This window comes from Saccostrea cucullata, unplaced genomic scaffold, assembly GCF_032062105.1.
Source record: "Saccostrea cucullata isolate Sc308-1 unplaced genomic scaffold, CSIRO_AGI_Scuc_v1 ctg7476, whole genome shotgun sequence".
Lineage (NCBI taxonomy): Eukaryota > Metazoa > Mollusca > Bivalvia > Ostreida > Ostreidae > Saccostrea > Saccostrea cuccullata.
In genome coordinates, this window is record NW_026934683.1 from 1 (window position 1) to 62,380 (window position 62,380).

The window sequence follows — 62,380 nt, forward strand, 5'->3', positions numbered from 1 at the left end:
ACACAAGTAACACTGGAAAGCCCAACCATATCAAAAGGACCATACGGGACAATTTAATACTTAAATGCAGAAAGAAAAACAAACCACATATGTAAGCATAGAGCTGCACAAATGTATGATAATGTTTTACATACTCGTGATTATTATTATTTTTTGATTAAAATGTTTTAAGATAGATACATTTTAAAAAGAACTTTATTAGGAAACCCTAATGTGCCTCTGTAACTCTGCAGTGAAAGGTCAGATTATGTCATTTTCAGATGCTAGATCAGGATTTTGGCGGGGAAGTGCTAACTACAGATAGGATTAGGTGTCAAGTCTGAAAATTTTTATGTTAGGGGTGTCAAGATTGCAGATACATAGCTTCTTGGATGTAGAAATCTAAAAATAAAGTTGTTTTTTTAGCTCACCTGAGCCGAAGGCTCAAGTGAGCTTTTCTTATCAAAATTTGTCCGTTGTCTCGTCGTCGTCGTCGTCGTCGTTGTTGTTGTCTGTCGTAAACTTTTCACATTTTCATCTTCTTCTCAAGAACCACTGGGCCAATTTCAACCAAACTTGGTACAGAGTATCCTTGGGTGAAGGGGATTCAGGTTTGTTCAAATGAAGGGCCACGCCCTTTTCCAAGGGGAGATAATCATGAATTTGTTAAAAATTAATGGCATTTTTAAAAAATCTTCTTCTCCAGAACCGCTGGGCCAGGAAAGATGAAACTCATGTGGAATCATCCTCAGGTAGTGTAGATTCAAGTTTGTTCAAATCATGACCCCCGGGGCAAGGGTGGGGCCAAAATGGCCGACCCAAGTTTTACATAGGAATATATAGGAAAAATCTTTAAAAATCTTCTTCTCCAGAACCACTGGGCCAGGAAAGATGAAACTCATGTGAAATCATCCTCAGGTAGTGTAAATTCAAGTTTGTTCAAATCATGACCCCCGGGGCAAGAGTGGGGCCAAAATGGCTGACCCAAGTTTTACATAGGAATATATAGGAAAAATCTTTAAAAATCTTCTTCTCCAGAACTACTGGGCCAGGAAAGATGAAACTCATGTGGAATCATCCTCTGGTAGTGTAGATTCAAGTTTATTCAAATCATGACCCCCGGGGCAAGAGTGGGGCCAAAATGGCCAAGCCAAGTTTTACATAGGTATATGTAGGAAAAATCTTTAAAAATCTTCTTCTCCAGAACCACTGGGCCAGGAAAGATGAAACTCATGTGAAATCATCCTCTGTTAGTGTAGATTCAAGTTTACTCAAATCATGACCCCCGGGGCAAGGGTGGGGCAAAAATGGCTGACCCAAGTTTTACATAGGAATATATAGGAAAAATCTTTAAAAATCTTCTTCTCCAGAACCACTGGGCCAGGAAAGATGAAACTCATGTGGAAGCATCCTCAGGTAGTGTAGATTCAAGTTTGTTCAAATCATGACCCCCGGGGCAAGGGTGGGGCCAAAATGGCCGACCCAAGTTTTACATAGGAATATATAGGAAAAATCTTTAAAAATCTTCTTCTCCTGAACCACTGGGCCAGGAAAGATGAAACTCATGTGGAATCATCCTCAGGTAGTGTAGATTCAAGTTTATTCAAATCATGACCCCTGGGGCAAGAGTGGGGCCAAAATGGCCGACCCAAGTTTTACATAGGAATATATAGGAAAAATCTTTAAAATTCTTCTTCTCCAGAACCACTGGGCCAGGAAAGATGAAACTCATGTGGAATCATCCTCAGGTAGTGTAGATTCAAGTTTACTCAAATCATGACCCCCGGGGCAAGGGTGGGGCAAAAATGGCTGACCCAAGTTTTACATAGGAATATATAAGAAAAATCTTTAAAAATCTTCTTCTACAGAACCACTGGGCCAGGAAAGATGAAACTCATGTGGAAGCATCCTCAGGTAGTGTAGATTCAACTTTATTCAAATCATGACCCCCGGGGCAAGGGTGGGGCCAAAATGGCCGACCCAAGTTTTACATAGGAATATATTAGAAAAATCTTTAAAAATCTTCTTCTCCAGAACCACTGGGCCAGGAAAGAGGAAACTCATGTGAAATCATCCTCAGGTAGTGTAGATTCAAGTTTGTTCAAATCATGACCCCCGGGGCAAGGGTGGGGCCAAAATGGCTGACCCAAGTTTTACATAGGGATATATAGGGAAACCGTTTAAAATCTTCTTTTCAAGTACTTCAAAGCTATGATTAGTGATATTTATAAGGAATCATTCTCAGGTAGTGTAGATTCTATGTTCAAATGATGAACGCCTGGAAGGGGGGGGTTAATTCAAGCCCGATGTGCTCAGGTGAGCGCTGTGGCCCCTGTGCCTCTTGTTTTAAATGTTCAAACATAAATACAGACTTTTTTAAAAGTGTTCATATATGCAATTCAGCATCATTTGTTGAGTTCAAGAAAAAAAATTATGCATGTTTGTAAACCAACGCCTCTTTATAAAGAATAATAGTATATTCCAAGAATTAGTTTCTTGTCCATTATTTGTAAAAACCAAAAACCTCAAAACAAAGATAGCGAATGAAAGTGAATATGTCTAGAGCACCGAAAAAACGAAAGAGATTACCAAGTTTCAAAATTGAATTATCGGGAGATGAAAATAAGAAAATCAGTGTTTTGGATTAGAGGGCAAACTGAACAAACATGTTGGAAATCTACAAGTCATTGAATATCTCTTTTCTCTTTGGAGTGAGAAAAGAAATGAGGAACACATCCAAGGTGAAGTTGCACAGTCTGCCCAAGAAAAATTTCCAGCTCCTAGTCCTTACATAAAAGTTCAGAAAAAGGATGTGAATCAAAAACTCTTCTTGTGTGCTGAAGAATCTTTGAGGAGACTTGTGGAAATTGCAGAATACCATGGTCAAAATTGTTCAAGAAGGATATGGAAATAACGAACAGTATTCAATCTCAACGTCAATTAAACAAATATACAAAATAAGAGCAGAGCAAACACGTACCTCCGAAACATCAGAGGTGGGATCAGGTGCCATGGAGGAGTGAGCATCCCCTGCCGACCGGTCACACCCGCCGTGTGCTCGTTGTCATAATCAGGAAATAACGGAAAAAATCCGTAGTCAATTCAGTGTAAAAATAATGGACTAACAATTGATATGAAAAACGTCAGTCAGCATTTCATTCAAGATAAATTGTATTTGAAGACAAGGTCATTGTATCGACCATTGAATTTACGAAATGATGACTTTAAACGAGACTGTTGATATTCTTGTTTCATCAACTTGCTTGTCAATAATTTACCTCGTTTAAGAAATTGTTCATACGTAGAGCATGCTCTTGCGTATCGAATCAACTGAGATATAAATACTCCGTATGCAGGTGATGAAGGTATATTGCTGCATAGGTAAGGGAAGTTGACGATAGAAAAGTTAAAGTCATCACGTTTATCATATAGCTTGGTTGTTAGATTACCATTAGTGTCTATCCAAGTATGAAGCAGAGGTGTCGGACTCTGTGGTATTTTTTATCTCAAGCTCACCAGGATATATCGTGTCGACGTAGGAATGGAAATTATCATTATTAATTGATAATACGTCGTCGATATATCTAAATGTCGAGTTGAAGGCCACAGCAAGTGTTTTCTTCTTTTCACGTAAAAGGTTTTGCATAAATTCTGCATCATATGAATATAAAAATAAGTTTGCTAATAACGGAGCGCAATTTGTACCCATGGGAATTCCAATAGATTGTTGGAATACCTGGTCTCCAAAAACCACATAGATATTGTCAATCAGAAACTCAAGCATCTTCTTGATGTCAACTTCAGAGTACTTATGTGTGCAATCAGAATCTGTTTTAACAAAATAATTTTTCAAATGACCAATGACGAAGTAAGTAAACTTACGAGTTCCATTTTTGTTTAAGAAGCAGCTGTCAATGATATCAAAAAGCCTGGATTTTAATTTGTCGTGGGGAATTGTTGTGTATAAAGTTGAAAAGTCGTAAGTTTTTATGCTGTTGATTTTTGTAAAGTTTTGTGATTTCAAATTGTCCAAAGGTTCTTTAGAATTTTTAAGTATCCACATCTGATTTTCACCACTTCTTGAATATATAGTTGTACAGTACTCTTGAAGTTTTTCCTTCACTACTGTCAATATTTTAGTGAGAAGTAACGAAAGAGGCTTGGTTGAACATTTACTGGAACCTGCAATGTATCTTTGTGTGTAAGGATTCTTATGAAGTTTCGGAATCCAATATATATAAGGTAGTTCAAATTCATTTTGGCTCTGTGGAATATTAAAAGTATTCAAAACTGACCCTAACCCTAACCCTAACCCTCAAGGAATTTAAAAATAAAGAAAGTGCAACAAAGAGGACATGTAATGTCAACCAAATTTCAATGCGAGGAAGGGGGGGTGTAGGCATACGTTTCTGTGGTCATCATCTCCTTATTTGCCCAATAATGAATATTTAGTAAATAACCTTGTCAACCATTCTTTATTATGCAACGGGATGCTTCTATCACACTACACTAGATTTGCCGATGGAGCAGGTATTGGGAAAATATCAAAACAGGATAGGCAAAAGTGTTTTAATCAATCTAAAAAACACATCCAAAAGGAGTATGAAGATTCCATCTACACAGCAACTCTGGAGGAAGTGGCATCATATGAAGATCTGGAGAGTATAGATATAATGACTGATTCACGACATGGCTGGCGCAAAAATGCCAAAGATTCCAGCGTAGTGGCTATTTGGGACAATACACACAAAGTTTTATAATGTCAACACGTAACGAAATCAGATGATCAAGTGTCACAACGGCATGAAAAATTGTTTGTTAACATGGTTAAGAGTCATGCTATATTTGATATCAGCACTTTATGAATGGCTGTGGTCCTACACCAACATATCCTGACCCCATTCCTCTGATTTCCAGCACATCCAAGCCATCTAGACCCCCTCCAAGGAACAGGAGAATCTTCAGCAAACAGTCAAGGTAAAATTAAATCGTAGAGTATAAATTATTTCCATGCACATTTTCTTCTTATATAAAGAAAAAAATATTAAAATAAAAAAAAAATGTTTTTTTTTTAATGTAACTCTTATATATTACACTTGTAGTTTATTGCCTCCTGGTCTTTTATAGAGCAACAATGCCTATAGTTTTGTGTTGATATATGTGAAACATGTTGTTGGTAGATCAAATTTGCAGTGACCTTTGTTCTGTTATTTCAGTGAATCAGAAAATCTGGAAGCCCTGATAATCAATGTGAAGAATCTTCTCAGCATGTTACTGCCACTGGTGTGTCAACTTGCTCTCAAACTGAGGAAAAATGTAAGTGCATAATGCCATTTTGATTTATGAACAATACCTAACATAGATACAGACAACAGTTTATTTAATTAAATCATGATAATGACAGAATTATATTTCAGTTAAATTTGAAACAAGTTCTTTCATAAAATGAACATTAAGATATATTCTTTCGACATGTAATTCTTTTCGAGTATATACAATGAAATCACAAAAAGAAACACCGGTGACCAGAAGTTGTCCTTGAACTTGGAAATAGAAGGCCTGAGATTTTTCAAAGTAATTTTTCCATCAGTTTCAAGTAAACAAAAATTGGGAAGAGAAAGAGATTCTTGAATGGTCAAGTCTCGATCAGAGTAGGGGCACTTAATTTCAACAATGCCACGTACACCTCCTTCACAGACCATTCCATCTGGAGTTGCCCCTAGAAATTGCAATTCTGGGTTAATGCACAGTCCGCTGTCATGTTCATGCAATCCCTGTCTTTTAGCATACAATTCTCTGGCTTTCTTTCCATTGGAAATTCCATACGACGTGGAAGTAGACTTAAATGCTCTTGGTTCTTAAATACTTTTGACATACGAGGGCCGTTTAAAAATTATATGTTTAAAAATTACGCGGACTGTGCTATTATATACTCTTACAGACGTAATATAGTTATAAAATTTCAAGGACATATATATCTTAAAGAATCCAATAAATTTTGGGCAAAATATCTGTATTTTGTAAAAATTCTACTAAAATTATCGGTATGTTCATATCGTTGATGGAGAGGTACGGCGCACGACAAAAAAATTGAAGCAATGCATGCGGATTCAAAAAATTAACTCACTGATTTTCTAAAATTCGCGATATTTTTCAACAATTTTCTTAAATGTACCTGTAAATTGTTCTGTTATTATGTATTTAGATTTTGGACGTAATATTTGAAGTACTAACAGAAATATAGTGATTTTTCTCTGATGTGATTCCCGTGAAAACGACTGTGAAAATGACGATCCTGAATTGACGGCGCACCTCTCTTTTGTTAAAATATGTGTATTGCTCGAGATATCGGCAACATAGATCCAAAATATGCATAATAAAACATGTAGTAAACTAGGCTAATCGTGACTTTCGCCCACAGATAGCAAATTGAAATTTTAGACATTTAGAGCAATGTAAAAAGGCTATACGGGAGGACGGGAAGAAGATTATGGATGAAAAGTTAACCTTTTCTGGACTGTAAAGAACGTGATTGAGAGTAACCAATATCACACTGTATCTCATACATGTAAGTAGTTTTTGGTTAAAAAAAAATATATTCTTTACTTGTTTAAAAGATGTTAAGCTTGACAAGAAATGGTATTTTGATAGTGAGTAGATAGGTAACTCAAACTATACAGGTACTCAAAGGAAAATGTTGAGAAAATGTAAGCTCAATCACATATTTTTTTATAATGCTTGTAACGTCGAAGATTTTGCTGCGCCGTGACTTAATGGTATGTAATGAAAAATCACTCAAAATTAATACCAATTCATAACATTTTGATATGAAATTTTGAAGACCATATAAGTAAAGATTCTTTTATATCATTTGAGAAATTTTGCCCGATTATGTCGTCAAATATTTCTTCTGTGCAACAAGTCAGCGTAATTTTTGAACGGCCCTCGTACTTCAAAGAAATAGTTTTCCTGTGTAAAATTTCGTAAAATTTGGACGCCGTTTGCCGTGTTTTTTCTCTCTAAATGACATCTCTGTGAATTATATTGTTCTTGTGTTTCCGCTTGAATTTCATGAGCTTTGTTCAAGTCTATTGCTTGAGATTCTGATAAATGTTTATATTTATCTGCTAGTAAAACTGGACAGATATAGGGCAATTTTAGATCTCCAGATTTTGTATCCACTGCCTTTTGTAATTTGGCTCATAGACGGATGCCTGTAAAAAAAATTAAATGAAAATGTTGCATTGCATTATGAAAACTAATACATGTAATAAAAACATTTTATTTGCAATTTATTCCAGGGGTTGAACCTATGGATGTTTTACTACTGGCTGCTGAAAACAAGAACATTTTGGAGGAAAATAGAACCTTAAATGGTAAAAAACTTCAGACCTTATATGGAGCATATGACCAAATTTATAAGAAGACTTACACAGAAAAAAAATGTAAAATTGCAGGCTGAACTTTCACAGGAATTCAATGTTGATGTCATCATTTTGGTGATGCAAAACAATTCAAATATTATACAGGGTTAACATCTGATCAATGTTTTGGAGTACATATGTATATATTTTTTGGTACCAAATGATCAAGATATACCGATACAGTTTCCATCGAACATATCAAAAGAAATCATGGCATTGAATTTGAAAAAACAATTATTTTAACAATTATGAAATTGAGACATGATTTTCATTATTCTGACTTGCCTTTTCGATTTAAAATTAGTAAACAGACAACAAGTGTTATTTTTAAGCACTGGATCCATTTCATGTTTTTGAGATTTGGAGAGCTTTCCATCTGGCCTCACAGAAATGTCATCAAAGAAAATATGCCACCCAAATTTAAAGAAGAATTTCTGACAACTTTTGGTATTCTTGACTGCACAGAAATAAAAATCAACAAACCATCATCTCTTAAGGCCCAATAACAAACCTACAGTGACTATAAAAGCTGCAGTACTATGAAAGGTTTAGTAGTGTGTGATCCCAGGGGTTCAGTTAAATTTGCTTCCATGTTATTTATTGGCGCATATCTGCAAATCTTCTAATGTTGTCTATGGAATAGAATGTAATCTGTGTGGACTCATTTATGTCGGTGAAACCAAGGGATCGCTTAACAAAAGAATATCAGGTCATCGATTTCAAATAAATCATGGTGGTCAGCAGCTTTTATATAAACATTTTAATTCACCTGATCATTCTATTTTATCAATGAAAGTTAGAATTCTGGAAAAGATTTATCACCACACAAATAGTCCATCTTTGAGTACACCTTTCCGTAGACAACGTGAAGAAGTTTGGATAAGGAAACTAGGGACAGCCTTTCCCTATGGAAGTAATGACAACGTCGATAGTGTTGGAAATCTAACAAGCCCGTAGTGTAATAATGTAAATGTGATGGGACTTTTTAACAATACTCAGAGACGTAAGCGTAGTCATGGACATCGTTCGTACAATAAACCTGCAATACACGACGTCTCTTTTGATTCATTACTACCTTATGTAAATCAACAGTTAGGTCTACATCATATTCAAACCAAACTTTACTCTGTCCCTTTGAAACTTTTAAATAGTCTTCTTGAAAAGACCAAGGAACATCCAAATTTAGATTCCTCGACACCTGAATATAGACTCAGTTCTGTGATTATGGATATTGCATATCATAGGCTTTTTAAACCCGCACGTTTCACGGAAGAAAATGCAGCTAAAACAATCCGTCTTTTCCTTAAACTTCAATATGCCAATAAAGGAATTGACGCGGTAAATATTAGTAATATTCTTAATCACAAAAGGGTCCAGTCTTGTATTCCACCATATTTCAAGTTAAAGACTACGCCTTGTATTTCCTACAAATATACATCGACCATTGCTTCCAAACTTTTCAATTACAAAAATACTTTACATGGCCTGGATATCGACTATCTGAAAAATAATCCCCTTTCGTGTTCATGTTCTTCTTCGCCCTATTACTATAGTCCTGCTGGACACGTTATTACAGGTGATGTAAATATAGTTCGTAATGAGGACCTTAGATCACTTATTTTAAAAGGTCCTAAATATAGGGAACCCCGATCCTTCAACTGGCGTAGGAATTTCATAAATATTATGGATTCTGTTGAAAATTACGCCAGACAATGGGCTAGATATGAAAAAGAAGACATTGACACTTTATCAGAATGGATTAAATGTATCAGATCCATGTTAAAGTCACGTATTAAAAGATTGAGGGGCAAAATGAAAACCATCTATCCTTCTGTGTTCAATAAACCAGAAGTGAAAAAAGAATTAGATTGCACGATCAGTACGTACTGGTTCCTGCCGACAAAGCAGGTAACAACATTGTCTTCGTTTGTAAGGCTCATTATATAAATTGCATTTTAGAAGAACTTGGATTTAATTCTACAAGTGGTAATCCTACTTATACATATACTACTCTTTCTAAGGAAGAAATTCTTCAAAATCACCTGTCAGTTTTGAATACTTTTAATATTCCACAGAGCCAAAATGAATTTGAGCTACCTTATATATATTGGATTCCGAAACTTCATAAGTATCCTTACAAACAAAGATACATTGCAGATTCCAGTAAATGTTCAACCAAGCCTCTTTCGTTACTTCTCACTAAAATATTGACAGTAGTGAAGGAAAAACTTCAAGAGTACTGTACAACTATATATTCAAGAAGTGGTGTAAATCAGATGTGGATACTTAAAAATTCAAAAGAACTTTTGGACAATTTGAAATCACAAGACTTTACAAAAATCAACAGCATAAAATCTTACGACTTTTCAACTTTATACACAACAATTCCGCACGACAAATTAAAATCCAGGCTTTTTGATATCATTGACAGCTGCTTCTTCAACAAAAATGGAACTCGTAAGTTTACTTACCTCGTCATTGGTCATTTGAAAAATTATTTTGTTAAAACAGATTCTGATTGCACACATAAGTACTCTGAAGTTGACATCAAGAAGATGCTTGAGTTTCTGATTGACAATATCTATGTGGTTTTTGGAGACCAGGTATTCCAACAATCTATTGGAATTCCCATGGGTACCAATTGCTCCTCGTTATCAGCAGACGTTTTTTTTATTCCTATGAAGCAAAATTTGTTCAAAAACTTTTACGTGAAAAGAAAAAATCTTTTGCTGTTGCCTTCAACTCGACATTTAGATATATCGACGACGTATTGTCAATTAACAACAATTATTACCATTCTTATGTCGACACGATATATCCTGGTGAGCTTGAGATAAAAAATACCACAGAGTCCGACACCTCTGCTTCATACTTGGATAGACACTAATGGTAATCTAACAACCAAGCTATATGATAAACGTGATGACTTTAACTTTTCTATCGTCAACTTCCCTTACCTATGCAGCAATATACCTTCATCACCTGCATACGGAGTATTTATATCTCAGTTGATTCGATACGCAAGAGCATGCTCTACGTATGAACAATTTCTTAAACGAGGTAAATTATTGACAAGCAAGTTGATGAAACAAGAATATCAACAGTCTCGTTTAAAGTCATCATTTCGTAAATTCAATGGTCGATACAATGACCTTGTCAGCAAATACAATTTATCTTGAATAAAATGCTGACTGACGTTTTTCATATCAATTGTTAGTCCATTATTTTTACACTGAATTGACTACGGATTTTTTCCGTTATTTCCTGATTATGACAACGAGCACACGGCGGGTGTGACCGGTCGGCAGGGGATGCTCACTCCTCCATGGCACCTGATCCCACCTCTGATGTTTCGGAGGTCCGTGTTTGCTCTGCTCTTATTTTGTATATTTGTTTAATGGACGTTGAGATTGAATACTGTTCGTTATTTCCATATCCTTCTGATAAGGATATTTTTGTTCGATCGAAGTTTGAAAACATGCTCAAAGACTTGTTGGATGAGGGTTATCTACTCCGAGGAGATAGACTCATGGCAGATAAAGGATTTAACATTGAAATGGAAGTAGAGAAATGTGGGCTGCAATTAAACATTCCACTCTTTGCAACCATTGGAAAACAAATGACCAAGAGTGATGCTTTACTAACCAACAAAATAGCTAAACATAGAGTTCACATTGAAAGAGTTATTGAGAGAATCAAACGTTTTAACATTTTATCTCGAAAATTCAAACTCTTTTTATTTACTTTGATTAACCAAATATGGTATGTCTGCATGTGCTATGCTTTCCAATTTTTTTCGTCCTGGCATTAAAAACGAAACCTAAGTCAGAGCTTTTATTTTTTTTTTTTTTTAAATAAATATTAACCAGTTAACCTGCATTTCATAAATGTAATGGGACATTTTCTTGACTAAACGCATTACCTTCAGTATTTAATGTATATATATTTTATTCATGTTTACCGGTATATGCATACATGTAATATTGTTGTTATTTGATGAAATTTAATTACATGATGTACCGGTATATAACATGATAAAGTATAAAAATATTGACTTAATTATAGTACTAAAATATTTGTTCTGCCTGAGAAATAGAGAGAGAAAAAAATAATCTAAATTATAGTACAAAATATACATGTGTGCTTAGACCGCTTCCTATTCCAACTAAGATAAAGAAGATTAGATCTGAAACGTGTCATATATGAATCATTTGTTGTACGACTTGATTTCACCCAAATGGGTCATTTTCCTCTTCATGGAATTAGACACCAAGTAACTGATTGGTAATCCTTTTAAGGCTTTTAAATGGTCAACATTTTCCCCATGCACAGAAATCTTCCTAAAAATATAATGTACCCTGGTAATGAATTTTAATCAAGCAACTTTAAAAATTAGATTATAAATACATGCAAGTAGAAATTACACATTTTAATTGTGGCTAATAGTAATTTATTTAATTTTATTAGGTTGTAATGATATTTTTGGTTAATACCTGCATTCTGTCAAAACATTTTCTAAAGGTTTCTGTTTTCTATCAGGGTAGGGTTTGATAATGCAAATTTGGGGAGCAGCAGAATTTTCAATCATGCTTCCTCTTGGCACAGTCCACTGCTGGGGTAAACTAGTACATGTTAGATTATCAGGGACTGCTTTAAAACCCATCAGAATCCAATGCTGAAAATCCATCAGCAAGCCAATAATGTGAGAACATGACCCACTGGCTCTGAAAAAAAGAACGAGTGTCGGGTTTAATTTTACGATTTTCACAGCAAAGATATCGGAATATTCGTTGTAAATCACATGCATCAATTTTAAAACAAAACATACCAAGTTGTGCATGAACAATGCGCCAAACCCAAGGATCCTGGTGATACGTCTAGATTATAAGAATGCAGAGAGTCATTTTTCCGTTGGGAGCGGTGACATTTTGTGTAAATTGGGACTTCATTCTACTTGTCGCTTTTATACACCCTCTCGAAATAATTCTCAATATAATACTTAAAGCCTTGCTGCCTTGCTTTCATTGAAATTTCTCCCTCTATATAATTTTCGGATATTTCATAAGGTAAGTCGGATAAAACTGCAAAAAAGTGTTGATATTGACTTTTTGCAGCCATTTTTATAAAGAGATGTTTGTGTAACCTCAGCATCCGTGACGTAGTTTGGGTAAGGGGCTGGGTCTTGCAGAAAGCGCGGCGATTCGCGAATTGACTCCCGCTGTGGACTCCTGTATTTTATTTAGTGAAAATTCAGACTATTACGATATATATCAGTCATCACACTGAAATGATTGAAATTGACTCCCGCTATGACTCCTGTACTTTATTAGTTCTTGAAAACAAATCAAGCAAACAAAATTAATACACTGTCCAAACATTTTGAAGAACCAAAATAAAAAAAAGGAAAAAAAAATAGCAATGATGATTTGACAAAAGCCCTAGACGTTTATTTTTTTTAAATGATTTTTAATTATGTATTTTTTTTTTCATTTCGTAGAATTTGTGCGTACCTTGATCCTGGAAATGATACACAGGGACGTTACAGACAGTTAAGACATATGTCCCTTAAGATGTGTACATATAAATTAATACACGAAATTTAATCCGCGAAACCTAAAATTTGTATTCAATCAACGAAAATTGGCCAAAAGTCTCTTGTTGAATTCACTATATATTAAATGTAGTGTGCTATAAACACGATCAAATATCTTATATAGTCAGCTAAAGTCCTAATTTAAACCAAAATAAATAATAAATAAAAATATAAAATCAAATGATTTTGAAATATATGAATTATCATGGCTTTGCTGTTCTTGAGAAAGCTCAACCTTTTCTCTCTTTTTTTCCTAAAATATTTCATCCTGTTGAGCTCTCAACTACCTCCTGGGGTCATGATTTAAACACTTTAAGACGACTAATGAAAGCTTTGTAAAACTTTGATCCTCTACTTGGCCTTACCCTTCCCCGGCGGTAGGGTCATCATTTAAACAATCCAAAATCAACACTTTCTGATGATGCTTCAATATCAATATAACTAATCATAGCTTTGCTGTCCTTGAGAGGGTTTTAAATTTTTTTTTATATATGGCAAAATAAATCTTTGATCCCCATGGGTAGCCTCATCCTAACCCAGTGTCATCATTTAAACAGATTAGAATCTAAGTTATGCAAGGATTCTTCCTTATTAACATGATCAACCATTGCTCTCTTCAGATGAAGAAATATCCAGATTTTTCCTATTTGTTCTTTTATAAAACATTAATTAACACTTATTGTGGCTTCACCCTAACCCTGGGTTCATCATTTGAACAAAATTAAATCGAAACTATGAAAAGAAGGTTTTCTTTAAGTTTTACTCGTTTGGCCAATGGCTTTTGAGAAGATTTTTAAAGATACTCCTACATTTTTGCTATTTCTCAATTATCGCCTCTTGAAAGAGGACGTGACCATTCTAGAGATATATAATTTGTTTTTTAATTAAGGATTCAGGATAATCACATAGAACATAGAAGATGATAGGATAGATGAAATGAAACGAAATTAAGACAAATGATAAAATACAATTAAAATTTCAAAGGTCCTTAAAGATGCTGAAACACGGATGAAGTTTAATATTTTTCAAATTTTCTGTATGATAACGCAACTTATATGTTGATATAGCATTTCACACAAAAATATGATAAAACATATTTCCCGGAAATTATTTTAATCTACTTATTCCGGAACGCATTTGATAAACACATCCTTGTATTATCACAAATTGTACTAGTTCATTAAATGTATTTAAGTTTTGTTTAAGATATATATTTATAATTTTACTTCATTTGTATCAAGCAAGTTCATTGGCTGAATCATTCAGAGGAATATATAACATTTTGTATAACATAACTTGCCTACGTCACAATGAGTTACGTCAAAAACGTATTACTCCGCTTGACGTTACTTTTAAAATAATGCTCGATTTGAAAACTTTTTCCGAAAGAAATATTATCTCATTGTTTACTCTGGAATTAAATTATAGGGAATGAAGCTAATTTCAAATTATATTATCCGCTAAAACAAAACTTGGGTCAGTTTACGCTTTTTTATGCGTAAACTGCCCCAAGTTATGTTATATCGGATAACATAATTGAAATTAGCATCATTACTTAAAAAGATCAAACTTTCTACTGATTGGGTATACAGAAAAACAATCTACGCAAAAAAACTTTAGCAAGCAGTATGTGAAACAGTTAAGACAACCCATCTCCAATCCCCATCCCTGCCAAGTAATTATATTTTTTCTAAGTCCAAAAGGCATAACTCTGTTAGTTATTGCCTGAAAAAACGGACGATAATGCAGCGTATTAATGATGATCTAGCAATCAGTATGAAATCATTTAAGGATAGTTTATATTTTCTGACACATAAACACACAATATAAAACTGCATAACATACAACTTTGAAAATATATTGACATGTACTATATACAGTATCAAACATAAACAAAATTTGCATGTTTCACAATAACGTATGCCAGATTATTGCATCATTTTAAATTTCAAATTCAATTGTAAAATCGTGCTGTAATTGTCGATATGTAATTTTAGATTAACTCAGAGAAACAATTTTGCACAAACATATATATTTTCAACATTCCTTCATTCTTCCTATTCTAACAAAACGGAATGAATAATCCCGAATGACGATTAATAAACAATGCATGATTTCAAACAAAGAACTATAAAAAAATCAAACAAACAAACAAATACAAAATTAATACATGTACATTGTACAGGCATATTCAAGTTCAAACAATGCATAATATAAATCAAAACACTATAAAAGAAATCAACAAACAAAATCAATACAAAATTAATATACATGTACAGACATTCTCAAATTCAAACAATGCACAATATAAATCAAAGCACTATAAATGAAATCAACACACAAAATTAATAAATGTGCACACATTTTCAATTTCAAAAAAGAAAAGAAAAGAAAAAAAAAGAAATCAATTATATATCGACAATTGCAAAACATGCATTAAAAAAAAGAAATGTGTCTGTGACGAGAATTTTTATTTCATAGAATTTTGCGTACCTTCTTCGGCTAATTGTTGTTCAGGGGCTTAAAAGACACATGCCGTGATGATCTGTACATATTAAGGAATATTTGATAAATAACCCCCCACCCACCCCGAACATATAATCTTTATACAATTAAATAATTTTTTTCAAACGAATTTCGATTAATCAACAGAATATAACTATATGTTGAAAACATAACAGTTCGAACACATGTGTCACCTATATATAGTTAAGATTTTTTTAAATAAAGCCCTTAATTGCACCCAAATAAATAATCATTACTCATCTGACACAATAAATTTAAATATTACAAAAACACAGTGCTATGGTTTAGCTTTATATCAAATAACGACTGCTCCCTTGCTGCTTACAAGAACAAAAAGATTTATGTAGCCGGAAGACTTTGCTCTCTTGAAACAAGACGCTTAATTGGAATGATTTTTTTATAGCTTAAACCTTTAAATAGTAGTAGTACAATATAATAAAGAAAGCCATCTGACATAAAAACTAAGTTAGCTAAATAAATGTCTGTGAATACGTAAACTTTTTATTGAAAAGAACTTTTTTGTGATTTCTTACAAATAAAAAAAATAAAATAATTATTGCATATAAAAGTATAACTATTAAATAACAACAAAAAAACTCTAGAGAAAAAAATCCTTTTAAGTGCAATATCTTCATCTCGCTTTTACATACTCAGTATCCATCTCAAAAGAATCAATTGTCACAGAAAATTTGGCGATTAACAGTACTGCAATAATTACTAAATTCAAAAGAAAAAAAAGAATCCACACAAATTTTTAAAAGCAATAAATATTTGTAAACTAAATATAAAACACGATTTCCAAGCATTCTAACATTTTTGCAAGGTCTTATGAAAGCTTAAATTTATTTTTGCCCCATATCTCAGAAATATTGTGAACACACTTGGTGTTGAGAAACCATTGATTCCATCTTCAGAATAAAAACTCAGCACCAAATTGTAGTAAAAGTCCAGCGATACTGTCATGTCCATATAAGTATGTTATATACAGTGGACTCTTATTGTCTTTATTGCATAAATTAACACGAGTTTCATTTCTTAATAATAATAATTCGACCGTGCTGTAATGTCCACTTTCACAGGCTATGTAGAGTGGACTGGTTCCCACATTGTCACATAAATTGATGTCTGCATCTTTGTTCAATGAAAGTTTAACCATACTGTCATCACCCTTGAGACATGCTAGGTACAATGGACTGCAGTGACCTTTATTGCATAAATTTACATCAGCACCTGAATTTAATAGAGGTTCAATTGTGCTGGAATGTGAGGTTTTCACAAGCTACCTAAAAGGAACTGATTCCATCTTTATCACGTAAATTTATGTTAGCACCGTTGTTCAGTAACAGTTGTACCGTGCTATCATGTCCATTTTGACAAGCTTTAAAAAGAGGACTGAATCCATCATTATCACATAAATTGATGTCGGCACCGTTGTTCAGTAACAGTTGTACCATGTTATCATGACCATTTTCACAAGCTATATAGAGTGGACTGGCTCCATTGTTCGTAGATAAATTGATGTCGGCACCATTGTTCAGTAGCAGTTGTAATATGTTGTCATGTCCATTGTGACAAGCTATATAAAGAGGACTGGCTCCATTTTCATCACATAAATTGATGTCGGCACCGTTGTTCAGTAACAGTTGTACCGTGCTATCATGTTCATCTTGACAAGCTGTAAAAAGAGGACTTACCCCATCATTCTTACATGAATTGATGTCGGCACCCTTGTTCAGTAACAGTTGTACCGTGCTATTATGTCCATTTTGACAAGCTATCCAAATAGGACTGACTCCATTCTTCTTACATAAATTGATGTCGGCACCGTTGTTCAGTAACAGTTGTACTGTGTTATAATGTCCTTTTTGACAAGCTACATAAAGAGGACTGATTCCTTTCTTGTTGCATATATTGATGTCGGCACCGTTGTTCACTAACAGTTGTACAATACTATCAAGTCCATTTTGACAAGCTATATAAAGAGGACTGACTCCAATCTTGATACATAAATTGATGTCAGCACCGTTGTTCAGTAACAGTTGTACCGTGCTATCATGTCCATTGTTACAAACTACATGAAGGGGACTAAATCCATCATTATCACATAAATTGATGTCGGCACCGTTGTTCAGTAATAGTTGTACCGTGCTATCATGTCCATTTTGACAAGCTATATAAAAAGGACTGACTCCATCATTATCACATAAATTGATGTCGGCACCGTTGTTCAGTAATAGTTGTACCGTGCTATCATGTCCATTTTGACAAGCTATATTAAGAGGACTGGTTCCATTCTTGTTACATAAATTGATGTAGGCACCGTTGTTCAGTAACAGTTTTACCGTGCTATCATGTCCATTTTGACAAGCTATATAAACAGGACTGAATCCATTCTTCGTACATAAATTGATGTCGGCACCGTTGTTCAGTAACAGTTTTACCGTGCTATCATGTCCATTTTGACAAGCTATATAAAGAGGACTGAATCTGTTCTTGTTAAATAAACTGATGTCGGCACCGTTGTTCAGTAACAGTTGTAACGTGCTATCACGTCCATTTTGACAAGCTATATAAAAAGGACTGGCTCCATTATTTTTACATAAATTGATGTCAGCACCGTTGTTCAGTAACAGTTGTAACGTGCTATCATGTCCATTTTGACAAGCTATATAAAGAGGACTGGCTCCATCATTTTTACATAAATTGATGTCGGCACCGTTGTTCAGTAACAGTTGTACTATGTTATTATGTCCATTTTGACAAGCTATATAAAGAGGACTGGCTCCATCATTTTTACATAAATTGATGTCGGCACCGTTGTTCAGTAACAGTTGTACTGTGCTATCATGTCTATTTTGACAAGTTATATAAAGAGGACTGGCTCCATTTTCCTCACACAAATTGATGTCGGCACCGTTGTTCAGTAACAGTTGTACTATGTTATTATGTCCATTTTGACAAGCTATATAAAGAGGACTGGCTCCATCATTTTTACATAAATTGATGTCGGCACCGTTGTTCAGTAACAGTTGTAACGTGCTATCATGTCCATTTTGACAAGCGATATAAAGAGGACTGGCTCCATCCTTGTGACATAAATTGATGTCGGCACCGTTATTCAGTAATAGTTGTACCGTGCTAGCATGTCCATTTTGACAAGCTATATAAAGAGGACTGGCTCCATCATTATCACATAAATTGATGTCGGCACCGTTGTTCAGTAACAGTTGTAACGTGCTATCATGTCCATTTTGACAAGCTATATAAAGAGGACTGACTCCATTCTTCTCACATAAATTGATGTCGGCACCCTTGTTCAGTAACGGTTGTACCGTGCTATCATGTCCATTTTGACAAGCTATATAAAGAGGACTGGCTCCATCATTTTTACATAAATTGATGTCAGCACCGTTGTTCAGTAACAGTTGTAACGTGCTTTCATGTCCATTTTGACAAGCTATATAAAGAGGACTGGCTCCATCATTTTTACATAAATTGATGTCAGCACCGTTGTTCAGTAACAGTTTTACTATGTTATTTTGTCCATTTTGACAAGCTATATAAAGAGGACTGGCTCCATCATTTTTACATAAATTGATGTCGGCATAGTTGTTCAGTGACAGTTGTACTATGTTATTATGTCCATTTTGACAAGCTATATAAAGAGGACTGGCTCCATCATTTTTACATAAATTGATGTCGGCACCGTTGTTCAGTAACATCTGTATCGTGCTTTTATGTCCATTTTGACAAGCTATATAAAGAGGACTGGCTTCATCATTTTTACATAAATTGATGTCGGCACCGTTGTTCAGTAACAGTTGTACCGTAATATCATGTCCATTTTGACAAGCTATATAAAGAGGACTGACTCCAACACTATCACATAAATTGATGTCGGCACCGTTGTTCAGTAACAATTGTACCGTGCTATTATGTCCATTTTGACAAGCTGTATAAAGAGGACTTGCTCCGTTTTTCTCACATAAATTGATGTCGGCACTGTTGTTCAGTAACAGTTGTACCGTGCTATCATGTCCATTTTGACAAGCTATCCAAATAGGACTGGCTCCATTCTTGGTACATAAATTGATGTCGGCACCGTTGTTCAGTAACAGTTGTACCGTGCTATCACGCCCTCTGTAATAAGCCTTACAAGGATGACTATCTCCATTCTTTATATCACATAAATTGATTTTATCACTGTTGCTCAGTAAGGATATAGTTGTATTTTCACGTCTTTCTCTAGTTTTTGTGTTGGTTTCTTTGAAATGCTCTTCATCATTTGCAGCTGCAAGTATTAACGGATTCCACAGGTCTCCAGTTGTTAACTTATTTACGTCAGCACCAAGTCGTAATAATTCCTCTACTATTGAAAAGTTATGAAAAACTGAAGCAACATGAATTGGTAAAAAGACATCCCATATTTCCATCATTGCTGTTTTTTTATATTCTTCACTGAGAGAATTTAGTAGATTTAAATCGCCATTCGCACATATAGCAGTAAATATATGATATTCTTTTAGCTTTGTTTCAGGGATTTTTTTTATGAAAAATGAAGAAATGTCAGAATGACAAAATACAGTAAGACCAACTAAAGGGCATATTTCACTTTCAAATGAATAAAGGAAATCAAGTCTTGTGAAAAAAGATCTTTCAAATGAACTTTGAAATTCCGATATGTCTTTTTCACACTTAATTTTTACAAGAAGATTTTCAAACGAATCCACTTTTTCCTTGAAAGAATTGATCACACTCTCTTTCCTCAAACATGGATTGTGTAAGACATCTATAAGGTGTTCTGTTTGCATGTCAATGATAAACCTGTCCACAAGATCATCAATGTACTCTTCAGGAAGGTAAACAGTGAAGGGATTGCGGGATTCTTCTTCTGTATCGTCTTCTATCCTCACCCGACGTCTCAGAAAACCACTGTCTGCGTACTGTATTGTCTCTTTTGGACAATCAACACCAAACACCAGAGTTGTTATCTCCAAAATAAAGTCGTGATAGAATTGGAAAGAATTTCCTACACGTTTGACATAAGATCCTTTCAGTTCATGTAGAGTACTACGAATTACTGATATGTGTGTATTTTCTTGTAACTCACACATTCCTAAAACTTCCTTAAATTTTATCAAACAAATATCATTTTTAACAAAAGCATCGATTTTTAAATTGTTTTTAAAAGCTACTATCAAGATGAGTGAGCAAAATCTTTTTTTGTCTGTTTTTTTCCAAATTTCTATTTCCTTTTTAATAAATCTGTACGGATTTTTAAAGAAATCAACACCTTTTTCTTTGTAGTTTGTCTCCATCGAAAAAAGCTTACAAAGCAATGGGAAGTAAGCTTCTGTTTTAACTATTTCCGTTACAACCTCCTCGGATAATTTCAGATTCTGTGAATACTGATTTAAAATCGCTTTTTTCTCTTTAACAGTCAGTCCATGTTCTTTGCTGTCAATTTCTATTGCAGTGGATTCGTCCAATAAATTACCCTTTATTCTCTTGTCATAAAAGACGCACCTTCTACATGATAACAATAGTTTATTTTTCTTCAAGCAAATCTCTAGCGTTTTCTCTAAATTTTTCCATGAATTATATAAAATTTCATCTAAGGATTCCTTACCTAGAGGATCATTGAATACAAATAATATCCGATTTTCTGAGACTCTTGTTGAACAGATCTTTTTAATTTCTTTCACCTTATCCACCGGTATGATATTCCATCCCTGCTCTTTAAGAATAAGTGCAATATGCTGAATGATTGCAGATTTTCCTGACCCAGAATTTCCAACCACCGTAATAAGGTTATGACTTTTAAGCTTTTCTTGAACCACTTCACTTGCTCTTGTAGGAATGAAGGCAATATCGTCTTCTCGCCAATTCTTGAGAATTTCTTTTACCAATGTGTTTTCTGTAAGAGATATATCCTCTTAAAATAAAAGAAAGTTTAAAAAGAAGAAAAAGTAAATTGTAATATTAAATACAATCATTTTTGTAAAACTTTATAATTTTTAACTTCAACTGTTTATTTCCACTACACTTAGTTCGAAACATATTGTTTTAATCTTAATTGTAAATGTAATATACGATATCTGCCAAAGACTGCGAACGTACACAAAGAAAAACTATTTGTCTGGCCTGATTAATTCACTAGCTTGTGCAAAACACATTTCGACTAAATGTAGCTAATATGTTCCATTACACAACAATATAACATATACATAAACTTTTACATAAATTTATCTAGAGCAACTATGCAAATTGTTTCCCATCTTTGACAATTAATACCCATTCTCTGTAACCACCTAAACTTTTGTGGCACGCATAGTCACATATTCTCTTAAAATTTGGCTTGAAAGTACCACCTCATAAACTACTTCAAAAAATATAGTTAGATATATATGTATATATGGATGTTGAGTAGTAACCATGGAAACAGTGTCTAAAGTTGATTTTTTCTGAAAAAATACATATTTGGGAAAGTTTTTAATGAAATGCGGCTACTTCAATTCATGTTTCTCACAGAGATAAGAAATATAACATCTTATTTTACAAGGCATATTAAAACCTTGTTGGTATTCTCTCTATAAACATGTGGAATCTGTGATTAAAATAGCAGACATTTACTCTGAAATTGAATTATCTCCCTTTGATAATTGTGAGCTCTTCAGTGAGAAAGATAAAAAAGTGATTGTACAAAATTGACTGGAAGTTGTTTTCATATTGCCAGCATACAGCTCTTTTTATCCTGGAATTCAAGTAAAATCATCTGTTTTTCCTGTTCATTTAATGTGCATACAAATTTTAGCCTCTGTTGATTTCTCACATGCAAAAGAATAATTTTGATATGTGAAAAATGGTGAAATGTACAAGACTACATAGTAGACTACATAGTACTGAAATCAGCTCTGTACATAAGCATAAGTCTCAAGGTCTAAGGAGTTCAAACGGGGATTCAAGATAAACTTGAGATATCAGAATTACTAGTATTATGAATTTGTTTTTTTTTAAGAAATAGTGTGTCTCACGATCAGTCAGAGTGATATAAAGCATTAGAAAGCAAATGATTTTTTAAAATGAATATGATTATAGAGACTAATAATCTTTTAAAACTGAATAATATGTACTTGGCTGAAAGGGAAAAAAACTTCACTGAATAATAGCTATAATTTCCATCCACAGGTTGTTACAGTAATAATTTTTGAAACCCGTAGTATAAAACGTATTATATATAGGTTAAAAAATTGTTGGCCTACCGATAAAAGCCCCCCCACCCCCCTCCCAAACGAAAAAGAGTTTGGACAGTTTATTTATCATTATTGTTTTTTTTTTCTTTGCTCTTCGGAACATTTTCTGTGAAAAAGAAAAATTAATAATTGTCCATACAGATCATGTTGGAAATAAATATTATGTCCTGGCATGAAAATAAACCTAAGTTGACCCTCCTCCATTCTGGATCAAAGGTCGTCCCCTAACCCATAGCAAACGCAGTCGTATTCTGTAGTTTTTAAACAGGATAAACAAGTTTAAAATGTTTTGTTCACCAGTCACAAATATACTTTTGATGATTGGGGGAGTTGCATAGAAATACAAATTGTAGGTGAATCAAATTTAAAGTTAACGGTTTATAATTTCTCTTGACTCAGATACATTATGATTTAACTTTATAGCAGTACAATTAATGCTAAATTTGTCTAGCAGTATTTCATTAATTTCAATTCAATTCAATTCTTTATTTGCACTAAAGCACATATTTATATACAGAAATGTGTTGTTAGCCATATACATGCATTGCAAAATATTATACTATTGTAAGCTCGTTTCTAATATCAAAACAGTCTCTGATATATAAACAGATTTGTTTCGTAGATATAAAGTTATGTGGATTAAGCAAACAAGATAAGTTATTAACATCTAGTAACCTTGAATACTTTTTTCTGACATTTTTATACACAGGACAATCAAGTAAAAAGTGTTTTTCATCTTCAGTTATAGTTTTACATTGGAAACAAAATCTATTTTCTCTAGGAATGACAGGATTACAGTATCTACCTGTTTCTACGTACAACTTATGTGCACTTATTCTTAATTTGGAAAGATAAGATAATAAATTCTTATGAAGTGGAAAACACAAGTATGGTTGGATTTCCAGTTTCTTAGCATCATAGTTGAATAATGTACTATGACAGCTCACCACATTGAGAATTGTTAATGTGTTGGAGTTCAAAAAAAAAAATCAAAGAAATTTTTAGGTTTAGGACTAAAAGTTTTAAAATCTGTGTCAAAGTTAAATCTAACATCTTCTGTATTGATTTTACACAACTTTGCCAACATTTTTTTTATTTTTACTGGCCAATGGAGTATCTTCCAAGTAAGCATTCTTGAGTAAGACATTGCAATTATTATTTGTTTTTGTTAATTTTTCCAATATTTAAAAACAAGCTGGTAAATTTTGGTATGTAAAAGGAAAACACCTAATTCAATTTTAGTTGCTAAATTTGATGCTTTATTATGGACACCTAAGATGTTTTTTAAGATAACATTTTGGAATTTTTTCAAAAGGAGTTTTATCAAAATTATTGGGATTTGTATTAAAATCAGAGATCCAAATTTCTGAAGAGTATGTTAAAATTGGAACAATAATTGATTCATATAGCTTTAACCACAAGCTGGGAGAGAGATTTGAGCCAAAGGGTAGTTTATGCTTTAAGGCAAAATAAGATTTTCGGGCTCTGGCAACAAGGTCATCGCAAGCATATTTTAAATTGCCATTTGATTGTTAAAATATACCAAAATATTTGTACTTATCAGTAATACTTATATTATTATTGTTATCATAAAATGCATAAATTTCTTTATTTTTCTGGTAGAACAAATCATAACCTTTGTTTTTTCTAAGTTTACATGCAACTTCCATTCTATACAATGTTTGAAAGACTGTCTATACAATTCTGGAGACCTTCGGTTGACTCTGATAATAAAACAAGATCATCAGCAAAAAATAAGTGATTAAAAGTTAAAACACCTAAACATACAGGGTAAGTCATAACTTTATCCAAATAATTTTCAAAGTCGTCAACAAAAATATTAAATAAAGTAGGACTTAAATTGTCCCCTTGTTTGACTCCTAATGTAGTATAAAAAAAAACTCACTATAAAAATTTCCCTGTCTTACAGCACATTTTGTAGTAGAGTACATATGTTTTATAATATTGAAAAAAAATTCCACCAATACCTTTTTTTAAAATCTATACATAAGAGCTTGTTTATATACAGTATCAAAAGCTTTAGAGAAATAAAAAAAAACACAAAAATAATTCATTCTTTTTATTAAACAGGAACTTGTTCATTAAAGTTTTGAGGATGAACACATTATCTGTTGTACGATATCCTTTTCTAAATCATACCTGAAAACAAATTAACAACCCTTCTGATTCTAAATAATTATTAAGTCGGGTTTGAAGGAGTCTATTAAAAAGTTGACCGAGACAACTTGTTACACTTAATCCTCTATAATTATTGCAATTTCCTGGATCTCCAGATTTATACAAAGTTGTAATCAATGAGAGGTTCCATAATTCTGTCATTCTGCCATTCTGAAGAATTTTATTAAAAAGTTTAACCAGTATAGGCACGAAAATATTAGAACTTATTTTAATAAATTCATTTGGAATAAGATCTAAACCAGAGCTTTTTCCAGATTTCAAGCTCGATATTCCTATTTGCACTTCTTTAGGTGTAAATAGAAAGTTTAGGGGTTTGTTTTTGTCAACTTCACAATTAATATCCATACCTATGCCATGTTCGTTAGAATTTGATAGAGTATGAAAATGGTCAACCCATTGAGATATTTTAATGGTTGACTCTGCTTCAACCTGATTTTGCATGTTTGACTTTAAAGAATTCCAAATTTTTTTTGTACATTTTGGGGTCAGTTTATTAAAAGTGTTAGCTACAGTTTTATAGAAACCAGATTTTAATTGCTTACACATTTTATGGAATTGTTTTTTCGCTTGTCTAAATGCTTGAAGTAAAAAATAATTATTTGGTGATTTTTGAAGTTTTTTTACCAAGATTTCTAACCTCCCTTCTCAGCATAAAGCAGTTATTTGACATCCATTCTTTCTTATGTTTGATATTTTTTGTACGTCTACACATTCTTTTGTTGTATCCTCTAAAATTTACAGTTTTGAAACCTGCTTCAATATAAATTGTTGTTAGTTTTTGGACTAATGCATCAATATCTGAGTAATTTTCATCATCCAAGTCTGTATAAAGATTCATAATACTAGTTGTTGATTCTGGTTCAACTAAGGCTTGGATATATTTGTCTTTACAGTCTTCTGACCACAAAAAATTACCACCAATAGGGTTACAATTTTCTTCAAGATCATTCTGGAGTTTTAAATATGGCTTCTCTAATCTTAAACTAGTAGAAATAATACAGTGATCAGACAATTCATTTGGTGCATCTACATTGAAATAAATAATCTTGTGATACAAAGTATTAGAGGCTAACATATAGTCCACTGTACTTTTGCCATAAGAATTGAAAAAAGTATAGAAACTCAAGGAATCACCAAGAAATCTGCCATTTAACATCCGTAAATAAGTTGATTTGCACATAGTGGTAAGAAGTTCTCCATGGACATTTGATTCGCAGCACTGTTAAGGTTACAAAAAGGAGGCGGAGCCTAATTTGTACGGGAAAACTTGACTATGACATCATACACAATATACGTCATAAGCCATTTCTTTAAAATACCACAAATTGAATTTATCTTGTAATTTAACTAGTAAGAAACCATCAAACTACTTAAAAACGTACTACAGCGTGTTGTTTTGTCGCTAGTTAAATCCCACATAGCAAGTTATAAATAAGTCACTGATCGCAATACACTTGTCAATATGACGTCATTTCTTACAATGTGACGTAGTTTGTATGCAGTGAGAGACAGATCAAGTAATATTTTCTCAACAAAATATGTATTCTCTAATTAAATTAAATATAGTTTTCAGATATTCTATGGGACATAACTTGAATTTGATGTCTTCTTCGCTATTTTATTAATATGTATTCTGTACATTATGTATTTAACTGACACTGCAGTATATTTGTATGCAAGTACATCGGAGGGTTATGTGGGGGGTCTTACTAAATCGATCTAGTGCGATCTAGTAAGCTTTTAAATTTCAACAATAGAATTAATAAGGTATCTGAAAAATGCTGCGATCCTTATGAAATCTTAAAAACCATTTAATTATATCAATATTTCATGCCGCTGTCCAGCAAAAAATATAGCATTCGGTCTTACAAACATTAACAATGGAATTGCAGAAATTAGACATGATCGCAGCATTTTTTAAAAACTACAATGCTTGTTGAAAATATTTATATACTAAACTTAGAAATTTAACTTGGTTATGCCCTTGCACTAGTGACATTTATATGTAACATCAATACTTCAAGTCAATGTACTAAAATCGCGTGACTGCCGCATCACGTGACTAGTCTCAATATAAAATATAATCGTCCTCAATATGTAGTTATTAATCATAATTACAATTATCCGATATAAAAAATGTACTAAAAATAATCGCCATCCCGATTATGAATACATTTTTAAATACAAAATTTAGCCGATATTTCCATTGCGAACCTTAACTGTACTGCGTTGGTTGTCTAAATAATTGCGAGGGAGATTTATGTCTGGTATATAATAGTTAGGGACTTGACAACCTGAAAGGTTTGTCTTATTTCGTCTGATGACAAGTAATCAGTTAAGACCCCTGTTCTGGCATTAAAATCGCCACACAAAAGAATTTGTCCTTCTTTCATATACTCAGTTTCTTCATTTTCAAGTTGATTAAATACAATTTCTGATAAAACTTTTCTACAGTAGGGCTTTATATAGCAAAAACAACAGAATAATGGTTTCTATGTATCTAACCTTAATTTTTCTGAGTCTATTCTAATCCATAGTATGGAATCTGTTTCCTTTAACATTTTATTATGTTGTCGCAAACTTGGTTAAAATGCCACTAGAGCTCCTTCCTCTTTTCTTTGTTTTGTTTGTTTTGTTTGTTTGTTTGTTTTTTTTTTTTTTGCAGAAACAACAAATGGTGTAAAACCAGGGATATTTCCTGGTGATTCCTTTGACATAGTTTCTAAGAAACACATGATATGAAACCTTGAACACAGATTTGTAACATCATTTAACTTAGAAATATTCAAGCCATGAATATTCCAACAACCTATGTTAAACATTAATAAGTCATACGAAAAAAAAACATGTAAAACCATTAACGGCAAAAAAATGGAGGTACAGTTGTGGTATAAACTAAAATGGAAAAGATCGTAGGCTTCTTAAGATATCCCATGATAATAAAATGTTAAAACAGATTGAGGGTGGGGGCATATTTTTATAGAAAAAAATCGAAAATTAATAACTATTTTCTCCCACTTTCAAAGTGATTTACAGCTAAAACGGTGTATTTATTAATACATATTTATGGGTTTTTTTTATTTGCGTAAAACATGAGAAAAAATATATGGAACATTTAATTACATCCAAGATTTTTTTCAAAATATGGTGATGCTTGAAAGTCCGATTTCAATGGAAAATATCATCATTTCCTTCCCCCATCCCACCCCTTAGTCGCTCGCGTTGCGCAGTGGTTAGAGCGTCTGCTCTAAAGTCGCGAAGTAAGGAGTCAATCCTTACGTCGCGGGTTTGAATCCTACTGTGGGACGTGGAGACCGGTCCTTCGGATGAGACCGTATAAACCGAGGCCCTGTGTCGCAGAAGGTGCTGGCACGAAAAAGATCCCTCATTGCTCAAAGGCCCTATGTGCCAAGCATAGGACAAAATTTGTAGCCCTCCACCGGCAAGTGATGGCGTCTCCATATGAGTGAAAAATTCTCGAGAGGGACGTTAAACAATATACAATCAATCAATCAATCACCCATCCCTTATTTCAAGAGTTGAAATAATGGATAATGTACTATTTAGCACTGGTATTAAAGTAATGAATCAAATACCATTGAAATGCTTTTTGAATTAAAGAAAGACTTTATGGCTAAATTGCCATTAATATTGAATAAAATGGTCGCAAAATGGAGGCAGGAATTGAGAGTTAGCGTGTGTAGTTCTTTTATACCATTGTGACCTTGAGCTTTGACATTCTGTCCATATGGGCACACATTCAAATGATGCTAATTATTGTTGACCAGAACGGTAATTTTATTTCTCCATTTGTTGTTTAAAACAAGCATTAGTTATCTTAAGTTTCCTTAAATATCTATCTAAATCTGTCAATTTGACCTTGACCTTTGACCCTAAGTCATGAAAATTGATTTTTCATCTTTATTTGTGCTATTGTTTACCATATATCTTAATTTCTTTTAATCCACTTTAAAATACGCAGGCAATTATATAGATCCTGATTGTATCTACGTATTGTACTTTTCTAGGATTTTCTTAAAAAGCATAAGTTTGTAACCATGGTAACATGAAAACTAAATATGAATACCAAGTGGTTCTTTATAGTTTATTGTAGAACTGTATATCGACTTTCAAACCAATGTTTTTATTTTTTCCAAACTGTCCGCAAAAATTTATACCAAGCTTTTAAAAAGAGCTTAAAATCTACAATTTCCCATTCGCAAATTCCTACCTAAAAACGGGGGGGGGGGTGGTATTTTTTCTATAAGGTAAATTTGCTGAAATGCTAAAAATTGTCTAAAGAACTATTAAATAGTGTATTTTGGCAAAAAGGTAGAGTCTTGTCAATATATTGTTCTATTAAAGACTTTTGTCAAGTCAAAAAAGGGTCATTTTTCAACAAAATTTAGCAATTTTTAGGCCATGAAAAATGTGTGTTGGTTGCCATGGTAACCATGGGCCATAGCAACCATTTTATTAGGATTTTAAGTTTCATACATCAATATAGGAATGTGTGCCTAGTTTCATAAAAATCCAAGACCATGCGTGCCACACTCCCTTTATAAGAGTTTAAATGCTTACAGAGAATGGCAATTAATCTGTTATGTACAAAACTTAATTTTCTTGTGATGAAAACAATTTTATCAAATTTATCTACTACAAAAAAGTATAAAAGAAAATGGGGAGTAGAAAGGGATATATGTACTGACTATCAATTAATTCATACATATTCCCTTTCCGTGCATTATTCCTGTAAGACTTTTTTTTATTTCCTTAGTACATGTATCGAAAGATTTCATTTTAAAATAAAAGAATTACAATGAAATCAACTATATGTATTTAACATTTGCATTCGCACGCACGTTCATACATATGCATTGATGATCATGGCATGTTGGCAAAACGATTAACAAATATCTATCTACTGAGAATAAAACCAAATCTAAATGTTACTTATTTTACCAAAATATTCATTTTTGCGCATGCACACATGTGTACTCGTCCATGCAATCATTTTTTTTATAGTAGCTTGATATGAGAATCCATTATACATCGTACCTATTCATATTCTAAATCTCATCCCATTTTGTTGAGAACCAAGAAAGTTATAGGCATTTAAAATTTTAGCCAATCATATTACAGCACACGTTCATGCATGATTCTTATACATCATACTGTAAATCTTTAAAATGTATGACTAAATTTCGAAGGATTAAGACAAAAAAAGATATTGAGACTTTAGTTTCATCCAGTCAGAGCGAAGAGCACATTCATGCGTATAAGATCTTTCTATATTTTGACCATGTCATCTAGAGTACCGTATAGCCGGTTTTTTTGGCGGGGCACAAATTTGGCGATTTGAGGTTGTTAAGATATATCATTAATTCTGGTGGATAATATTTTGGTGAATTCAAATTTATTACCATTAAATCGCAGGTTACGAATGCGCTCTTGTTACGATTGCACACCCTCCCAAACTTGCCAAAGTGTCGGGAAATCCTCGGAAATACGCAGATACTATTGTTAAATCACACCCCAAATATGGAAATTCAGATGTAGCTCTTATTTGAACTGCACAAATAATGTAAAGAACATTTCTAAAGAAGTAAAATATTTGTATTTAATTGAAAATGAAAGTAGGACACAAACTTATCTTTTCCGTAGCTAAATCCGTTTATATATACATTTTGCTGACAATGCATTCCAAGCACTGTCTGTGTTTACGTAAACAAACCATCCCAAGCGCAATTACTTTCACACATAGGTATTAATTGATACCAGTTATTTAATTATAACAAGTACATATAGTTTAAAACATTAATTGTTGAAAAAACTTCACTGCATGGTCATGAGTGTGCCGTATAAATGACAGATGATTTGAACCCATTGTTTAGCAAGCATGACACCTTTATAACTTGAGGGTCGATTGGAGTAAAAGTTTTGGCAGTGATGAAATCCAAATTAAAAACGATAAACTTATTGAACTAAATATTTTTGCTTAATCAAAATAATGTCAGTATGGATAATTATATCTTTATTTATAACTATTTGTTGACTTATTTACCCGTGATAGCTCTACCGATGATTTGCCGTAACCATTCAAAAATGGGGAATTTACAAACGCAAGGTGTGTAGGCTACAAATTTAAGGGTTTTTATTTTGGTGAATTTTTATAAATCGCCAAAAATAGGCCAAAATTATATCCCCGCCAAAATAACCGGCTATACGGTATACTACGAATGTGTTCTTACATTATGAATTTCAAAACATTTCATAAAAAAGAGAAAAGTTACAGATATATTAACGGTCATTTCACGTGTTACACATGCGCGCTCTTGCAAGCACGTGCGTGCAAAATGACCTTCGTTCTGCAAATCTACGTAACAAGTCTATTGACCCTGAAAAGGTTTCATCTAAGTCGGATGTGTAGTTTACAAGATCACTTGCGAACAAAATTTTCCCAGAAAATAATAATAATAACTAGAAACGATCTCGTTGCGAGCAACAAGAAGTCTTCCGTCCGATTCTGAAATAAAAAAAACGAAGAAATGAGCTGGAAAATTGATAAAAAAAATCCGACATACGGGGAATCGAACCCTGGTCGCCTGCGTGAATATCCAACGCGCTAACCATTACGCCACTGGGAACCACTACTCAAATTTTTAAACGCGAATATCTCGAGATTTCCTTTTTTGATTTTAAATCAGATTACATGTTTAGCATTCTCTAAAGAGTCGCTGTTAATGTTACTAATATCAAAGAAAAATACTTAAAACCAAAAAAGATGAAAATTTGGACTTTTATCATTTGCTTCCGGAGGCGACCAGAAGTATTGACGACACAAGAAAAGAACTTTCCGCACATCTTAAAGTCATGTCCTATGTTCTCCAACAAGTCTCCAGTTCATATCTTTAGTAGTTCGCTAGATCTCGCGTGTACAAAATTTCATTTTAAAATCAGAAAAATGGCCATAACTTGGAACCGGAAGCGATTTATTCCAAAATTTTGACAAAATTAACAATGGCATATAAGAGCACATTATCCCTGACAGTTTGATGAAAAACCGATGAATAGTTCCCGAGATATCGCGTGCACAAATTTGTATAAAAAACAAGAATAATGGTAATAAGAAGAAACAGTATAATCACTATAAGGTCCTCAGTGAAGACGGAAGACCTTAATAAGAAATAGAGTAAAAAGTGTATGTTCCCCAATTTAGATGGGGACCATAATAACATATAAGAAGAAGGTATGGTTTTAGCTTTATTGCGCCCTAAAAATTTAATGACATCAAAAAGATTTGAAACTGGCTTAAATATAAGTTAAATAATTGACTCTGATAAATCAGGGAAGAATATGGCATGGGGGTTTACCATTCTGCAAATATGACATCATTAATGTGAAGCATTTATCTATTTTCAACAGAAAAAGCCTCAAAATGGCACATTTCAAGGGTGATTTTCCTTTAGAAAGCAGTGTCTACAGCCGTCGCCCACGTTAATTTTTTGATATTTTGTGCAAAATTCAATAACAAATCACATATCTCAAGATCTTTGTGGGCAATGCCTGTGGACAATGTTATCTGAAAGAAAATTCCATTGAAAATTGGTGTCTTCTGCAACTTTTAAAGAAAATACGGGAAAATGCACATGTTTATGACGTCATAATCAGCATTTAAAAACACAAGTGAGAAAAATGATTTAAAAAGCATGAGTTTTCAACTTTTACACCAGTTTCATTTTTTAGAAAATCACAGGGCAAGATTTGTATGGAAACCCTACCTTCTTCTTTTATTGCAAGAGCTCAAGCGGTTTTTCCTTAATATCTTCTAGAAATAGACGTGTTTCGGACAGAAAGAATGCAGCTAATAGGACGTAAGGACTATCATGTGTATATTTTGAATTTACTTTTAGAAAAGTAATAGTTAAATTGCCAACATGACAAATTTTCACTTTTCTCACTCTAGTAAATTCAAAATACACACTCACTACAGACGAATAAACAGATGGTCGTTAATAAATTATATCCATCATTTTTAGTGAAAGCAGATTAAAAAAATACTGTGAAAGTTTGGTAACTATAAACTCTCTATAGATTGATAATTGTACAAGTAAAAACAAGCTGAAATGAAATGAAAGACAAGGAATGGAAAAGTATAACAATATTGAAGCCTGTTCGTTATCTCTACATCATTCTATATATAGTTTTAGACTAGGTCTTACTTGAAGGAAGTGAAAATATCAGGGAAAGTTTGCCGCATCAGCATCGTCTCAAGCCAAGGTCCGGATTGCGTCGTAATTTTGAATATTTACGCCTCTCTATTGTGACGTCATATTCAGTCAGTGGGAAGTTTTTTTCATCGCATCAATTGACTCAACAGTATACAAGGAATATTGGATAGTAAAAGGTCGCAATAGAGGTCATCATCCGAATATGCCTTACTCGCATTGGTCAATATTTTAATTAGCTACGAAGAATTCTTTCCTCGTTCAACCAGGGCCAGAATGGGAGAGGATCGTACATTTTGACCGTGGTTTTCGGCGATGCCGCAGCAGCTACAGCATGACTTCCTAGGAGAAGTCTGAAAAACAGGTTTGTGTAAGTTTCAACATCGTCATGTACAGTATAACAACCCACTATACGCATGCAGGCCTTGAGTTTTGTAGTTCGTGTACATTGAGAACTTTCATATGTAAAATATGTCTTTGTTCTTCCTCCGATAACAAGAGAGACATTTGCAAGTAATCGATCATTTTGCACTATAGTTTGCACCATAGTTTTAAAGTCTAGTTCGGTATCATAGATATTTTCTTCCTTAGCCCCATTGTGTTCAAATTGAGAGAATCGAAAGGAAACATATTCCACATTACTAATATTGAGAAACGTATTTATCAAATTTATGATAGCATGAAACAGTAGTCTCCGCTATATATCGTATATACCGTATGAGTGGAATTTTTAACCTGACACGAATTAAGCGATTTGTTCTTAAATATGGAAATTTATTTTTAGCGAGATGTAATTTTAGCGATTTTAAAAACACACTAAAGAAGTTATTACAAATAAAGCACAATTAATTATTACCGATTTTCAATTTTAGCGATCTTGGCACCCTCGCTTATAATGCCAACATTAAATCCCCGCTAAACAATAGTAACTATTTTAATATTAGTATTTATTATAGTCACCTTTGTTTTCTGATTTTGTTTTCAATTCAAGCACGTCCTGTTCCACAGAAGATAACTTTTCCATTAGAGATTGGTTATTCTTATAATCTTCCTTAAGTTTTTCTATGACTGTTGTTTCGTACTCCTCTTCTAAGGCCTGACTTTGAATATTACTCAGTCCAGACATGTAGTCTTTGTTTGTGTACGTTTGCAGTCTTTGGCAGATATCAGTTATGATTGACCACGTGTCATCAAACACTGTCTGTGAGGTAGAAGCCGAGCTAATGTGTCCAAACATGTTGTTTCTTATCATCCTGATCCTCTCAACGTCATCGCCGATCGTTGTTTCTCCTACGGACGGCATCGTGTTCCCACCCCAACCTTTTGTTGGACGAGGAATCTTTGTACATATGTTTCTTATCAGTGTATATAACAATGTAATATCAAATTCTTTATAACCATCAGTTTTGGCACCTATAAGACGAAGTTCTTGCTCTGGACGTATATTCTTATAAATTGATGATGCTTTCACTTTGTTGTAGACAAGCCCAGGAGGTACCTCCATTTGTAAGACGTCTCTACAGGCCTGGGTCAGTTCTTCGTTTATTGCCATTCCGAGTTTTGCAAACCTTGAACGGCCGCTAGGGTTTGGTCCAGTGGCCATGCTTTTTTTTCAATCCTGCAGTTTAATTTGCACTCTGAAATGACAGATTAATGATTCATTAATACTTTTCATAAAACGAAAGAATTTAAAGGGGAACATTTGTTCAATTCTTTTATCTTTAAATGCAAAAATCTTTTACTTAGTAACAGCGTACCAGATAATAAGCTTAAAATCTAGAATTCGATTCTTTTTAAAGAGCGGAGAATAAATAGGCAAATATAATAGAGATCCAATTTTTCCCAAATATACTTGCTAGAAAGTAACATAAATATCTTTTAAAGATGCTAGAACACAGGCTTCAATTTATTTTTTTCAGTATGATACTCGTATAACGATTTTCAAGAGCATTTGAGTCCAATTTATTAAAGATTGTGTGTAGAAACCATGTTTATTTAAAAATTATTGAAACTACTAATTTTTTAACATTTTTATGACATATACTTGCACTTTCACGAAGTGAAATTTTCCCTTGTATTGAAGATTATTTAAAATGCTTAATAAATTGATGCAAAAAAATATTACAACTCTATTCTAGAAAATTCATAGTAAAAAATAAAAGAAAGCAGAACCACGGACAGTTCGTATGTGTAGATGTGAAAATAATACCTTCAGTAAAACGTAATCTACAGCAAGAGAACTGGTGCTCATGTTCACAAAATTTTTTTTAAAAAAGATAAACAAAACCAATTTTATAGAATAAATTAAAAATATACTTACATATTTGAAATATACAATCCATGTGGGGAAACTGACTAACAAAAAAAAAAAAAAAAACTTAAACACACATACGGACAACAATGATGGCAAGATATGCATCAATGAAGCGCTTATATTTTCCTCAAACGATGTTGAGATATACAGTACACGTTTTGGAATGAGGATGGATTGGCATTAACATTCTATTTTAATAGGTCGGGTACACCACCTTGAATAAAGGGTAGTTTTTATCACGTGACAATTGATTGAGTTATAAAGCATGACGGTCTACTACGTGTCGCTATTTTTATTGCATGCTTTTTAAATTACCTGATGTAAATAAAACACAATTCCTTCATCCTCTTTTGAAGCAAATTCAATTGAAAGTAAATATAATAATAATCTAATAATTTTACTCAACAGAAATATTTGATTTAACATTCGAATTACTGCTAAGTTAACGTAAGATGCACCGTTGGTTCCGACCTTTCTATATGACTTTACATTATCAGACAGTGACAGGTGCTCGCTTAAATCGATATAACATGCATTTGCAATAATTTTTCTTCAGTTCATTTTAATTTCACCTGATCTGGTTTTATGGTTAAAGAGACTACATATCTGCATCTTGAAAACAAGAAAACGAGTGAAATCGATTTAGCATATACATTAATTTAAAGAGTGAGGGATGGCAGCCATTTTTAGACTATTTCAATCTCCTTTATAAAGGAGAGCTCCATATAAAATATACAAAAATGATCAAATTTTAAAACTAAAATGTATGATTTTTTTCTTTGTAAAATGATAGTTGACAGCTAAAGATACCTTATTTAAAAAAAATAAGTTAAATCTGGTGGTTACTTTGGGATTAATTTGTTGACCCACCAGCCTCCTTAATATGACGTATAAGCGAAACGTCTGTAGCTGTTAAATAACAGATGGCACTTCTTTTTAAGGCTTTTCGAAAAAAAATGTTATATATGACAAATACGACAAATAAAACTGTTTTGAGGAAAAAATGACATTTTTTTATCGACAATTAGGTTGATGTTCTTTTAGTAATAGATTGCGAATGAAATAAAAAAAAAATCAAACTAGAAACTGTAGGCATATCCGGGATATCTTTACATCTGAACTATCAACAACCTTAAAAGCGAAGATGATGTGGGCAAACAGTTTGTAGGAATAGATAAAAAAAATTCCATTTTGTGAACATAAAATGAAACTATAGGTACATTTCAAGTCCAATATACACAATGGCATCAAGCAAAAATACAGGGAATTGAATTGAATAAATGACGGAAAACAATTCCAATCATTGAGATCTTTTATCGTCAGCGGAAGGTATTCTTGTTTTTCACAGGTTTCTTTCTCACGTTTGTCCTTTTTATTTATTTTCTTCTGTTAATAACATATTCCTTAAAGGTAATTTCTTGAAGGATAAAGAATTTGAATGTGCACATATGAATCATTTTATTATGAATTATTTTGTCAGAAAATTTTTCCAATATTTTCACTCATTACTTGTAACTTGTTTTCTATAAAAAAAATAAATGTAGTTAAAATGGACAGCATTTCAATTCTTTATCACTAGCTAAATGTTTTTTGTAGTGACTGTGTAAGGCGTTTTCTTGCTACTTCTTTCAAAATATCGAGAACAATATAATTCAGATCATTCAAATAAAAATGCTTGAATTATCGTTGAATAAATGTTATCATTTCATGTATACACTGAATTGTAAAAGTTAAATTCTCCTGTCGACACAGTTAAACATTTTTTTTACCTACCATTCCTATGCATGTATACAGATGTATGCACCACGCATATATTATAAGAGTAGTTTCAAGAAATAGCTTGAGTAGATAATGTGAATATTTTGAGAAGAAATATATTAAATATAAATCTTATAAAAAACATCTATGTGGTTTTTTAGAGACTAGGTATTCCAACAAAATATTCTAAACTCCCTTAGTACTAATTGCATTCCGTCATTGGCAGACTTCGTATGAAGCAGAATTTATGCTAAATCTGATGCCTACTAAGAAGAAAACATTTGTTGTGGCCTTCAATTCGACGATTAGATTATCGACCACATGCTGTTTTTACGGGATTTACTTCTAAGTCTCGCTAAGTAAAATCTGGAAGAAATAAGTAATATGCCCCAACTGTACCAGTGCCTAATTTCTTTTTAGTCAAATACATGTAGTCAATAGTACCAGATTTAGCATTTTGGGTCATTATCTGTTCTTGTAGATTATGTATGCTTTGATGCACCAAAAAATAAAATGACGTTGATGTAAAATAAATTTAACTGTTGAGATTCTGTAGAATGATGGTGGTTTTAAAAATAAATGCATGACCATATATATATCTATATCATACTTCAAATCATTATTACAAACAAAATGGACTTTTTGTTGAGACAATGTCAAGGTGTTCCATGATTAAAATAGAGTACACATACCCTGATTCTCTTCATTAAGGGTCTACTGAATATTTGTGTCACACTTTTAATAATACATCCAGAGAACCTGAAACTGAAACTATTGTTCTTTTCTTGCAAAGTCACTGAAATGATGAAAAAATGATTGCACGAAGCATTTGTGACTAACGTGTCAAATTTCTCGGTGGCCTTGAAACTTATCTGATCATAAACAAGTCCATGTAAAGCGAAGAAGAATTATCACCATCACATGATCACATGATACCGCTCCTTTATACAGATGTTATATTCTCATTTTTTTTGATAAAGTTACCGTTTATTCAAAAGGTGCATATAATTTTCTGGACTAATAAATCATGTTTGTACTTAATAAAAGCAAATTTTTAAAGAGGTCTCGTAAAAAAGGCGAATAAACAGAACGTGATAGACTTTTTCACAATTAATTTGCAATCAAAATAAGATATATCAATTAAAGTGTTTAGTTTAAAAATAATCCACGGTTTTACACTCTATTTGCTTGTTGTCAAGTTAAGTTTCATTAAGTAAGGAACCTCTATACACTTTTTTTATCAAATGCAACAGTTTAAAACTCCCCCCAAAAAAAACTAAACTAAAAAATAAAACTACAAAAGTTATGTTTGAACAATTTTCGGTAATTTATGAATTTTATTTTAATATTTCCGCATGTTCGGTATCTTTCAAACCAAAATCCCAAATCAAATAAATTGTAATGTTACAATAGTAATAAAACATGATTCAAAACGTTATCTACAAATCTTTTTATATCACATTCCATGTCTCCTAGGTCATAATTTTTAACTTTGTTTTTCAGAAACAAGGTATTATTAGACGCAGAATATTACAAGGATTTATGATACTGCTGAACAAATGTCGACAGCGGCTAGGATTTGTGCAGTTATTTTATTCATTTTTATAGCATTCTTCATAATATTTTATTTCATTTATTTAAAATTATATAGATTATGCCCTTGCTCCAGTGTCATTTTCTTCATGTTTTTATTACCTTGAATGGGAAAGAACAATGACGTCACAGTATGACATCATAGTGCAGTTGATTTTCAAAGTTGTGTGTACTAAGTATGTATAAGAAAATTCGCTCGAACCTTCTCTGTGTAAAAATTACACAAATTATGCATGTCCATTAGCTCATTTGCATACAAAAGCCTCTACCTAGCCTTAACGTACTTGCGCGTGTTTGCTCTGATCCTGTTTTGTATCGTTTAATGGACTTAAATTCATTATCTCAATATCCTTCTTGAAAGATTTTTTTTTTTCAAAATGGGGTTTTGCTTGTTAAACATAGTATGGTTAACAATATTGTAGACTGCAACTTTTACAAGCTGGAATGCGTAGGAGGTATCAAAGATTTGTATTTCCAAGATATGGATAGATATTTTTACTTTTTTCTCTCTGCATCACAACGTCATATATTTTATTTAAATGTAATTAGTATTGTTTGTTGTACAAAATGATTGATTGTTCTTTATAATTTGGCATTTAGCTCTACGAAGGTTGTCGGGCAAAGTTTTCAGTATGAACATTTGAATAAGACTACCAACACCCGATAATTATTTTCTTCACAAATAAGAGAATTTAACTGATAATCAACGTTCTCCATGTTTGCTTATTTACGCTTGTTGAAATCATGGTCAATGGGATGATATTTACATGTACTAGAATAAGGGTAAAATATACTTTTTAGAATAGTGCATTTCTTTACCAATCATGGAGTCAAATTCATGCCTTAACACAAAGATATGTTTTAGAGTATTCAGTGGCAAGTTAATAGATACTATAAGGTCAATTTTTCTTTTCCAACAAAGCCTCGAGGCATCAGTCGCTCGTTACGGAATTATCATCATCTATGTATGTGGTAAATGTGTCTATAGTTTTAGTTAATGCTGCAGGTTTATGCGCGTATCATTTTTGTTGATCTTGAATAGTGATCGCTATCTCCACACGTTTCTTTAATGTTGATTACACAACAGTGTTTCTCTGACCAACTTCTCCATCAGTACCAACATTCGGCTTGGGGTAAAAAAGTCATGGATTGTAGTCTGTATTATAACAGTTCAGAAAGTTTGAGAACAAAACACTCTCTTTTGCATACATCTCTCCTCTGCATTGTCATTTTTTGGATTTGTGAACCAAGAATGAAACAAGAAACAAAAGAAACCTATGCACTCAAAAGCTGACGACCTTTAAATGTCACAATGAAAATGATCCAGAAATGCTTTACTATGTAATGTATTTACGGCATTTAAACTAAGGTAGACTGTTTGACTTATTTGCCTATCCCAAACGGACAAACCTAGAAAGAGGTGTTGACAGCTTTAATATCAAACAGAAACATATCCACTCCGCTCAGCTTTTTACCCAAACCAAAACATCCCGTGTTTTTCTTCACACGAAACTGATTGCACGAACAGTCAGTCGAGTCATTGTTCTGAAAGTCTCAGGTGACATAGCAATGAATGTAACTTTAAGCTGTACCCGCCTCGTTTATAGCCTTAGGAAAATTAAATTTTGATCATTGTTTGGGAGCATTGTTGCATTTATAAACACTCATTACACCTGAATGCATTTTTCTGTTTACGAGTAGTACATATTAAATATCGATATCTTACATTGTCCTTTTTATTTGCTTTTCATTTTGTGTTTTCTTTCGATGAAAACTACCTTTACCAATTTCCAAAAATACCATCCTTTCACAAGATGAACTTTATCTTCTTGACTCATTTCTCTCAATAACGAGGTCACATGATTTAGTAAAATGTATACATTTTTTGTACAAACAGATTCATTATTCCTCAAAATTTGGCGTTTAGTTAAAAAAAAAAGGTTGTTGGGCGGAGTTTTTAGTGTAAACTTTTGATTGAGTTCTAATCCAAGGATTTTTTAATTCTACAACAAAAGAATTCGCCTGATATTTAACGTTCTACATGATTAAATAACATTTGTGCGAATAATGACCAATATGATTATATTTGTCAGAACAGAATAAGGATACAACTTATTGCCGTTTTTAAATAATGCATTTCTTAATGAGTCAAAAGCATGCCTCAATACAAAAATATATTTCTTGAGTATTCAGTAGGAGTCGTTAGATAAAATTAGCTCAATGTTTCTTTTCCAACACAGAAGAAACAGATGCAGCAGTCTCTCAGGACGAAATCAACATCTATTTATGTGGTTAATATATCTATAGTTATAGTTATTGCTGCAAGTTTATGTGCGTATCTTTATTTTTGCTCTTGAATATTTTTTGTTATTTCCATATCTTTCATTGATGTTGATTACACAACAGTGCTTTTCTCTACCTAACTTCTCCAAAAAAAATATACAGTTTTCAATTAAGAACCCTCTCTACACTGCACACTAAAGAGTTCTGATTCTAAGGTATTTTTCTGCAGTTAGAGTGATCCGCCCTTTGATCTTAATTCTAAAAAAAATGCAATTTACAATATATTACTAAATTTATAATCAAACAAATTATTCTTAATATTTAAAAGGTCAAAATGAATTAACTGAACGCCTTATTAATATGTATATTCTCTACTGATGTAATTAACAATGATTCCTATTCACTAATACTGTGTTGTCTTTACTCTTTTTTTTACCTGAGGGTAAATGCCACGCAGCATACATTCAAAATTAAATAAATAACCTCAATAACTAATCCTTTATGCAATATATTTTTCTCAATGTCCAAAAAATAATTTCCACTTGTATAGAGAGGGTCCTTAAACCACCGGGAAAGAAATTCTGTGTTTTTTTTTCTCACACGACACAGATTGCACAGACAGTCAGCCGAGTATTTATTCTGAACGTCTAAAGTGACATAGCAATGAGTATAACTTTAAGCTGTACCCGCCTGGTAAATAGTCTTAGGGAATATTAAATATGATCATTGATATACAAAAATTGATGTATGCCTAAACTCTTTGAACAACTAAATTCATTAACAAGGTAGCTCTAGTACAGGAATAATTTTACATTGACCTTTTTTATTCACGTTTTATCTTATTGAATATAGATTTGTATGTATTCAATCTAATGTATATAAAATTATTAATTGAATTAAAATTTGCTTTGTTAATGCTGTGTGGAAATATCTTCAGTCTGAATATTGGATTGAGAATACCAGCAACTGAAATTTTCTTCTCAAAAACAAAAGGATTTTATTGATATTGAAAGTTCTATATAATTGCTGAATTACGCTAAATGATTAATCACTGTATTATTATTGGCCCAAACAAGGTTGATAAACTTTGTACTATAAAAAGCAGTAAATTGTTATACAAATCAAAATCATCACCTAACACATAAATATGTTCTAAGTATTCAATAGGAAGTCGATATATAAAATAATGCCAGTGTCTTTTCTCGAACAAGGACACTCGGTATTTGCTGCAGTCTCTTGATACGAAATCACCATTGTGCGCAAAAATGCCTTTATGTAAAGTTATTGCAACAGGTCAAAGTGCGTACGGAAGGACAGGGAGTATCTTTATTTTTCTAATTAATGTTGATTACACATCAATGCTTTTCTCTTACCAGCATTTATATTAACATAATGATCAATGCAGAGAATATAAAATTTAAGTCACCGGACAAGAAAGTCCCTCTTTTTCATACGACATATATTGAACAAACATTCAGCTGAGTCATTGTTCTGAACGTCTCAATTGAGTTAGCAAAGAGAATAACTTTAACCCGTACCCGCCACGTATATAGCCCCAGGGGATATTAGATTTCATTTTCACACACAAACACTGTTGTATGCAGAGACCTTGTCGCATCCGTTACACCTAAATGCATTTATCTGTTAACTGTTAGGTTATGGATGCTTTAATCCACCGAATCAAAATGATTTTGATGTAAAAAAAAAATTAAATGTTTGGATTCTGTAAGTTGATGGTTGTTTAAAAAATAACATTCATGACCATATATCTATGTTATACTTCAAATCATTATTACAAACAAAATAAACATCCAGGTGTTTTATAATTAAAATACAGTACAGATATCCTGATTCTCTTTATACAGGGTCTACCGAATATTTGTGTCACACTTTTGATAATACATCTAGAGAACTGAACCATTGTTCCCTTCTTGCAAAGTCACTTTAATGATGAGAAAATGATTGCACGAAGCATTTGCGACTAGCGTGTTAAAGAGCTAAGTACGGTAGTTTATGTTTAGCGGCCCTGTCTATAATCAAAATACAAACGAAACTCATTCTGTTTGATATATTCATAGATATAAAGCTTGGGAACCGTAGTTTATTTTTTTATAAATACATTGGCAGATTTGGTCATTGTAAGTAAGAAATGTATTATCCAAACCGAACATAGATCCAGAAATTCCGTGAAAATACGAAAAATATCAACATGAAATGTTAAATTTTTATGTGGCCGCATGGATTGACCAAAATCAAAATATTAAAGTGAGAAATTAATGATAAAATGTCACATGAAAAAACTAGTTTTTATTTTGGTCGAGGACTGCGGCCCATGTGAAATCTTTAAAAACGTTGCTTTTGTCGTCTGCTTCTCGTCAGGAAAGAGGGAAATGGGGCAAAGAAAATGTGTACTGTATAAGCTTTGCTACTCACCAGTACTTTATTTTGGAGTAAATCTAAACAGTACAGGTATGTATAATTTTCCAATACATCTGATATGAAAAGATTGATTTAATTACGGTCATGCAGGGAAGTATTGAGGTACACATATTAATTTTAGATCTCGCGTCCCGGTTAACCTGACATTCCTCTGCTACTATTTCTTACTATCGCACTTGATCACCTCATATTTTGTTAATGCGCGTTTGCACGTCTTATTCTTAGTTTTCAAATGCACATTTTAAAGTTTTTTTTTAATTTACCTCTTGTTAGAATGCATGTTATATTTGAAAGAGAACGAATGCAGACAGGACTGTGGCATGGACCCACCACTGCTTGAAAAAACACCTTTACAAAACTTTACTTTCGAAGTAAATTTCATTAAAGGTGCTCCAGAAAGCAAGGTCATCTTTGTATTAACTTTACAAAAAGTAAAGGTGAAAAGGTAACCTTTACTTACATGAAAAGATAATTAAATATAACCTTTCACCTTTAATGCCATATTAAAGTTCATTAAATACACATATTTTATAAAAGTCTTATTTAAATGCTGACTATTGTTTAATACACTTATACTTTGGATTTTCACAGGTAGTTTAAAGAATCTAATCTAGTCAGTACCCAGAATTTTAAGACAAATGTCAAAGATATTTTTTTTAATTATCTTGTATCCATTTCCAGTTGAAATGAGCATTAGAAATGGTCATCTACAGAATCAAACACTCGACTCATCATTATCTGACAGACTACACCTCAAATAATACAACAACTATGCTGTAAGCCAGGTTAGCTTAGTTGGAGCAGCTGGCGTTTATTTTGATACATATTTAACTTACATTACATTGAATGTGAAACAATAAAGCACTGGAATGCATTTGTAAAATATTTTACTTGTAATAAATTATACCCCTATCACAGACATTAAAAACCGCCCAAGCAAAAACCATAGATGGTTAACTATGGAAAACCTGTGTCCGTCGCTATGTAAATAATGTCTCAAGGGAGAATGCCGGACGTGCATTCAGTGCAATAGTTAAAAATGCGCGAACACCCTATAATATTTGCATGTATGAAAAAATCCAAATTAAAATACATTTCAACAGTTTTGTTATTTCCATTACCAGTATATTTATACAAATATGACATATATATTATATACATGTATAAAGCAAGAAAAAAAAATGTGTGTGTATTGAAGAGCACTGGCTTAGAATGATTTGAACACCTTACTGAATACTCATTTCTCATTGGCCTTCCTTTGGCCACGCCCACATATACAACCAAAACCATTAATATACATTCCTCTCATACAATGTGTTCCCGCTCTACTACGAAACACGGTAAAAAAAAATATTATCTGCACCAGGATTGCCTACAACTCTCTGGATTGGATGGCATAGATTTTTTATATGTACATTGATATTAATAATATATTAATTAATAATATAACAATGGGAAAAATTGGCATATTGATAATTTTCATTTTCCAAACAAAAATGACCTAAAGTATTCTGTATTTTGGCTCATCATCATATGATGAGTCAGATATACAGCACAAAAAATCTCCAGTTATGATCTTGAATATAAACATTATATTGAGCTATCTTTGACTTTTGTTTTCCTTTAAACATTCAGATACATGTGAGACAAAATTAAAAAAAAATACTGATGACAAGTATAAATTTCACATTTCTGCTTATGAAATGGAGGTCCCATTTCACTTTAAAATATAATACCGGTACAATATTATTTACGTTATTCTTTATGGTGCATGTACATATATAAAATAAACTTTGCAGTTTGAATTGAATTCAAAAGTAAAAAAAATTACATAAAAGGCTATTTTATTTGCGCTTATATACAGGTGAATAAAATCTTCAACTTGTAATGCAAAATGATGCATTTTACATATTCACAAACACAAAAAATGATGAAAAATCTATTAGAATATATATGTGAGGATGCATTTTGCAAAATGCATGAGATCATGTATGAGTCCAGCTTCACCCAATGAGCCTGTCTGTGCCTGACTTAGTTTAGATTATGTTTTTATGTCTGTGGTATATGTGTATGTGTCCAGCTTCACACACTTTCATGTATGTGCTCGACTTCACACACCTTGGAAAATATGTAATAGGTTGTGGTAGATGCTTGTGTGTTTGCATATGTGTCCAGCTTCACACATTTTCATGTATGTGCTCGACTTCACACGCCTTGGAAAATATGTAATAGGTTGTGGCAGATGCATCTGTATTTGTGTATGTTGTCCAGCTTCACACATTTTCATGTATGTGCTCGACTTCAAACACCTTGGAAAATATGTAATAGGTTATGGTAGATGCATGTTTGCATGTATCCAGCTATACGCATTTTCATGTGTGTGCTCGATTTACGTCAACAGTGTAAAATATGTAAACATGGTGGTGTAAAACATTTACAAGTGTATGATGCACACAGAGAAAAAAAAGTTCTGCGTGTTTTGTTCTGCAAGAGTGATCGTATAAATAAACTACAATTATGTACTGTTGAGAATTTGACAATCATAATAAGTAACATATATTCATTTTACATAACTGTACTGAAAATTACACATCCAGTTTAAATTACTGTACTGAAAATTAAATTTGTGCAAAAACTCACTGGCTGAATAACATTCAAAATCATGAATGCTTGCATGTTCATCTATAAATCTCCAAGATATTTCTTAGTTTACATATTCTTGATCAAATCATCGATAACAGTGTATATTCTTGATCAGGACATCCATCCGAGCGGTCTTACAACATATTTCATAATATCAGTTTGCATGAATAAATTAATTTATCCTTGTTTCTCATATCTTGAAAATAGATGCCGAAATTCTAGTCTACAGTTTACTTAACAGCACATCACAAATAGAAACATTCAGGAAAAAAAATTCACAAAAAATAAAATCCAAGTAAAACAATTGCATGTACATTCAAATCCAAGAAATATTAGGTAATATTCCAAGTAAGTGAGTAACTTTATATATCTCTAACAGTTCTATCTACTAAGTCTTCTACATTTCCATCTTCCTATCTTATTCTAAAGTTCTGTCGCACTATATATATACTCAAGATCCGCTCCTGACAATCAGGAGCACATTACAAGATCCTTAAGATCAGGAGTCAATACACAGGTCATTACGATCAGCAGGGGGTATAGATAAGAGGGGCGATTAATATACAGATAAAATTTATGTCATAAGTGTAGATGATCATGTGTGAACAATTAAGTAATGAAGAGTGATTTACAGATAAGATATTCTAAATCGTTACAAGTTTACATATTCTTGATCATATCATTAATGAGTATATATTCTTGATCATGGCATCTGTATTGGATTCCCGTCTCTGACATCTTGTCTTGTTCACCAATTAGTTCAACAGTCATCTAGGTACTCAGGTGTTGTACAAGTCCTAATAATAATAATTTTCAAAATTATAAAGAAAAACAAAACAATTTTTAAAGAGGTTTTCATTACAGGGTTTGACATTAAGCTTTTGGAATACTAGACCAGTCGGGCTACTCTGGCACATTTTTACTAGCCCTTACCCTTTAACCACTAGCCCTGACCAAACTTGAGAAAACATAATTAAAGTACAAAAAAGTGATTATTGTTTTTTTCTGTGCAGATGATGAGAATCCACATTGAAATAACAACATTTTCCCGCACACGTCACATTGAAACTCGGTCATATTCATGTGGCTTGTCGTGTTTAGTCCTAGTTTACTCAATTTGTATGTACAATATTACTCGATGCCATTAAAAATGTTCAGAGAATTTTAGAGAAGTTTAGCAAGAATAATTTTATTATTATAGTTTCATTGTTATTTACATGATTACAAATGTCGTAAACGTGAATCTTTTGACAAAGACAATCGTAACTACTAAGCCATTTACGTAAACCATAAATAGCTCATTGTTTCTCTCTAGGAAAATGGCCGAGTAGTTACGAATGTCCAATACATACATGTATGAACTGATAGCACTTCAGTCATGCTGTTTGTAACATATGTGGTTTTCTTTGTACTCTGCGGTTAGAAACGTTTTATTTTTTCAAAGGCAATAAATAATTTATTTAAAAATATATATTAAGTTCTTTTATTTTCTTACACGACCAGTCGGTCTAGTACACAGACATATTACCCGACCGGACCTATCTTTTACTAGACTCAGTCGGTCGGACGTGCCTTAATGTCAAACCCTGCATTACTTCTATTGAAATTAAAGCACAAGCTTTTGAAGACATACTTAAGTAACTTAAAACATGTATGACTAAACATAATGGAAATTTAGACAATGCGACTCAATGTCAAACATGATAGTGACACATCTGTAATATCCATGAAACTTACTGAGATACTTAAAATGTTTGTGGCATGCTTTCACTAAGCTAAGCAATATATAAACATTTCTTGATTACACATTGAAGTCCAAGGATTAAAAAAAATAAGTTTGTTTCCTGTAACATTCCCAAAATATCAAGGGTCGGTAGGTTGGAATTTTTTTTTTTTTTTGCTTTTGAATGGGGAAACATCCCCAGACCGAAAATACCAGGTGTTATATTTACAGTGGACACCCAACATTACATCCTAAATGGCTGCCTAGCGGCAGAAAATGAACTTCAGAAAGTTGTAGGGGGAAACTGTTACAATAATGATTACTCTTTACATTTAAGGTAAATGTAAACTAGGTTGACATATTTTCTGTCTCAAATTAAGCTACAAGCTATTTTTTTTTAATTTAATTAATGGAATCAGCTGATTGATTAAACAAAGTTTTGCCATTTGTCAGGAAAAAAAAATCCACCCAGGGATAATTTGAATGGGTCGGTCGGGTTACAGGAAACAAACATAATTTATTTTTAGGCCCAATCCTCACCTGACTTGCCCATTCATATGGATTGGTTCTATGTTGATAATCCCTTTCAACAATCTTCATCACAACATCTGAATGTCACCCATCTTCAAAATTAAATCTGCCGCTCACCTCAAATGTATATAGACTCCCTGTACAAATGCACGGAAAATAAAATTTTGAATTAAAAATGAATTATCTCTTTATCATACCCGGCCTCTTTTAAAAACGTGAGAAAATAATTTAAATACTTTTCTTTAGATAAAATCATGTAGTGAGTATCCAGCAATGGTGAAAAAAAAGTTATCTCTAGAATTTTACATTTATATTGAATGAAAAATGCAGTGTTCCCTCTACTTAAAAAAACTCAAAAGACATTACCTAAAATGGAAATAAGATACAACTGTGACTGGTGTCTCAGGCACAACCAATAAACACAAGACCTTTCCATCCTTAGCAGCATGCATTAGCTCCACATTCCTTGCTTGTACAAAAAATATACAATGAAAATTTTTTAAAAATGAGAGCGAAGAGTGTTACATGTACTTGGGGGAACAGAGGAAGGAATTTTGAAGTCAGATTAACTATATTTTTGCCAGTGTTGGGACGGATAAATTTCCATAATAAAATGAAACGAATTATTCGTAACAAATAAGACACATGTATTACAGTGCAGTCACCATCACACATTATGTATAAACATTTCTTGATTACACGTTGAAGTCCAATCCTCACCTGACTTGCCCAATCATATGGATTGGTTCTATGTTGATAATCCCTTTCAACAATCTTCATCACAACATCTGAAAGTCATCCATCTTCACAATCAAATCTGTCGCTCACCTCAAATGTATATAGACTCCCTCTACAAATGCATGGAAAATAAAATTTTGAATAAAAAATGAATTATCTCTTCACCAAACCCGGCCTCTTTAAAAAATGTGAGAAAATAATTTAAATACTTTTCTAAATAGATAAAATCATGTAGCGAGTATCCAGCAATGGTGAAAAAAAATTATCTCTAGAATTTTACATTTATATTGAATGAAAAATGCAGTGTTCCCTCTACTTAAAAAAACTCAAAATACAATATGTACCTAAAATGGAAATAAGGTACAACTGTGACTGGTGTCTCAGGCACAACCAATAAACACAAGACCTTTCCATCCTTAGCAGCATGCATTAGCTCCACATTCCTTGTTTCTACCAAAAAAAAAAAAAAAAAAAAAACAATGAATTTTTTTTTAAAAATGAGTGCGAAGAGTGTTACATGTACTTAGGGGAACAGAGGAAGGAATTTTGAAGTCAGATTAATTATATTTCTGCCAGTGTTGGGACGGATAAATTTCCAAAAAAAAATGAAACGAATTATTCGCAACAAATAAGACACATGTATTACCTTGCAGTCACCGTCGCACATAACTGACAACATCCCAAATCCCTTTCTTTGTTGTTTACTTGGCGGAATTTTCTTTGCCTTTTAAACTGGTTCCCATACATTGCCGTGAATCAGTCCTACGTTTATTGGTTTTGTTTACAAGCTTCAGTATCAATAAAATCTCCCGCACATTTACAGTCTGTATTGTAAGCTACTAAAACATACTTTACACACAATTTTCAGCTCAGTATTATGTTATCCTCTTCATTCAAGTAATATGTAAACTCTTCTCGAATGTAAAACGAACGATGTACTCTGATAAGTTACCCAAATATGGCACTGTGTATTCGGTTGAACAGCCAATCATTTCAAATCAAGTGGAGCGGGTCTGCATCGCTATTTTGACGAAGGTTGCAACCTGTTGTAATTTTTTTGAAACCTCATCTAGATTTAAGGAGATTCTTGTCTTGACAACTGCTCGAACCCCCGGATTGGCAGGCACTGCAGGTTTGTTTACGATTTCCAGCCGTTTTCACTTTCAGCATAGATCATGATCAGTACATCGTGCATGTAGTGAAACAATGAAAGTCAGGCAAAACTACGCTGTATATGTTATTTACTGCCAGAATGTTAGATTAGTATTTTGATAATTTGGGGATTAAATCTTTATGGGTTTCAGTTTATTCTGTAAAGGTGTATGTCTCTGGAATATTAAACAAGACATGTATGGAAGGGAATTACCGCCAAAAGTCTATGTATCTTGCTTTTATTCTTATTCTGCCTACTTCTTTATGCTTTGTTATTATTGTAATTATATGTCACTTTATTGTTTTCATATTCGTCTTTATTACATTTCACTTTGACTTTTATCCTTCTTCATTTTGTCCTTACTTCTATGTTGCTTTATTCTTTTAAATTCATTTTACTTTCTTTTAAATTGATACAGTTTCTTAAATGATTATCTCTATTACGAACGTGAATTCAATCACACAAAGAATGAAGCATATTCAATGAAGACGAATACAGTTGTCAAAATTTAGTGCCGCATTATAACGCTAGGTGGCAGGGGTGTTCGCTACGAGTGTTGGTAAAACTAGGTAAGCAAACCCGGGTCGGGGTTATTCGAGTTTTTTTCAATTTTCTGCCTTAATACTTTATAAATCGAACTTCTAAGGACCGGATATCCGATCACCCGATCCAATGATGGAAACTCCGCATTTATTTTCTCTGGGCACACAGGAATAGCGGCCTCTTTTTTCAGACATAACTTTATATACATTACTGAATATGTTCATTGAAAGGCCGACCCACTTTTTGTAAGGGTAAGGGTCAAATAAGGTTAATGTAGTATAGTAGGGAGAAAATTTAAATTTGATACTATAGAGGAAGTTGAATCTAACCCCAAACCCACCCCGCCCCGAAAGCATTTTAAGTGAAAGTTGGGGGGGCCTTCAAAAAAAAACTTGACAGAAAAAAAAAGAAAAAGAAATGTCCACTGTCCAAACACGAAAATCCTATTTCGTGGGGGGGGGGGGGGGGGGGTGCGAACTTCAGTGTCAATTTCTTTTCAAAACACCACCGCTATACCTATACTGCATCGTGTCGATGGAAAGTGGGGGGGGGGGCTAAACCTACGCAGCAATGTTCAATGTCTATACTAAGTCTATCTTTGGAAAAAAAAAAGTGGGGGCTAAGCCCCCCTTCCCCTCCCCGGTTCTGACGCCTATGTATTTTCAAGTTTGGACTATTTCCTTGTTTTTTATTTATTTTTTATTTATTTATTTATTTTTTTTTTTTTGCTTTTCAAATTGTTTTCAGCCGGGTAGCTTGAATTTTCAAAAACGATTCTACGTCACTGTTCTCTCGACTGAAAAATATAACTCTATTAAAGTTAATTATTTGTTGGGATATTTGAATTCCAGTTTAATTGACATAAAAATGTTAAACATTTTTATACTAGTTACCCCTTATAAATTGAGTTGTTTTTCCGGACCTTCCACTGAACTGAACTTTATTTCAAGACAGATAGTAACTGCTCATGCGTGTGATTCTAGGGACGGGGCTTTGCAAAGGAGTGAGGAGTTTTTATGAGTAGGCGAAGTCGGAACCAGGCTACACCCCAGGCATACTAGAAACTCCCCAGTCTTTTTTCTGCTATAATATTTTATATTGATTAGCACTTTTCAATTAAGAAAAGCAATATCTCTAGTATGCACCGTATTTTACATCAGCCAGAAGAGTAAAAAAAAAAATCTTAAAACGTGAAAATTCTATTCGGTGGTGTTCAATACCAAATTTTACTCATATGCCACTAAGTACATGATTTTAATATATTTAATATATAAATTGACTATTAGTACTGCAACAAAAAATGTAAGGGATGGGGGCAACAAGCCTTTCGCTGAACTTTTCCAGTAGTAGAAAGTCTGTTACGTTTAGGGAAATGTTTCGTGGCCACCCTCCCCTCTACCGGTGAAACTTACCCCATAGCAGGTCGTACAGACGGTAGTCAGTATATTTATTGAGACTTGTGATGATGATTGTACATTGTATAACGTCCCTTTAAATTCGAGAATTTTTAACTCAAATGGAGAAGCCACCTCTTGCCGGTGGAGAGCTGCAAATTTGTCCTATATACTCGGCACTTATAGCCATTGAGTAGTGAGGGATCTTTTATCGTGCCAGCACCTACTGCGATACGGGACCTCGGATAATACGGTTAAGATCTCATCAGAAGGACCCAACTGCACGTCCCATAGTGGTATTGATTGACTCCTTACTACTGTGTTTCGTGACTCTAGAGCAGACGCTGTAACCACAGTGCCACGCAGGCGACTGCACCAGGGGGGTGGGGGTGGGGGGGGGGGGGGAGAAGGAAGTCATTATCCATTTGTACTCGTGAAGATTATCTATGTTTAACTGAATGGTTAAAATGATTTAATGATTAACCACTATTAAAATGATATCATTTAAACATTTATTCATATAGGACGGATAAGTTTTCTTCAAAAACTGAAAACGTTAGTATGCAAACATTATTTTACGATTAAAAAAACTATTCGGGGGAGGGGTTGCTATGAAGGGGGAAGAATTATTTTATACAGCGAGATTTTCCCACGGAAGACTAGCTATATATTGAAACTTCCCTGGGGGGAGTCCCACTGTATAATCTTCCGAAGGAAGCACCACTATGTAGTCAGTCTTCCAGAGGATATCTTACCATCTTCCGAAGGAATGGCATTTTCGGGTACATACCTGAACTTATAACAAACATAATTTGAAAATTTTAGTTCGATTGATAAAGTATTAAGGCGGAAAATTAAAAAAAAAAAACCTCGAATAACCCCGGCCCGGGTTTGCTTACCTAGTTTTACCAACACTCGTAGCGAATACCCCTGCCACCTAGCGTTATAATGCAGCACTAAATTTTGACAACTGTATTCGTCTTCATTGAATATACTTCATTCTTTGTGTGACTGAATTCACGTTCGTAATAGAGATAATCATTTAAGAAACTGTATCAATTTAAAAGAAAGTAAAATGAATTTACAAGAATAAAGCAACATAGAAGTAAGGGCAAAATGAAGAAGGATAAAAGTCAAAGTGAAATGTAATAAAGACGAATATGAAAACAATAAAGTGACATATAATTACAATAATAACAAAGCATAAAGAAGTAGGCAGAATAAGAATAAAAGCAAGATACATAAACTTTTGGCGGTAATTCCCTTCCATAGACATGTAGTGGGATTAAAATGAGTAGTTAAAACAGAGCCGGGCCGGGAATTTGATACTGAAACCGGGTTTTTGCTAATTACTGAGAATATACACAATCAGTTGTCATAAAACTTAATTACAGATGTATTTATGCCTTGGCTGAGAGTTTCAACTCCGAAATTGACAAATAAGTTTATTTTATTTATAACATTTTGTATTTTAATTGTGTCCATTTTGTTAAAATACAGGTTGAGTGAAATCAGTATGCAGATTGTTGAAGGGAAAACATCAAGACGGGGCAAGGAAGACGACAAAACATGACTGAGGATCCCAAAGTTCTTTGGTACAAGCACATTTTTAAAAAATCAAATAATAAGTATCGTGAAATGTTACTTGAACAAACATTTACATTATTTTATTTATTTAGTGCTTGACTTGCTCGGGAGTCATTATTGTCAAATGTATTCGTATAAAATGTTCAATTTCTTTTGTATAGGCTCAAGCTACTCAGCCTACCATGAGAAAATTAAAGGCTCTGCCATGAAGAAGAGGTGGGTTCTCAAGTTTCATATTATAGATGGCAAGTATTGTTTAGATTTAATTTTAAAGTATTCTTGATAAAAAAAGGGTGTTTGGCAGTTCATAGCTATTAACTGTGATTGCATTGTGTATGAATGTTCAAAATCAATTCATTCTTTGGTGACTGTGTGCTTCAAACACATAATTTTTAATAAAAATATTGACTATATATTTGTCCAGGTGTATAAAATGTTAATCACTGTATGAATTCTTTTTCAGAATGATTGTCATCTTCAATTTGAGGGACTCTCACCTAAATCATTTTACTGTTCCATATCAGGAAAAAGTTCATGAGCAGAAATATGCTGTTTGGGAAAAAGGTACATATATCCTAACCCATAACTTGAGTATGATTCTGTACACATGTACAGCCAAGCTAAATATGTAGCACTATTGTGTTCTTTTTGTAAACTGACTACTGAGTTGTCAGGAAAACCTATCATTTCTTTATGTTTCAGGGATTTATTCTTTGATTGTGATAAGTACCCTTAAAAAGTACATAATTCTCAAATTGTAATTTTAGTCATTAGGCTTTTTGTGATAAGGGATACATGACCTAACCCATTGATTCTTCGTATAATATGTCAATATTAGTCAATATTATGTCAATAATAAGAGGTCCACTCATCTTATTAAATTAATACAATTTTTATTTTTGCGGTTAATGGTCATGTATGAACTTTTTATTTATTAATTAGGTTGTGTATTGTTTTTAGTTTTATTAATCATGGTATTGTGAATTCTGATATCACATGCCTTTGAAAATATTCATACTTAATGCATAGCACTGAAAATATACTTGTAGATTTTTTTTTCTTTTAGGAAAAGCATTAGAAGAATGCCTGCATGGGAAGAAAAGTTTTGGACTCTGAAAAGGGAGATGTGACAAATACATTTTGACAGTTATTGATTTCCACTGAAACCAATATTCACAAGAAAGAGGAACATAGTAGTTTTATGTTGATTCACAACTTTAAATTCAAGAATGTACAGTTGGTTTCATTATAAAACATGTCACGTACGAAAAACATTATCGTGAAATGTACTCTGTCTTCAATACTTATTTATGTGTATGTGATTTGCAGGATAGGATGTGGGCAACATATACTGTCAAGAATCTTGATGTTTTTGATCTTATATTTGTAAAAAAAAAATAGTAATAAACAAAGTTAAAGTCAACTTTTTGTTACTTTGTATATATTAATTATGATGTCCAGACTTCCGCAGTATCGACTTGGAAGAAAAAACTTATTTATAAATTGCATAAGGCTTTATTCACTAGAATGGAAAACAGAAATTATTAACTTTTGTGGTAATTAAAGATGGTATTTAATTAAATTTAAGATCTGTAATTATCATATTTAATATATCCTAAATATGGTGTTTAATGGTTGTAAATATTAATTTTACTTTTTTGTAAAGTCAAGACAATGTGGGACATTACATCATATTTAAGTGCATGTAAAGTAAATGTAAAGGTTACCTTTTCCAACTTTGACTTTTTTCAGAAAAGCCAATTAAAGGCATTGTAAATAATAAATTTACATTATCTTTACTTGTTTTGTAAAGCCGAATTTTCATGCAGTGCACTTCTCTTTTTTTCCATTTCTTTTAAACCAGGGCTTTAAATATTTTTATTCCTATTCGGGAAACATGTTTTCTGCTATAGGTAACATTTTATCAATAAAGGGTTATATTATTAATTACATGTAACACATATTTAAAACACGAATAGGAATAAAGCGTGTCGATCCCTGAAGTAACAAACAGAAAAAAAAGAGGGGGAGGAGATCCATGCCTCAAAGTGCCTGTAGTTCGTTAGATACAGATTCAAGGGGGAAAAAAATAAGTAAAATTCACTTACTGATGTTACTATAACTCGGCACTTCTTGCGGTGTTCAGTTATGTGAATTTCCGCTTAATACACATTTATACAATATTTGCAGAATTTGAAATTTAAGATTTCATAACTGTTCATATTTTCACTATTGTTACATGTTTTAATAAATATAATAAATTCTTCCTTGGTTAAGGTATTCAATGTATAACGACCATATTTTGTACCTAATAAATGAATGGTCCGATATTTTTAATCATGGTAGCATTTTGAAGATGTTATCAAATTAAAATGCTCCACCAAAGGAATTTACAAAATTTTGATTATTGTCCAATTAATTTCACCTTGAATTTTACATTGAAGTCTATGGGCAGCGCATGTTTTTCTAAGATATTGTAAAAAGTAATTTGAATTTCAAACAAAACTCTTGGTGAAAATATACATAACCTCCTTCTTTATCAAACTATAAAATGAAATAAATTATTGACCACAGAAATTTTGAGGCATCAATTTTTTTCTTCTTTTCATCAAGGGCAGATAACTCTTCAAAAACTTTTTATGTGAAAAATGACCGTCTTCTTACATGTTATCAGTCTTGTGAATTTGGTTTATTTCACTTTTATCGTTATCTAGCTATCTGATTTTCACTACTTTAAAATTATTTAAAATCGTTCAAAATCCCTTCGTTATACATTGAATACCTTAAACTGCATTACATCAGTATATTACCTGGGTGTTTTTGCACACTTTTACTATCAATTTCTATGGACGTAATTCTTTCCTTTCAGTTTCACACTACAATGTGTTTCGCGAGAAAAAAAAAGTAATTGAGTATTGTTTTTGATTTGTTCTAGATTTAGTCTAACCTTGTTCTAGTAAAATTAGGTAATGTACATATTTATCAAGAGATTTGTTTTACTTCTTGCAGGATGCCTGGCCAAGGTCCAAAGCAGTATCCATGTGTTCTATGTAATAAACGCACTAACGCAAAAGAAAGAAGGACAGTAAACAAACGTATAAGTAGAACCCTGAATAGATGTTTCTTGATAGATAGGACGGATGGGAAAGTCATCTGCAACAAGTGCAATCATAAATGCTCATCTATGCAGAAGTCAGCTACCTGTTCCACAGGAGTAAATATACAAGTTCCTTCTTCAGCTGCAGTGTCAATGCCTAGCAGCCCAGTCAGCAAAAGAAGAGCAACAAACATTCAAAGTCCACCATCAGTTACTCTACCAATTAACAGCACCGTCAAGAGTCATGCCTATTGCGTTCTATGCAAGAAACTAGGGCCAAAGTTAATAGTGGTATCAGAGGAGGCTAGGTTTAAAGTCTTTTTGTCGCATAACGTATTAATACCAAGTGGAGCCCGGTGTTGTCCTTCACATTTCACAAAAGGAACACTCACGCACGAATCATTAGAGATCATACCAAATACAAAAGATCACTCGTTTGTAAACAGATCAACTATCATGGAACTCCTACAACAACTAAGAGACGAAGCTAATGTTAAGGGGAGAAAACGCCTAGACTTTGATGACCCAGAGGCACTGAATGATGATGAGATTAAATACTGTTCGTTATTTCCATATCCTTATATGACTAACAAACACTGACAGGTCTTAGTAAAATGGACTTTGACGACATTTTAATGTATGCCAGATCAACGGATATCAGACCATCTAAATCCAGAAGCATCAGAACATGTATTGCTATACTTCTTACCAAACTGAAGACCTCTTTGGATAATAACATGCTTGATGTGATGTTTAATATGTCTAAACCACAGGTATTTTACAACTGCTTTGTAAAGTTAAAATGTGCAACAGTGAACAAAATATTTGAAAAATCTTTTGATCTATGTGTAAAATTAAAATTATATGTAAGAAAACAGTTTTTTCTGTGCATATTACCACAGAATTGATCATACTAAGGTATTTAACCTGTATGTGCTTCAGATTCGAAGAGCGATATCAGCGGCAAGACAGGTTTTGTGCAACAGCTTTGTTCCACAGCACCTGGGATTTCAACATATGACCAGAGATTCCATTATCCAGAAGCACACAAGACCACTTGCAAAAGAACTTTTTGCCCCCAGTTTTGCTGATGAGAAAGCAATATTAGTACTTGATGGAACATATATCTATGTACAGAAAAGTACAAATCTTGCATTCCAGCGGCTGTCGTTTAGGATGCAGAAACATCGACATCTTCTTAAACCTATGATGATTGTTTCCACTACTGAATACATCATTGCAGCTATTGGACCCTATTTGGCTGATGGCAAGAACTCTGATTCCAAGATCCTGAACCATATTCTTGCAACAAATGTTCAAGAGATAAAGTCGTGGATCAAGGAAGATGACATTCTGATTGTAGACCGCGGTTTCAAGGACTCAGCTGGAGTATTATCTGAGCTTGGAATCAATATGGAAATGCCGTCCTTCTTAAAGAAAGGTCAAAAGCAGCATTCAACCTAAGAAGCAAATAGTTCCCGACTTATAACGAAGGTATTTTTCTCTTAATTACTAGTTTATTGAAAAAGTGAGAGGAAGTGGGGGCATATATGCTTTCCCTAATTTAGTATTTGTAAGGAATAAAAATATATTTTATTGATAAAAGTTTAAGTACTTGTATATTCTATTTTCAAAAAATAGATCCGATGGGTAGTGAAGTCAGTGAATGCACGAATCAAAACATGGAAATACCTTGGAAAACAGCTCCCGAATTCTCAAATTCCATATATTGGAGACTACGTCAGAATAGTCAGTGCCATTTGTAATAAATATAGGTAAATATAATGTTTCTAGAACAAAAGTATAATTATATGCTGGTACATGTTTTTTCGTCCTATCAAAAAACTTTTTTCAAAATCTAGGAATGTGCAAAAATGTAAAAGAGACTGATTTATATAGTATAATGAAATAGATATTTATAGTCATTGTTATTTCAGAAATTACACACATAAAGAATAAAATTACATGTAGTTTTGCTTAGCTGTCAATTTTTTCACTGTTAAACAGATGTCCTATTAGCACTGGGAATGAAGAGAGTGATCTTAACATGGCTGCAAAAATGCGATATTTGCTATCAAAAAGCAATCTCTTGCAACAGGAAGTTGAATCCAGTGGACTGGATAAAACGTCTCACAGATGGGTGAAGTTAGATGAAGCAACAACAGATCTAGATGACTTCCCTAGGTTCACCGAAGATGAACTTCGAGAACTAACCCATGGAGTATACCAAGTGAAACTGGCAAAGCATTACTCTCAAGAACACACTAATCTAGATGGGACATATGAAATCTGGATTGACAAACAACTACCGGGCCTTCTGGTTGCGAAACTTCAGAGCAGGCACATATCAAGCAGCAAATATAAATGCTGGATACGATATTCAGATGGCGCAGTAACATCGTGGTACTGTCGATGCAGGTCAGGTGCAAGAGTAGTAGGGGCTTGCGCCCATATAACAAGTGTCATCTGGTATTTGGCTTTTGCAAGACACGAACATGGGGGTGTACAAATGAGCAAAAACTGGTTGGACTCAATCGAAGATGCAGCTTACATCCCAGGCCATTGATGAGAGTGACAGTGAGACCGAGGTCACTGAGGAATGATTGATGAAAGGAAATGCTTGTTCTAATATGAAGATAATTTTATGAAAATGCATTTCTGGAAGTAAAAAAACATGTTTTTTTTTTATTTAGTAAACATGTTACTAGTTTAGTTTACACGTGTAAAATAAAAGCAAGCAATGCATTGTTTGAAAAAATGTTATGTTTTCTTCATTCTCTGAAAACAATGCAGAGGCTGTTTTTTCCTATTGTTCAGTAACGTCATATTGACGTCATAATGTTAAAATAAGACAAAATGCTTAGTTTATACATCCCAACTTCCAGAGGCTGTAGCTTCTTAACTATAAAAGATGGATGAGAAATGTTTATACATTTATAAAGTGCATATCCTGATTAATTTTATTGTGTACTATTTTTGATTTTCGAGCCAGGGCGGAATTTTGCTTCTAATGTAACTAGCTTTTTCTCGGTGACGTTGAAACTTACCTGATCATAAACAAATCCATTTAAAGCGAAGAATTATCACCACCGCATGATCACATGACTCCGTTTTTTAATTTTGATGTTATAAAAACCTTCGTTTGCATTCTCATTTTTTTTTCCTTTTTTCTTTTTATAAAGTTACTGTTTATTCAAAAGGTGAAGATAATTTTTTGGACAAATAAATAATGTTTGTACTTATTTAAAGCACATTTTTAAAAATTTTCAAATTTGAAATGTTACATTTACTTTAATCAATACAGGGTCCTCTTTGAACTATTTAATATTTCCGCGCCTACACAGTAAAATTTCCGTCGATACAGTAACAAATTTAAAGCTCGCAACTCAGGAAAAAATACGTCACAACCGGTAGAGTCAGTCCTGATAAAAAAAAACAGGAGAGAAATCCTGTAACTGAAATCCGTTTTAACGACATCTAGCTTTTACAATTTTCAATGCAGAGCACTCCTAATTAGTACTCATGGTTTGGATTGGGCAATGGAACCTAAAAGCTTGTTTCAAGCTTTATATCATTTCACTTAGATGTATCACAAATAAGGAAAAATGTTCCAATGAAGACAACTTTGCACATTCAGTACAAATGCCCTTAAATTCATTGATGCAAAAATCCCAAACATTTCGTGCCCATTTTAAAAATGATTCCTGGGGAACGGTATTTTACACGCTGTTTACGCATACAGTCACAAATCTTTTAAAAAATTAATCCGAATAAATTTTAACTAATCTTTCAAATTTACAAGGTGTCCTGAATCTTACCAGCATAGATCATATCAAGGTGATAAAGATTTAATTATTTTGGGCTACCTGGCAAAATTGTTTTGTAACAATGTGGAACCTTTTGAGATTTTTATTTTTGAGATTTTTATTTATTTATTTTATTTATTTATTTTTTTTGATGAAAATAAAAAAAAACAAGAGCACTTTTGCCAAAAAGCGTTTTCCTTTATTCAATATTTATCTATTACCACCTTATCCATGATAGCCTCAACTTCAATGACTCTGAATGCATAACAGATATATATTGACTATATATTCAGTATATGTCGATATAGTCTTCATGTTTCAGTCTCAATATAAAAGGCCGTCTTAAATTGTCACCTTGACTTGTCCTTTATCGTTTTTGCTTTTAAGCAATAGATTCCTTTTTAACTCTATCTGACGAATGATACCTATTAAATCTTTTTCTGTTTTTAATAATTATATATTGTAGATCAATGATTTTAGGCGACACTTAATTTTTGCGAGATAGTCATTGACTTTTTATTAACGATACAAAATTTTATTTAAAACAGGATGGATATTTAAGGTTAGAAAACTATATCATTATATCGATCGGGTACCTAAATAAATTTCTATATCTTTTATCTTCCAAACAATATCTTATCTCTGATATTTAAAGAGCTTTTTTTTTCTCATATTTCATATAAGAACAACTTTGTTAATATTGCCTCTTTGACACAAAAAGAAATACTCAAAGATCTTTAGTTGATGTCGTTTCTTATATTGCTATATTTTCTTTTCATCTTTATGTTACATATTGATATTTTATAATTTAATTTAAGGCCTTTTAGTCTTTCTCTCCTTGTTATCAAAATTGTCCTTTTTTGTTTTTATAGAAGAAACCTAATATTTTTCATTTGTAAATGGTGTAAGATATTTTGAGGGGCCTTACTTACTGCTTCATACAGAAATTCTACATTTAATTATTTCATTCCGCATTAGTTATAAATGCTCTTTACACATTCAACCTCTTTATTATTTGTCTGGCTAACAGAACAGAACAACTGACATTATCCTTAAGGTAGTTATGAAAACAATCAATCGTTAGTTTTTATTTTCTAAGAACACATACCATTCTGCATTTCATATATGAGTTAAATCAAAAATGAATACCGGTAATTGTATTATGTTTTAACGTCATTTTTTTCTATACAAAATAAACTGTTTATAGAGAGTATCCAGGTCTTCTGTGATTAAGAATTATTCAATGAAAAAAGAAAGCATACAATGGAAAACCTTATTCAATTTATATAGGGTCTTCTAAAATGTTTGTATCACACTTTTCAAATAATATTTTGGGAACTGTAATTGAGACTTTAAATCCGTCTTCCACAGTCACTGGAATGTTTAAAAAAATGATCTGTATGAAATATTTTCAACTAGCGTGTTTAACATCTTGGTAGCATTATCTGATAATAAACAGGTGCATTTACATTCACATCTTATGTGTTTTTTAATTAATTTTTAATGAAAATATTATCTTTACCTATTACCAAAATTACCATCCTTTCACAAGGTCCAGATTATTCTGTGGAATTTT

At 32.9% G+C, this 62,380-nt stretch overlaps 1 protein-coding gene and 1 long non-coding RNA gene across 2 annotated transcripts; both read right to left on the reverse strand.

Moving 5' to 3' along the window:
- Positions 1–14,584: 14,584 nt before the first annotated feature.
- Positions 14,585–35,686, reverse strand: LOC134241175 (uncharacterized). The gene is made up of 5 exons (XM_062723252.1): positions 35,523–35,686; positions 34,163–34,839; positions 19,647–21,439; positions 18,470–18,992; positions 14,585–17,875 (listed from the first exon to the last, which is right to left on the reverse strand). Exons 2-5 carry the CDS (start codon positions 34,803–34,805, stop codon positions 16,806–16,808), a joined length of 4,029 nt encoding a protein of 1,342 aa, XP_062579236.1. The 5' UTR covers positions 34,806–34,839; positions 35,523–35,686; the 3' UTR covers positions 14,585–16,805.
- Positions 35,687–44,318: 8,632 nt separating this feature from the next.
- LOC134241176 (uncharacterized) lies at positions 44,319–49,674 on the reverse strand. The gene is made up of 4 exons (XR_009986605.1): positions 49,569–49,674; positions 48,853–49,336; positions 48,496–48,623; positions 44,319–47,029 (listed from the first exon to the last, which is right to left on the reverse strand). It is a non-coding gene; the product is annotated as an uncharacterized LOC134241176 (long non-coding RNA).
- Positions 49,675–62,380: the final 12,706 nt, after the last annotated feature.

Coding starts and splice junctions, on each gene's coding strand:
- LOC134241175 (XM_062723252.1), bottom strand. CDS start 34,805: ATGGCCACTGGACCAAACCCTAGCGGCCGTTCAAGGTTTGCAAAACTC. Junction 21,440..34,162: donor AACAAAATCAGAAAACAAAG/GTGACTATAATA, acceptor TATCTCTTACAG/AAAACACATTGGTAAAAGAA. Junction 17,876..18,469: donor TATAGCTTGTCAAAATGGAC/ATAATAACATAG, acceptor GTCAAAATGGAC/ATGATAGCACGGTAAAACTG.